This window comes from Petromyzon marinus, unplaced genomic scaffold (genome assembly GCF_048934315.1).
Source record: "Petromyzon marinus isolate PM22_M1 ecotype Great Lakes invasive population unplaced genomic scaffold, UKy_Petmar_22M1.pri1.0 PM_G_Scaffold_39, whole genome shotgun sequence".
Classification (NCBI taxonomy): Eukaryota; Metazoa; Chordata; class Hyperoartia; order Petromyzontiformes; family Petromyzontidae; genus Petromyzon; species Petromyzon marinus.
This window is the reverse complement of record NW_027422972.1, coordinates 1,301,638-1,373,726: the sequence shown is the minus strand read 5'-3', so window position 1 is coordinate 1,373,726 and position 72,089 is coordinate 1,301,638. Positions and strand designations below refer to the sequence as shown.

General features: G+C 48.9%; 3 protein-coding genes and 1 long non-coding RNA gene across 4 annotated transcripts; 3 read left to right on the top strand and 1 right to left on the bottom strand.

Annotated features, from left to right (window-relative positions):
* Window positions 1-17,836: 17,836 nt before the first annotated feature.
* LOC142916487 (uncharacterized) lies at window positions 17,837-23,383 on the top strand. The gene is made up of 3 exons (XR_012936518.1): window positions 17,837-17,916; window positions 20,650-20,714; window positions 22,362-23,383. It is a non-coding gene; the product is annotated as an uncharacterized LOC142916487 (long non-coding RNA).
* Window positions 23,384-25,739: 2,356 nt separating this feature from the next.
* Window positions 25,740-29,501, top strand: LOC142916504 (uncharacterized). The gene is made up of 2 exons (XM_076061635.1): window positions 25,740-25,878; window positions 26,653-29,501. The coding sequence occupies exons 1-2, from the start codon at window positions 25,811-25,813 to the stop codon at window positions 27,818-27,820; spliced, it is 1,236 nt and encodes a 411-aa protein (XP_075917750.1). The 5' UTR covers window positions 25,740-25,810; the 3' UTR covers window positions 27,821-29,501.
* A 2,988-nt stretch (window positions 29,502-32,489) lies between these two features.
* LOC142916503 (uncharacterized) lies at window positions 32,490-42,385 on the top strand. The gene is made up of 2 exons (XM_076061634.1): window positions 32,490-33,781; window positions 41,230-42,385. The coding sequence occupies exons 1-2, from the start codon at window positions 32,711-32,713 to the stop codon at window positions 41,362-41,364; spliced, it is 1,206 nt and encodes a 401-aa protein (XP_075917749.1). The 5' UTR covers window positions 32,490-32,710; the 3' UTR covers window positions 41,365-42,385.
* An 8,087-nt stretch (window positions 42,386-50,472) lies between these two features.
* On the bottom strand, window positions 50,473-62,361 carry LOC142916502 (baculoviral IAP repeat-containing protein 3-like). The gene is made up of 5 exons (XM_076061633.1): window positions 61,819-62,361; window positions 60,205-60,358; window positions 58,208-58,307; window positions 53,949-54,000; window positions 50,473-53,260 (listed from the first exon to the last, which is right to left on the bottom strand). Exons 1-5 carry the CDS (start codon window positions 62,143-62,145, stop codon window positions 53,123-53,125), a joined length of 771 nt encoding a protein of 256 aa, XP_075917748.1. The 5' UTR covers window positions 62,146-62,361; the 3' UTR covers window positions 50,473-53,122.
* Window positions 62,362-72,089: the final 9,728 nt, after the last annotated feature.

Genomic DNA, 72,089 nt, shown 5'->3' with positions numbered 1-72,089 from the left:
TGAGTGTGTGAGGTGAGTGTGTGAGCGACTGGGTGAGCGACTGGGTGAGTGTGTGGGTGGATGAGTGGGTGGATGACTGTGTGAGTGAGTGAGCAACTGGGTGAGTGAGTGGGTGTGTGAGTGTGTATGTGTGAATGGGAGAGTGAGTGGGTGGGTGACTGTGTGAGTGAGTGAGCGGGTGAGCAACTGAGTGAGTGAGTGATTGTGTGTGCGACTGGGTGACTGAGTGGGTGTGTGAGTGTGTGAGCGAATAGGTGAGTGTGTGAGTGAGTGAGCGACTGGGTGAGTGTGTGGGTGGGTGAGTGTGTAGATGAGTATGTGAGCGACTGGACGAGTGAGTGTATGAGTGTCTGGGTGAGTGTGTGGGTGAGTGTGTCGGTGAGTGAGTGAGTGAGCGACTGGGTGAGTGGGTGAGTTTGGTGCAGTAGGAGGCACAGGTGGTGCATCAGCCAGTCATCTCAGCCGTCTCAGTCAGTTGACCCGTGGCACCTGCTGGGCCTGCCCTGTGACTTCCTGCCAGCGGGCGTTCGACACTTCACGTGGCCTCAAGGTGCACCTAGCCTGGCACAAGCGTCGTGGTGGCGTCACCGCCACTTAGTGGCGAATGGCGGTTGTTGTTGTTGTTGGCAAAAACAACTCCCTACCTCCACGTGGTGCCGGACGGGCAACGTTGTCGTGGACAGTGCTGTGGGGTGGAGGGCCAATTCCAATCGGCCTCTACTCTCAGGGCATTTGCGACCACCATAGCGGCTAATTAATTGAAGGTGGAGGGGCTGGTAACCCCTCCACCTTCATTTACTTAATTGAAGGTGGAGGGGTTACCCACTCACCCACCCACTCACCCAGACACTCACACATCCACCCACTCACCCAGTCGCCAACCCACTCACCCAGACACTCACCCAGACACTCACACATCCACCCACTCACCCAGTTGCCCACTCACTCACCCACCCACTCACCCAGACACTCACCACCCACTCACTCACCCACCCACTCACCCAGTCGTCCACTCACCCACCCAACCACCCGCCCACACACACACCCACTCACCCAGTCGCCCACCCACTCACCCACCTACTCACCCAGACACACATCCACCCACTCATCCAGTCGCCCACCCACTCACCCACCCACTCACCCAGTCGCCCACTCACACACCCACCCAACCACATGCCCACACGCTCGCTCACCCACTCGCTCGCCCACCCACTCACCCGCCCACACACCCAGCCACCCACCCACTCGCCCACCCACTCACCCACCTGCCCACTCACCCAGCCACTCACAACAACCGCCACTAATTGGCGGTGACGTCACCACGACGCTTGTGCCAGGCTCACGTGGTTAGCATTAATTAATTAAACCATCTCCACCTTCAATTAATTACCGCTTACCACGTGACCCTGGCACAAGCGTCGTGGTGACGTCACCGCCAATTAGTGGCGGTTGTTGTGAATGAGTGGCTGGATGAGCGGCTGGGTGAGCGAGCAGGTGAGTGAGTGGGTGAGTGGCTGAGAGAGTGGGTGAGTGGGTGGGTGAGCATGTGGGCGACTGGGTGAGTGGGTGGGTGAGTGGGTGGTGAGTGTGTGAGCTACTGGGTGAGCGACTAGGTGAGTGTGTGGGTGGATGAGTGGGTGGATGAGTGGGTGGGTGACTGTGTGAGTGAGCAACTGGGTGAGCAACTGGGTAAGTGAGTGGGTGTGTGAGTGTGCGTGCGACTGGGTGAGTGAGTGGGTGTGTGAGTGTGTGAGCGAATAGGTGAGTGTGTGAGTGAGTGAGCGACTGGGTGAGTGTGTGGGTGGGTGAGTGTGTAGATGAGTATGTGAGCGACTAGACGAGTGAGTGTATGAGTGTCTGGGTGAGTGGGTGAGTTTGGCGGAGTAGGAGGCACAGGTGGTGCATCAGCCAGTCATCTCAGTCAGTCGACCCGTGGCACCTGGGTCTGCCCCGTGACCTGCCAGCGGGACGTTTGACACTTCACGTGGCCTCAGGGTGCACATAGCCTGGCACAAGCGTCGTGGTGACGTCACCGCCAATTAGTGGCGAATGGCGGTTGTTGTTGTTGACAAAAACAACTCCCTACCTCCCCGTGGTGCCGGACAGTGCTGTGGGGTGGAGGGTCAATTCCAATCGGCCTCTTCTCTCAGGGCATTTGCGACCACCATAGCGGCTAATTAATTGAAGGTGGAGGGGCTGGTAACCCCTCCACCTTAATTCACTTAATTGAAGGTGGAGGGGTTACCCACTCACCCACCCACTCACACATCCACCCACTCACCCAGACACTCACCCAGACACTCACCATCCACTCACTCACCCGCCCACACACATCCACCCACTCACAACAATCGCCACTAATTGGCGGTGACGTCACCACGACGCATGTGCCAGGCTCACGTGGTTAGCAGTAATTAATTAATTAAGCCCCTCTCCACCTTCAATTAATTAACCCCTCCACCTTCAATTGATTACCGCTAACCACGTGACCCTGGCACAAGCGTCGTGGTGACGTCACCGCCAATTAGTGGCGATTGTTGTGAGTGAGTGGCTGGGTGAGCGAGCAGGTGAGTGAGTGGGTGCGCGTGTGGGCAACTGGGTGAGTGGGTGGGTGAGTGGGTGGTGAGTGTGTGAGCGACTGGATGAGTGAGTGTGTGGGTGGGTGAGTGAGTGAGTGGGTGAGTGAGTGAGTGTGTGAGGTGAGTGTGTGGGCGACTGGGTGAGTGGGTGGGTGAGTGGGTGGTGAGTGTGTGAGCGACTGGGTGAGTGAGTGTGTAGGTGAGTGGGTGAGTGAGTGAGTGTGTGAGGTGAGTGTGTGAGCGACTGGGTGAGCGACTAGGTGAGTGTGTAGGTGGATGAGTAGCTGGGTGACTGTGTGAGTGAGTGAGCAACTGGGTGAGCAACTGGGTGAGTGAGTGTGTGAGGTGAGTGTGTGGGCGACTGGGTGAGTGGGTGGGTGAGTGGGTGGTGAGTGTGTGAGCGACTGGGTGAGTGAGTGTGTGGGTGAGTGGGTGGGTGAGTGGGTGGTGAGTGTGTGAGCGACTGGGTGAGTGAGTGTGTGGGTGAGTGAGTGAGTGAGTGTGTGAGGTGAGTGTGTGAGCGACTAGGTGAGCGACTAGGTGAGTGTGTGGGTGGATGAGTGGGTGGGTGACTGTGTGAGTGAGTGAGCAACTGGGTGAGCAACTGGGTGAGTGAGTGGGTGGATGTGTGAGTGTGTGAGCGAATGGGTGAATGTGTGAGTGAGGGAGCGACTGGGTGAGTGTGTGGGTGGGTGAGTGTGTAGATGAGTATGTGAGCGACTGGACGAGTGAGTGTATGAGTGGTTGGGTGAGTGTGTGGGTGAGTGGCTGAGTGAGTGGGCGAGTAAATGGGTGGGTGAATGTGTGAGCGACTCGGTGAGTGAGTGGATGAGTGAGGAGGGGTACTGCGGAGGGTGGGGGGGTGTACAGGGGGTGAGGGGTAATGATTATTATACAGGGCGGTACAAAAGTCAGGACAGTTTCTTGGGTTTCTTTTTAAGTTCATTGTGATTTTTCGAGTTTATATAGTTTAACACGTAGGCTTTCGCGACCAATATTATTCATAATAAAAGTTTTTGGGTTAGATCGCGTTATTTATAAATGTGTCGTAACCCTCTACCACCCGACACGGCCAATCAGCAAAAAAAGTGTCACGTTGACAAAAGACAAATAGTTCACTACTTTAGCCCACCGGTGTGTTGAAGAGTGAATCCACAACATTTACAGTTTGAGTAGTACTGTGACGTTTCACTGGTAAATACATCCGGCATCATCGGGCAATTCGCCAGAATGGTAAAGCCCTCTACACTTGCTCCCGGTCTTAAATAGAGCAGCAGCAGGGTGACGTCATCATTTAACTCATATCAGGTGCAGTGATTAGAGGCGGATGGGTATTGTAATTATGTAATCGATTAGTAATGAGTCAATGGTTATGATTAGTAATGAGTTGTAGATTAGTAATTAGTTGTAATGTGTGTTAGTGATTACATGCTATGTTAGTAATCCGTTTATTAGTATGTGTTTCCCCTATAAGGAATTGTAATGTGTATTATTTAATAATACGCTTCCAGGACGCACTAAGCCTGTAGCTGTCAGAGCGATTAAAGTTATTTTTATTCCTCTCAATTTCAATGGATTCTCTAATTAGTCTTTGCCAGTAATAATTAGTTTTACACAACACTTCAACGTTATCAAAATCAATTGAGTGTCCTTGTTGACAAGCATGTTCTGCCACTGCTGACAGTTGTGTTTGAGATAATTTAATATTTCTCTGATGTTATTTTAGTCTTACGCTGATGTTACGTCCCATCTGTCCAATATAGCATCTGCCACATAAACAATTAATCCGATATACACCTTCTGTTGATAATTTAGGTAATGCGTCTTTAGTGCAAGATACTAGTTTTTGAATTTTGTGTACTGTACCAAATCTTACTGTAATGTTTTGCTTTTGCAAAACATGGGTTAATTTGTCAGTTACTGACAATCTGATCGCTTTCAGCAGTATTGCTTTGCAATCGTGATTTGACATTCAGTGCTCTGTTGATTTGAGCATTATTGTAGCCATTCTGTCTTAGTGCGTCTTTAACGTGTTTGATCTCTCTCACTAGACTTTCACCATCTGACACTGTTTTAGTCCGATGTATGAGCGTCTTGATAAGAGAGGATTTCTGAGCTGGATGATGATGCGAATCTGCATTCAGATAGGCATCAGTGTGCGTTTGCTTTCTGTAAACGCTGTGTGTTATTTTACCGTTTAGGCCTTTTCCAAGCAAAATATCTAGGAATGGGAATGTGTTATTCACCTCCATTTCCATGGTGAACTGGATGGCCGGGTTTTGTGCATTGAGATGATTTAGAAAATCATTAAGTGTATCTTTACCATGTGGCCAGACAACCAAAGTGTCATCCACATATCTAAACCAAAAATATGGTTTTAATGTGAATTATTTGTCTTTTGTCAACGTGACACTTTTTTTTGCTGATTGGCCGTGTCGGGTCGTGGAGGGGTTACGACACATTTATAAATAACGCGATCTAACCCAAAAACCTTTATTATGAGTTTATATAGGTAGCTCTGCTTAAACGCGTCTCTCTCTCTCTCTCCATCCATCTCTCTCTCCACTCTCTCCCTCTCTCCCTCTCTCTTCCTATCCCCTGTAGGTGTGGGCCGAGCGAGTTCCTGCCAGGGATTTGGCTCTTCAGGAGTTGATTCCCCCTGTGGCTTTGCCGGCACGAGGCGACCGCGCGGAGCGTCAAGGGCTCCACCGGGCCCCAAGCCGCCGCCCCAGCATCACCGTAGCAGCCAAACCACAGGTGCTCGGCATGGCCTGTATGAAGGTCCTGCTGGACCGCATGTTGCGCACGGGGTACAACATCGTCCAGGAGAGCAGACAGAGGAAGTTCGGACCGCCGCCTGATTGGCAGGGGCCCCCTCCCGCCCGTGGCTGCGAGGTGTTTCTGGGGAGGATCCCGCGCGACCTCTACGAGGATGAGCTGGTGCCCGTGCTGGAGACGGTGGGGAAGCTCTACCAGCTTCGCCTCATGATGGAGCATGGCGGGGAGACCCGCGGCTATGCGTTCGCTACCTACGCGACGCTCGCCCAAGCCACGGATGCCGTCAAGAAACTCAACAAATTAGAGATCCGTCCCGGACGCCGCATTGGAGTCTGCATCAGCGTGGACAATCGCCGCCTCTTCATTGGGGGGCTGCCAAAAGACAAGAAGCGAGCGGAGGTGATGATGGCGATGAGCGGTGCCACGGAGGGCGTGGTGGACGTCAAGATGAGCGTCTGTCGCTGGGACAAAACCCTCAACCGAGGCTACGCGTTCATCGAGTACGGGAGCCATCACGCGGCCGCCATGGCCCGGAAGAAGCTCCTTCGAATCAACTTCCAGCTATGGGGCCGGACCATCAAGGTGGACTGGGCCATCCCGGAGTGGCACACAGTGGCTGCGGCTGCGGCCGCGGAAACGGAAGACGAGGAGGAGATGGAGGCAGCGGTGCCAGACCTGCCGGAGCCGGAGTGCACGGCCACCGGCAAAGCCGCACACAGCCTGTTTGAGGGCTGGGGGGCACGCACGTGCCTGTGGTGGGTACCTCGCCACCTGCGGCCCATGCCCGTGGCTCTCGAGGCGCTGCCGGAGGTGGCCATGCTGTCGTGGGCGGGGCGGCTGCGGATGCTGTGCCGGACCACCGGCATCAGCTACCCGATCTTCGAGCTGCACGCTCACTCGGGGCCCGGGATGCCCGCGGGCCTCCTCTATAAGGTGTCGATTCCCGGGATGGGAGAAGGCGCCAGCATCTTCCCCGCATTTCTGAGCTCCAGCGAGGAGGGAGCACGGGAGGTGGCGTGTCAGCACGCCTACAACATCCTCACCAAGGCGAATCCTCTGAGAATGTGCCCAGCCCCTGCCGCGACACCGCCTCCCAGCTGCCTCTTCCAGGGCCTCTCGATGTAACCCGGCTCCTTCTCCGTGACCCGGCAGGTGGTCGCCACGTGCTGTACCTGCACCAAAAGCGACATGTACCCGTAGCGCATGTGTCTATTGCAGCGGCGTTCGTCACACCACTGACGATGTTCTACCCACGAGCCCTCACTTAGCGTTCACTCTGAACCTCACGTCCATTGCGGCGTTTGCCGTCAAACTGCAAATTGCCCGGCCACTCGCTCTCCACGTTCACGTTCCCGCACGCTCTCCACTCAGCCATCCGCCCCCTTTCCTTTTTCCCTCGGTGGGGGGGGGGGGACCACCCCTGACTTCACGTTGCGCCTCTCTCATTTGACTCGTCGCTCCTTCTCACCGGACCACGCGCCGCTACCTCGCTCGCTACGCACGTCTCACCAAATGACTTTCCACGTTAACGTCTCGTGACTATGCCGGCCCTTCTTGGCCACGATTCCGGCTGGCGGCGTGACGACGACGGAGAGAGAAGCCGGCGAACGGCGACACGCCAGGACCCGGGACCCCACGCACGAGCCCCGAGCTCCGGGTCCGCTCCCCCTTATATCCCCCCAGGCGTGGCTAGGCCCCGCCTCCGGCCACGCCCTCTCGTGGAACCTTGGAGCAGGTTACACGAGAGGGCGTGGACGGAGGCGTGGCTAGGCCCCGCCTACGGCCACGCCCTCTCGTGGAACCTTTCGAGCAGGTGACCGGAGTAACTCGGCTAGCCCCACCTGTTGCCTTTGCCCCAGATGCGCCTCCTTCCCTGATTGGTTGTTACCTCTGTGGCCGTACCCGTGAAGCCCTTGCCAGGCCAGCGGGTGTTACCCTGTCATGTCAGCAGGTGTCACCCTGTCATGTCAGCAGGTGTCACCCTGTCATGTCAGCAGGTGTCACCCTGTCATGTCAGCAGGTGTCACCCTGTCATGTCAGCAGGTGTCACCCTGTCAGCAGGTGTCACCCTGTGATGTTAGCAGGTGTCACCCTGTGATGTCAGCAGGTGTCACCCTGTCATGTCAGCAGGTGTCACCCTGTCATGTCAGCAGGTGTCACCCTGTCATGTCAGCAGGTGTTACCCTGTCATGTCAGCAGGTGTCACCCTGTCAGCAGGTGTCACCCTGTGATGTTAGCAGGTGTCACCCTGTGATGTCAGCAGGTGTCACCCTGTCATGTCAGCAGGTGTCACCCTGTCATGTCAGCAGGTGTTACCCTGTGATGTCAGCAGGTGTTACCCTGTCATGTCAGCAGGTGTCACCCTGTCATGTCAGCAGGTGTCACCCTGTGATGTCAGCAGGTGTCACCCTGTCATGTCAGCAGGTGTCACCCTGTGATGTCAGCAGGTGTCACCCTGTGATGTCAGCAGGTGTCACCCTGTGATGTCAGCAGGTGTCACCCTGTCATTGCACTTTAATGAAAACCGACAACAGAATCCTTGAAGAAAAAAAACTAATTCAGGTGTTTGACATGTCGACGCCATTTCGTTTTGAAAATGTAGCGGAGAAAAATATATATTGTTCACATGGCATTCTGTTTTGTCAATAATCTCTGTAACGTGCGCCTGCTCTACAAGGCATGCATTAACCCCTTTCTGTCTCAATTTAATTCCCAGCATGCAATTCTCCAAGCCTCAGATTTTATAACATATTTCGCACAACTTTAATCCTGGTAAATATATTATTTTCTTTAAAAACACGAGCATTATATTTAGTCTATTGCATGGCTAAAGTATTCTAAGTAAAAATATAAATTGTATTAAACCAAAGTTAGATCATCGCTATGATAAATATATTTCTACCCTACAATATACAAATCTACATTGTGCTAATGTTTCAATTCTACTTTTATTAACTTACAAATATATATAGTCTAGGACACATTTTCAAAGGAATATTTTCATGTACCCAGACAATATTTGCACGTGCCCACATAAAAAAACTTGCAGACTGCATACGTAGCTACGACAACAGAATCCTTGAAAAAACGAATTCAGGTGTTTGACATGTCAACGCCATTTCGTTTTGAAAATGTAGTGGAGAAAAATATATATTGTTCACATCGCATTCTGATGTCAAAACATTTGATTCTTTATAAAATTGAAAAACCCCTGAACAACTTTGCTGCACATGGAGATGTCCGTGCACCACCTCGTTTCCACAGCCTCTATCCCGGTGCCATTTGTATTTCATGCACATACCGCTGTTAAGAGTTTTATGTTTTATTGATTTTCAATTTTGGTGTTTTTTTGCTGTAATGTTTTTTTGTTACTTTTGTAGTGGAAATAAAGTCCTGAAAAGTCTCTTCCTCTCTCTCTCTCCACTCTCTCGGCCGAGTCTCTGCCACTTTTGGTTCTGAGTGTCGCATGCTTGGGATCCTTCTTTCCCTCCTCTGTGGATTTAACTTGATTTGCTGATTTACACGTCAACATATTTCAGACTTTTTCCTAATCATTACCAACGTTTCCATGGCCATGCACTTTAGAGTAACTTATTACCTTTTACCACAGCATCATAATATAATTTTCCTGGATCATCGCCTTCATAGCTTTGATCAATCACCAATGGTTTACTGGTTCGTTTTTGTATTTACTTATGCCACCGTCTTTCCCCGTGGGACCATGTGGCGTGAAGTTGTGTCGCATATAAACAGAATCGGTGCACATCACGATTTTCCGTACTCGACTGTCAGTTGCCATCCCCGGGGCGATGTGCACATTTGTCGACTCGACGAATCGATTTGATTTCGGGGCCCCGTTGGGTCGCCCCTTTTGTGCTTTTGCGTGAGCCGGATTTCAACGCAATTCCCGATCCGCTGTGGTGCCACGGTCTCGGAGCAACTCTGCCATCGCCTCGACTCCCCCGTGCCCCCCCACACTGAGCACGCACCTGCAGCGCGCGCACGTAGCGTCCTGGCGGGGGATTGCCCGGCACGACGGGTTTTCATCCGAAGGGTCTCTGGGATGAAAGTCCCGCGGTTTCCCGGCGCCAGGAGAATGGCCGACCCTCGCAGAGCAAGTCACATTGCGGCGCCCCTGAGTTGGCTTCAAATTGTTTGGGCGCGCGAAGTTTCGCCGGGTCGGCGGCGACGAGTCGCACGCGATGCTCCCCGCCTTCTCGAGTCGCTCGCGGAATCTGTGCGACGCCGGCGAGCGCCGCTACGAGGCGGCGATAGGCAAAGTTCCCTTTCGTCTTCGTCCCTCTGACTCTCACGGCGTCCGCGCGACGCCGTGAGCATGGCCGCGAGGTGCGTGATGGGGCGTGCGAGCATTTGCGGACTTGGGTAGCGGTAGGCCTAGGGTCGGCTCGTAGAATATTCCCTCCGGGCGGTGCGGGGTTTGCGCCACGAATAAAAGTCAGCAGAGAGCATCGGTGTGGTGCGCGTGTGATTCCCGCGCGGAGCGGCTCCGTGGGCGGATGCGCGGCGAGAGCGAGGGCGGAGCCGCGGCCGGAGCTCGCGCGTTGAGATCATCGCCCGTCGGCGTGGACGCGAGTGGGCCGCCGCATGCTGCGTCAGCGTCAGCCGTAGTGGGCGCGCGGCGTGCACGGACGCGCGTTGAGATAATCGCCCGCAGGTTCGAGACCGTTCGGGCCCCGTGTTAACGACGGCTGCGGTGCGCGCGGATGCTCGTGGAGGTAATCGCTCGCCGGTGTAGGCGCTAGCGTGCCGCTGTCCGCTGCGTTAGCGATAGCCGCGGTGTGCGCGGGGGTGCGTGGGTTTACTCCGTGCGGCCGTGAGCCAGCAGCACGAGTCTGTCCCTCGGAGAGGGCGCTAGCGCGGGGGGCCCCGATCGCTCGGTCGGCGGGGGCCCGGCGGGAGCCGACCGACGCGGTGGAGGAGGCGGCGGCAGGGGCGGACGTCGCGCCCCACCTGCCTAGCGAGGGCGGTGGGGTGGACGTCGGCCCCCACACCGCCATGGCCCTGTACACGTTAAAGTATTGAGCACAAACTCAAGGAGCAGGGAAAATGGTAATGTTGCTTGGATTCAATTTTAATATCATTGCAACTGTATAGTTTTGATATGTTTTATTGAAAAACATTCACGTGCATTGGCATGTCCCTCTGTCTCAAACATTAATAATGTATCATCTGCAAATGTCCTTAAGCAATGTAAATGTTTGTTCAACATTGGTATGCAGCTTGAAGAATGACGGAGTCTTATAACTGAAGACACTTCGGATTTTCAATCAAAATTTACAAATAATCCACTCTACCACAGATATTTTGTACAAACCCAGTGAGATGGGAGTGCTGCTTTGATGCATTATGCTTGGATCCGATCTCATGGGTTCAATTCAGGCTAACCCCTAAGGGTACAATTTTATTTTTACAGTTTCAATCGGACCAAGTACCTGGGGAGGTTTATTCCAAGTCAACATGGCTTAAAATCTGCCATGCTGAAATAAAATAGCTGGACGTTATTGCTTCTGACGTGAGTGCAGGACTCGCTATCCATGCCAAGGTGCGGAGGCTGATTTGGGCGACCAAAGGAATTCCGAATGCATGTTACAATCACGTTAATTTCAGATGACTGGATTCATTGGTAGAGTGCTCCACCTTGGGCAGAGATTTCTGGCTGGAAAGTGATGTCGCTAAAACGTTTGTCTCGCAGTTTTAAAGGTTGCAATTTCAAAATACAGTTTGGGCATCAGAGCTCAATAAATTCAGTACTACTCTGTGTGAGGTTAAAAGGAGTCATCCAATGGAGAGACTGGGCTACGCCATATAAATGTGGAATTTATATCAGTTGACAGGTCAAACGTACTCTTTGTCCTTTTTGGTCACTTTATTATTATAGGCTAGTGGTGTTTGTGTGTTTTAATCACAGAGATAGTGGGGGGGGGGGGGGCGGCATTGCACCTCGCTACACCCATCCACTGCTGACGGTAGAGGTTGTGTCTGTGTGTGTACACACAGACACAGTGTAAACACACACAGTGTACACACACACATTGTACACACACACAGTGTAAACACACACACAGATTGTACACACACAGTGTACACATACACACAATGTACACACATACACACAGTGTACACACACACAGTGTACACACACACAGTGTACACACACAGTGTACACAGACACAGTGTACACACACACAGTGTACACACACACAGATTGTACACACACAGAGTGTACACACACAGTGTACACACACACAGTGTACACACACACACACACTGTACACAGACAGTGTACACACACACAGTGTAAAGAGTGTACACACACAGTGTACACACACACAGTGTAAACACACACAGTATAAACACACACAGAGTGTACACACACACACAGTGTAAACACAGAGTGTACACACACAGTGTAAACACACAGAGTAAACACACAGTGTAAACACACAGTGTACACACACAGAGTGTACACACACAGTGTACACACACGCATTGTGTACACACACACAGTGTACACCCACAGTGTACACACACAGTGTGCACACTGTGCTCACACAGTGTACACACACACAGTATATACACACAGTATACACACACAGTGTACACACACACACACAGTGTACACACACACATTGTACACACACATAGTGTACACACACACAGTGTACACACAATAATGTCCACGTTGTTGTTGTAGCTGCGCCCACGCACCCAAGGGAGGGAGAAATGAAAATGAATCTAAATCAACTTAAACTCCAATCCCGCTCTGTGACGTCACCACTCAGCATTACTTCATCGGCGTGAAACGCCAGGGGGAGGTGTACCTTGCTCGGGACGTCATGTCACCAAGGTAATACACCGCGCTCTTGAGCGTGACGTCACCTCCGCTTGTGTCACTGCCGATTGCGTTCCAGTGCCAATCCTTATTTGGGCAAAGCTACGCCCAGTGACGGCAACTCATTAACATAATTTATTCGTTAAAGCCGACGAGTTCATTGCCCACGACACATGGGACGAGTACCATTAACATAATTTATTTATTCTCTATTTAGTTACGGAGCCGCTCATTGTTGGAGGAGCATGTATCGTTCCCCGGATGTGACGTCATGTCACCTGCTGCCGCGTGACGTCACGATGTAACTGCACTGAAATCCGAGGTGAGAACTTCTCATTGCGATTGTGGTTGTTGTGATGGTGGTCGTTGTGGTGGTGGTTGTGGTGGTTGTTCTTGTTGTTTACCAAGGTAGAGCCTCGCTCTCTCTCGTAGGGATGTCAGTTGAGTAGCAGCGAGCATGGGAATCGATGTCCAGGTTGGAACTTTACAACGCGGGGCCTATCACGCGGGGCCTTGCCTCCTGCCCTCGCCTGATTGCGTTCACTTTAATTATCTCGCTTAAGTTTAATTTGTCTTCACCCGGCTCGCCACTTTGTAACTTTGTTTTATTGTAAATATTCACGCAGTTTTTATTTTTTTCACCAGGCCAAGCCCGCTTGAGCTGCTATACCGCTCTTGTTATCAGAAGCGACCTGCCCACAACAACACAAGGTGAGGCTTTGTCAACGTGTGTGAATGTTTTGACTTAAAACTTTGGTGACTGCAGGAATTAATATTCTTGGTTCTTTCGGTAAAGTCACGTAGATAGAAAATAAAATAAAAATAACAGATAATAATTTTTCTTTTTTACAATGAAGCAAAAAACTCCACAACGTTTCTATGGCAACATTAATGTTGAAGATGCGAGGGCTTACAGGAATATTTATGACATTTGCCCTCTCATTGCGTGCCATGACGGTGCTGTTTGCACAGTCACACATAGTCACTGTAAGATGTTTTTCTTGGTCGTGTTTTTGTTTTGTCGCTTGTTGTGGTTGCACCCGATTCAAGAGCCGAATGGCTCACGGGACTATAACCAAAATAAATCAAACTGAAAATCAAAAAACTGAAACCGCGTGATGAATTTGGGAAAGTTTTTCACTGCATCTCCAAATATATATAAAAAGGCAAAGTTGTGATTGTGTGTCTGTTCAAAATGTTTAGCGTACTTCCCAACATGCAACAAACTGGAAATTTGCCATGTGGGTACTTTCCAGACTGTACACCGTGCAAACATTATACAAATACACTTTTGTGTTTTTTTAGGGGGGGAGGGGAGCTCAATAATGTATAGATTTTTTGGACGGCAAGTGAGCTGTGACGTCAAATCTGTCACGTGACCCTCGCATGTGGAAGAGTAACGCATTGTAGTGTAGCGGTTAGCGTTGTCTGTGTGTCTGTGTGTGTGTGTCTGTGTGTATGTGTCTGTGTGTGTGTCTGTGTGTGTGTTTGTGTCTGTGTGTGTGTATCTGTGTGTGTGTGTCTGTGGCCTCAGGGTGCACATAGCCTGGCACAAGCGTCGTGGTGACGTAACCGCCACTTAGTGGCGAATGGCGGTTGTTGTTGTTGTGTGTGTCTGTGTGTGTGTGTCTGTGTGTGTCTGTGTGTGTGTGTCTGTGTGTATCTGTGTGTGTGTGTGTAAGCGTAACGCATTGTAGTGTAGCGGTTAGCGCTACGCTGCGCAACGAACCCGGCGACCCGAGTTCGATTCCCGCTCACGGCCACCACCGGTGATGATTATTTGAACCGCTTCTGGGCCTCCCCTAGGTCGACTCAGCCTCAAACGAGTAACTGTTGTGGTGTGAACATCGCCACTGGGGAGACAAAGGCGGCCGGACGTGGTAGATCCAAGTCCCGGGCGAAGCCGGGTTGTACAGCTAGTCATGAATACATGAATGAATATAGACGTGTAAGTCACGTGTGACTATATATTAATTCCTCCATGGCTCGATACTGACGTGTCGATGGTGTGGATATTCTTATTTTCTGTCTGCAGCTGACGCTGGTCTGATGGAGCAAAGGCAGTCAGCACAGCAGCTGGGTACGACAAGTCAACAATGCGACCAGCGTGCATACGGCACGGATCGGACTGGAAATTTGACACAGCACCAGAGAACTCGCACAGGAGAGAAACCCTTCAAGTGCACTGTGTGTGACAAGGCATTTTCAGATTCATCGACTGTTAAAAAACACCAGAGAACACACACAGGAGAGAAACCCTTCAAGTGCACTGTGTGTGGGAAGGCATTTTCACAGTCATCTGCTCTTAAAATTCACCAGAGAACACACACGGGAGAGAAACCCTTCAAGTACAGTGTGTGGGGGAAGGCATTTTCAGATTCATTTGCTCTTAAAACACACCAGAGAACACACACGGGAGAGAAACCCTTCAAGTGCAGTGTGTGTGGGAAGGCATTTTCAGATTCATCTCATCTTCAAAGACACCAGAGAACACACACGGGAGAGAAACCCTTCAAGTGCAGTGTGTGTGGGAGGACATTTTCAGATTCATCTACTCTTAAAAAACACCAGAGAACACACACAGGAGAGAAACCCTTCAAGTGCAGTGTGTGTGTGAAGGCATTTTCACGGTCATCTGCTCTTAAAAAACACCAGAGAACACACACGGGAGAGAAACCCTTCTTGTGCAGTGTGTGTGGGAAGACATTTTCTGATTCATCTGCTCTTAAAAAACACCAGAGAACACACACGGGAGAGAAACCCTTCAGGTGCAGTGTGTGTGGGAAGACATTTTTAGATTCATCTACTCTTAAAAAACACCAGAGAACACACACGGGAGAGAAACCCTTCAAGTGCAGTGTTTGTGGGAAGACATTTTCACAGTCATCTGCTCTTAAAAAACACCAGAGAACACACACGGGAGAGAAACCCTTCAAGTGCACTGTGTGTGTGAAGGCATTTGCACATTCATCAAATCTTCAAGTACACCAGAGAACACAGACAGGAGAGAAACCCTTGAGGTACACTCTGTGTGGGATGATGTTTGCACAGTCATCACATCTTAAAGTACACCAGAGAACACACACGGGAGAGAAACCCTTCAGGTGCACTCTGCGGGAAGGCGTTTGCACATTCATAAAATCTTCAAGTACACCAGAGAACACAGAAGCATCAGAAGGTCTGCAAGGAGTGGAATCTGAAATCAGCTTGTGAAAGTCAAAGTGCCACAATAAGCCCATCCCTCATGAAACAAGAACCGGACGAAAATCCCAGCTTGGACACTTTTAAAGGTATCGAGGTGAAATATGAAGAGGTGATGGTGAAGAGGGAAGAAGTGATGGTAAAGATGGAAGAAGTGAAGGTGAAATGTGAAGATGAAGATTCAACTCCAAAATGGGACCTTCACATCGATGGAGGCAACGTGAAGCAGGAGGAGAATTCTGACTGTGAGGCAGAGCGAGGCAACTCCCAGCAGTTTGTGGAAGTGGAGGTGTGGGTGGACTTCCTCCGAGACAATCCAAAGTCAAGTGGAGACCCGGTAGATGTGTAAGCCAGAGACGATGTCGCTACAATAGATGCACCTTTGTCACAGGCCTTTAATGACAAGAATGTGAATTTGAACACTTTGTGGGCCCGTGGGTTGGGTAGATCTCTAACCAGGAGCAAGAGCCAATAAGCTCCCAAGCATTCACTATGTCATAATAATTGCTTTTACACGGTGCTTCCTCAACCGCCTCGGCAACTCGGAGTTTTGTGTCGTACCTCGCCTGAAACACTCAAAGAGCATCCCCAAGTAGCAGCTGCCCCTGTGTGGCACAAGGTGGGCCTGCATGTGGACAAGAGCCTGTCAGTAGGGGGCGATGATTGATGTGTCATCTCAGTTGTGTAGTTTGTAGGTAATGTTTAGAATTTGCTACATTTTCACTCAGACGCCAGCATGCAATGGCCTACTCGTTTTGAATGACACAATAGTATGTTTTACATACATGGTGAAGCAGACTGTGCAACTTTTTTAAAAAGCTTCTTGTTAATACGATGTAATGTGATGCAGTATATTTCACTGCAGTAATCCAATTTTGTTAATATGCCTGTCAATAATTTAGAATGTATACTTGTCTGGTTTTGTGCATACTTGTAACATTTGATCTATAAGGGTCAAACATTGATTAAGTGATGTTAGGACAAAGTGTGTGTGTGTGTTTGTTTGAAAGTAACCTGTACAGAGAACTCAGGTGAGACCCGTTGTTCTTGTGATACTGGTCAAAGGGTACTTTTGTGTTCCACGAAGCATCTGGAGAAACTCATCGTCTTTGAAATAGGGAGCATGCTCGGATCATTTATCAATTACAAGGCATACCACTTAAAAGTTACACGTATAGGAGGAGGTACATTCTCTACAACACGAATTGTAGTTTTGTCTTACGTGTTGACGTAGATTTTGTCTAACTAGGACTAGAAATGCTCCTTGCTGATTCACGTCTGGATGTTCGTAACCATCGGTTGAAGCAAACCCCACTGCTGTTGTTGAGACGCTGTGCACCAATAAGGGTCCAACACATTGATGGCCTTCAGGCCAGGAAAGTCACAACATTTGCACACGAAGGACGCATTCACGCAGGTACCCCATGCTCCGTTTTTGAAGTTTTAAAATGAAACATCTTTGAATTGTGTTGTGTTTTGAATTAGATGATTTTATTTCCTCATTAAAAGCTTGTATCAATTTACATCTGGAAGACTTCATTGAAAAGGACATTTCGTGTGAATTTTCTCTTGTCATTAAGTAGATGGCCTTGCCGGGGGTTCGGTTCAATGCGGACACAAACAGTGTACACACACACAATGTACACACACACAGTGTACACACACAGTGTACACACACAATGTACACACACACAGTGCACACACACAGTGCACACACACAGTGTATACACACAGTGTACACACACAATGTACACACACACAGTGTACACACTGCACAGTGTACACACACAGTGTACACACACAGTATACACACACATTGTGTAAACACAGTGTACACACACAGCATACACAGTGTATACACACAGTGTATATACACAGTGTACACACAATGCACACACACATTGTACACACACAGTGTACACACACAGTGTATACACAGTGTATACACATAGTGTACATACATACACAGTGTACACACACACACAGTGTACACACACACACAGTGTATACACAATAATGTCCACGTTGTTGCTGAGCTCACACACCCGAGGGAGCAATGGAAAATGAATCTAAATCAACTTAAACTCCAACTCTGTTACGTCCCCACTCTTAATTACCTCATCGGCGTGAAACGCCAGGGTAAGGTGTACCTCGCTAGTGACGTCATGTCACCAAGGTTTTCACCCCTCCCCCGTCCACCGCGCTCTTGAGCGTGACTTCACCTCCGCTCGGGTTACCGCCGATATCGTTCCAGTGGCAATCCTTATTTGGGCACAGCTACGCCCAGTGACCGGTGGCTCATTAACATAATGTGACCGTTAAAGCCGTCGCGAGTTTATTGCGACGGGTTCAGCGCCCACGCCCCCATCCCGCGACGTATGGGCCGGCCTGATTAACATAATTTATTCAGTTAGCCGCTCGTGGAAGGGCAGTGACGTCATACTACTTCCTGCGGTCGCGAGGTAACAGGAAGTTGCCGTTTGCGCGCTTGCACTGAAATCCGAGGTGAGAAATTCTCATCGTTGTGGTGGTGGTGGTGGTTGTTGTTGTTTACCAAGGTAGAGCCTCTCTCTCTCGTAGGGATGTCAGTTGAGTAGCAGCGAGCATGGGAATCGATGTCCAGGTTGGAACTTTACAACGCGGGGCCTATCACGCGGGGCCTTGCCTCCTGCCCTCGCCTGATTGCGTTTCGTTGGTTATCGTACTTGGTGACTTTAACAAAGGTAATCTCAGCCACGAACTCCCCAAATACATACAATTCATTAAATGCCCAACCAGAGAAGGGAACACTCTGGATCACTGTTACACTACAGTCAGTAGAGCCTACCACGCCGTCCCCCGAGCAGCACTAGGACACTCTGACCATGCCATGGTCCACCTGATTCCTGCATACAGGCAGAAACTAAAACTCTGTAAACCTGCTGTGAGGACATCTAAACAGTGGACCAGTGAGGCTGTGGAAGATTTGCGGGCGTGCTTAGACTGTACTGACTGGGATATGTTCACGACTGCTACCAATAGTCTGGATGAACTCACAGAGGCTGTGACGTCCTACATCAGCTTCTGTGAGGACTGCTGTATCCCAACACGTACCAGGGTGAACTTTAACAACAATAAGCCCTGGTTCTCAGCAAAGCTCAGAAGGTTGAGGTTGGAGAAGGAGGAAGCGTTTAGGAGTGGAGATAGAGACAGATTCAAGGAGTCGAAGAACAGGTTTAGCAAAGCGGTGAGAGAGGCTAAACGACTGTACTCAGAGAGACTAAAACACCAGTTCTCTACAAACGACGCTGCTTCTGTCTGGAGAGGGCTCAGGCAGATCACCAACTACAAACCCAGAGCCCCCCACACCACTAACGACTCCCGCCTAGCCAACGACCTGAACGAGTTCTACTGTAGATTTGAAAGACAATTGGACTGTCCTGAACCACCCCTTCCAACCCAAGAGGCCCCATCCCCCACCAATACTACAGAGACGACTATCTCCTTTCAGGAGGGAGAAGTTAATAGACTTTTCAAGAGGCAGAATCCACGCAAAGCAGCCGGGCCGGACTCTGTCTCTCCAGCCACCCTCAGGCACTGCGCTGACCAGCTGTCTCCGGTGTTCACCAACATCTTTAACACCTCCCTGGAGACATGCCATGTACCAGCATGTCTCAAGTCCTCCACCATCATCCCTGTGCCCAAAAAGCTAAGGCCAACAGGACTAAATGATTACAGACCGGTCGCCCTTACATCTGTGGTAATGAAGTCTTTTGAGCGCCTGGTCCTGGCACACCTCAAAGCCATCACAGACCCTCTCCTGGACCCCCTTCAGTTTGCCTACAGAGCCAACAGGTCTGTGGACGATGCAGTTAACATGGCCCTCCACTTCACCCTACAGCATCTGGACGCCCCAGCATCCTACGCCAGGATCCTGTTTGTGGACTTCAGCTCTGCCTTCAACACCATCATCCCTGCCCTGCTTCAGGACAAGCTCTTCCAGCTGAACGTGCCATACACCACCTGTAAATGGATCACAGACTTCCTGTCTGACAGGAAGCAGTGCGTTAAGCTGGGAACACAAGTCTCTGGCTCCAGGTCCATCAGCACCGGAACTCCTCAGGGCTGCGTCCTTTCCCCTCTGCTCTTCTCCCTGTATACCAACAGCTGCACCTCCAATCATCTGTCCGTCAAACTATTGAAGTTTGCGGATGACACCACCCTCATTGGGCTGATCTCTGGTGGGGATGAGTCTGACTATAGGTGGGAAGCTGACAATCTGGTGACCTGGTGTAGCCAGAACAACTTAGAGCTAAATGCTCTAAAGACAGTTGAGATGGTTGTGGACTTCAGGAAGAATACAGCACCACTCACCCCCATCACCCTGTTAGACTCCCCAGTAAAAATTGTAGAGTCCTTCCGCTTCCTGGGCACTATTCTCTCCCGGGACCTCAAGTGGGAATTGAACATCAGCTCCCTCACCAAGAAAGCTCAACAGAGGATGTACTTTCTACGGCAGCTGAAGAAATTCAACCTGCCAAAGACAATGATGGTGCAATTCTATACAGCGATCATTGAATCCATCCTCACCTCCTCCATAACCGTCTGGTACGCTGCTGCCACTGCCAAGGACAAGAGCAGACTGCAGCGTATCATCCACACTGCTGAGAAGGTAATTGCCTGCAATCTACCGACCCTCGAGGACCTGCACACGACAAGGTCTATGAGGCGAGCGAGGAAGATTATGGCCGATTTCTCCCACCCTGGACACTCTCTGTTTCAGCTACTCCCCTCCGGCAGAAGGCTTCGGTCCATCAGGACCAAAACCTCACGCCATAAAAACAGTTTCTTCCCATCTGCTGCTGGCCTGTTAAACAAGGCCAAGGGCTAACACTGTTTTTAACATTTGATCTACATAACGACACGTTGCTGATATTAACTATGTTTCCCTATTTGTATTTTTAAATTATATCTTAAAGCTATTTTATATTCGATTTATTTAATTTTATATACTTCAGCCCCTTAGTGTTAGACTTTTAACCCTTATTATAGTAAGACTTGTTTAAAACTTATTTAAGATTTTAGATTCCTATATGTTGAATGTATGCACCATCCTGCCAAAGTAAATTCCGTGTCGGTGTGAACTTACATGGCGAATAAAACCCTTTCTGATTAAGTTTAATTTGTCTTCACCCGGCTCGCCACTTTGTAACTTTGTTTTATTGTCAATATTCACGCAGTTTTTATTTTTTTCACCAGGCCAAGCCGCTTGAGCTGCTATACCGCTCTTGTTATCAGAAGCGACCTGCCCACAACAACACAAGGTGAGGCTTTGTCAACGTGTGTGAATGTTTTGACTTAAAACTTTGGTGACTGCAGGAATTAATATTCTTGGTTCTTTCGGTAAAGTCACGTAGATAGAAAATAAAATAAAAATAACAGATAATAAAAATAATTTAAAAAATTGTAAATAAAGCAAAAAACTCACGTTTTGATAGCAATACAAGTGGACTTTATTTAATGTTATTGTATTATCTGTTATTGTTATTTTCTATCTACGTAACTTTACCGAAAGAAAGAAGAATACGTGTTTTGATTTAAATTTTGATTTAAAGCTTTCGTGACTGCAGTAATTCATATTCTTAGTTTTTTCGGTAAAGTCACGTTGAAGAGAAACAACAAAATAACAAAATATATATAAAACAATAAAAAAATTCTCACGACGTTTCGACCATAACTCAAACGGTCATCATCAGGTGTGTCGGTTTGCATAAATGTATTTTGAAAACGGCATATTTATTTATTTATATATATTTTAAAAAAAACGTTTGCGTCACGCGCAACGATTGGCAGTTTGCCCAGGACTAGTCCATCTATTTTTTGAAAAGAGGAGGGGGGAGACGAAATTTGTTTTTATGTATGCTGTCTGAAAGCCACTGTAAGCGTGAACAATCAATCAAGAACTGAAATGATTTATCAAATCTTTCCAATGATTGCTAAGATAGAATCCATCTTCTCGGTTGAAATTGTCTCTGTGTTTGTATATGTGGATAGCCTCATGAACGAATCTCTCATGGAAGCCAGATGGCTTACAAAGAACCTCCGTCTTGGAGAAGTCAATGTCATGTGAGCCTACTGAATTATAACAATGATCTGCTACGGCCGAGGTGTTGGTCCTACCGTGTTTAAGGTCTGCTTTATGTTCACGAATGCGGTCCGAGATATGGCGTTTGGTTTCTCCAATGTAACTACTACCACAGAGGCAACTTAGTTTGTAGACACCAGGGTATTGTATGTCTGGAATCACATCTTTTACAGACGGAACCAGATTACGGATTTTATGTAATGTGTTGAAATATGAAGAGGTGATGGTGAAGAGGGAAGAAGTGATGGTGAAGAGTGAAGAAGTGAAGGTGAAATGTGAAGAAGTGATGGTGAAGAGCGAATAAGTGAAGGTGAAATGTGAAGATGAAGATTCAACTCCAAAATGGGACCTTCACATTAATGGAGGCAACGTGAAGCAGGAGGAGAATTCTGACTGTGAGGCAGAGCGAGGAAACTCCCAGCAGTTTGTGGAAGTGGAGGTGTGGGTGGACTTCCTCCGAGACAATACAAAGTCAAGTGGAGACCCGGTAGATGTGTAAGCCAGAGACGATGTCGCTACTATAGATGCACCTTTGTCACAGGCCTTTAATGACAAGAATGTGAAGTTGAACACTCAATTCCTAGGTTCAACCTGCAGAGTAAGAGCGGCCAGTCTTTGTGGACCTGTGGATTGGGGATATCTCTAACCAGGAGCGAGAGCCAATAAGCTCCCAAGCATTCACTATTTTATCAATTGCATTTATATGGTGCCTGCTTAATCGCCCCTACGTGACTTTACCGAAAGAACTAAGGAGTATGGATCCCTGCAGTCACAAACTTCAAATCTAGATTGTCTCAGCAACTCGGAGTTTTGTATCTCGTTTCAGACACTCGAAGAGCATCCCCAAGTAGCAGCTGCCCCTGTGTGGCACAAGGTGGTGGCCCTGCACCGGCCTGCATGTGAACAAGAGCCTGTCAGTAGGGGGCGTTTGTTGATGTGGCATCTTAGTTGTGGAGGTTGTAGGTAATTTTTCGATTTAAAGCTTTCGTGACTGCAGGGATTCATCTTCTTCTAGATTGTCTCAGCAACTCGGAGTTTTGTATCTCGTTTCAGACACTCGAAGAGCATCCCCAAGTAGCAGCTGCCCCTGTGTGGCACAAGGTGGTGGCCCTGCACCGGCCTGCATGTGAACAAGAGCCTGTCAGTAGGGGGCGTTGGTTGATGTGGCATCTTAGTTGTATAGGTTGTAGGTAATTTTTCGATTTAAAGCTTTCGTGACTGCAGGGATTCATCTTCTTGGTTTTTTCGGTAAAGTCACGTAGAAGGGAAATAATAAGATAATAAAAATTAAACATAATATAATTCTCACGACGTTTCGGCTGCTTGCGAACGTCGTGAGAATTTTATTTGATTATTTTATTATCTTATTATTTCCCTTCTACGTGACTTTGTAGGTAATGTTTAGAATGTTATCAATTTTGACCGAGACGCCAGCGTGCAAATGGCAATAGTACGTTGTACATACACTGTTCAGCAGACGGTGCATATTTTTTTTTAAAACAGCTTCTTGTTAATACGATGTAACCTGATGCAGTCTATTTCACTGCAGTAATTCAATTTTGTTCAAATGCCTGTCAATAATTTAGAATGAATACTTTTCTGATTGTGCGTATGCATGTAACATTTTGTCTGAGGGTCAAACATTGAATAAGTGATGTTAGGACAAAGTGTGTGTGTGTTTGGAAGCAACCTGTACAGAGAACTCAGGTGAGACCCGTTGTTCTTGTGATACAGGTCAAAGGGTACTTTTGTGTTTCACGAAGCATCTGCCTCTGGAGCAACTCATTGTCTTCGTAATAGGGAGCACGCTCGGATCATTAATCAGTTACAAGGCATACCATTTGAAAGTTACACGTATAGGAGGAGGTACATTCTCTACAACACGAATTGTAGTTTTGTCTTACGTGTTGACGTAGATTTTGTCTAACTGGGACTAGAAATGCACCTTGCTGATTCACGTCTGGATGTTCGTAACCATCGGTTGAAGCAAGCCCCACTGTTGCAGTTGAGACGCTGTGCACCAATAAGGGTCCAAGCATTTTAGGGCCTTCGGCCAGGAAAGTCACAACATTTACGGCACACGAAGGACGCATTCACGCAAGCGCCCCGTGCTCCGTTTTGAAGTTTTAAAATGAAACATCTTTGAATCGTGTTGTGTTTTGAATTAGATGATTGTTATTTCTTCATTAAAAGCTTATTTCATTTTACATCCGGAAGACTTCGTTGAGAAGGACATTTCGTGTGAATGTTCTCTCGTCGTTAAGTTAGATGGCCTTGCCGGGGGTTCGGTTCGATGCGGACTTTCACCTGGTTGGGATTGCGGGATCGAGATGAGGCGACACGGAGCTGCTGGCCGTCTGCAGATCGATTCCAATGTAATCGAGCGTCTGTCCCTGCGCCTCCGTCGTTGGTACAGGGGGTGCGTGTCTCCGTTGTGGAGTTTCTGGATAATGTTTGGAATTAACCCAATTTTGACCGTGACACCAGCATGCAATGACCTGTGCGTTGTGAATGACACGTTATGTTTTACATCTGCCGTTTAGCAGACTGCGCATATTGTGGTGAATGTTACTGGGGTAGCCAGGTGTGCCTGTCGGATTTTAACCTTGATCGTCTGCAATAAATAGAGAATGTGCTACCACATTCTTGGTTCTTTCGGTAAAGTCACGTAAATAGAAAATAACTAAAACAAGAAAATTGGAAAATAATAAATTGATGAAAAGATGCCCATTGGTCGACTGAGATGACTATGCCCCCCACAGTGTACACACATACAGTGTACACACACAGTGTATACAGTGTACACGCACACAGTGTACACACAGTGCACACACACACAGTGTACACACACACAGAGTGTACACAATAATTTCAGTTTATATATTTTGGTATACCCCTGTGAGCCATTCGGCTCTTGAATCAAGTGCAACCACAACAAACACGAACAAGAAACACATCTTAAAGTGACTACTTTGTGTGACTCTGCAAACAGAAAATCCATGAAAAAAACAGCAAAATGTTCCTGAAAAAAGCACCGTACACCAACGCTGTGTGCTAAAAATCCCAGTGGGATGCAATGTCCACGTTGTTGCTGAGTTCAAGGGAGGGAGCAATGGAAAATGAATCTAAATCAACTTAATTTCCAATCCCGCTCTGTAACGTCACTACTCAGCAGCACCTCATCGGCGTGAAACGCCAGGGGGAGATGTCCCTCGCTAGTGACGTCATGTCACCAAGGTATTCACCCCTCCCCCGTCCACCGCGCTATTGAACATGACGTCACCTCCGCTTGGGTCACTGTCGATTTCCTTCCAGTGCCAATCCTTATTTGGGCAAAGCTACGCCCAGGACTGGCGGCTCATTAACATAATGTATTCGTCAAAGCCGTCGCGAGTTTTTTTCGACGGGTTCAGCACCCCACGACATATGGGACGGGTAACAGTAGCATAATTTATGCATTCTATAAGTTATTTATTTACGGAGCAGCTCATTGTGGGAGGAGCGTGTCTCGTACCCCGGATGTGATGTCACGTTACCTGCTTACCCGCGTGACGTCACGAGGTAACCGGAAGCTATCGCTTCCTGCACTGAAATCCGAGGTGAGAAATTCTCATTGCGATTGTGGTGGTGGTGGTTGTGGTGGTGGTTGTTGTTGTTGTTGTTTACCAAGGTAGAGCCTCGCTCTCTCGTAGGGATGTCAGTTGAGTAGCAGCGAGCATGGGAATCGATGTCCAGGTTGGAACTTTACAACGCGGGGCCTAGCCATGCGGGGCCATGCCTCCTGCCCTCGCCTGATTGCGTTCACTTTAATTATCTCGCTTAAGTTTAATTTGTCTTCACCCGGCTCGCCACTTTGTAACTTTGTTTTATTGTAAATATTCACGCAGTTTTTATTTTTTTCACCAGGCCAAGCCCGCTTGAGCTGCTATACCGCTCTTGTTATCAGAAGCGACCTGCCCACAACAACACAAGGTGAAGCTTTGTCAACGTGTGTGAATGTTTTGACTTAAAACTTTGGTGACTGCAGGAATTAATATTCTTGGTTCTTTCCGTAAAGTCACGTAGATAGAAAGTAATATAAAAATGACAATGAAAATAAATGAAAAATAAATTGTAAATAAAGCAAAACAACTCACGTTTTGATCGCAACACAAGTGGTCTTTATTTAATGTAATTGCATTATCTGTTATTGTTATTTTCTATCTACGTAACTTTACCGAAATCAACAAGAATACGTGTGTCAATGTCTATCGGTCAAAGATACTCAGCGGAGAGATGCGCAAACTCCAAATATACAGCAGGCGTCAGGGTCGGGATCGAACCCACGACTTCCTGTATACCAGGTGAGGTAGTTAACATCTCACCACGGAGAGAGACACGCAAACTCCAGTTAGCCTCGGCTGTGTTCGTTAATCCTCGATTAATTACTTGGTGGAGTGAGGAAGCATTCATGCCAAGCAGATGAAGGTGGCCAGGCGTGATTCTAGACACGCCACCGCCTGTTTACCCAGTGACAGTGTACAGTTTGTGTTTGCAGTAACGTCTATTAACTTTGTTGAACACGGAGGTTATATTATAACAATAGTTTAGTTTTGTTTTCCTCTGGAACTCTTTATATGAATGGAAACAGGAAGTTAACACAGCACACACATTCAGCTGAAGTCGGAACTGTTCATCTCCCGCATTCAAGGACATCTGAGCCTGGATTCACACCTCTAAGTTGCGATTGAACGTTGATTTATGCATTTCTGCCTAACACAAATAGTATTGTTTTCAACACCCTTTGCTATGTCAGCTGAATTTAGCTCTCATAAATATTCCTTTTGTAGCCAGACAGCCGAAATTGTGTGCTCGGAGTTTTGGGTTAACATTCATTTTGAAGATACGAGGGCTTCCAGGCATGTTTATAACCAGTTTCCCTCTCATTGTGTGCCATCACAGCCCTGTGATGAATTTGGGAAACGTTTTTACTACATCATGAATATATGAATATAGACGTGTAAGTCACATGTGACTATATATGCATTCCTCTGTGCCTCGATACTGACGTGTAGATTGTGTGTATGTTAATTTTTTTCTGTCTGCAGCTGACGCTTCTTCTGACGCTTCCTCCGCAGAATTGGTCTGATGGAGCAAATGCAGTCAGCACAGCTCGGTATGACAAGTCAACAATGCGACCAGCGTGCATACAGCACGGATCGGACTGGAAATTTGACACAGCACCAGAGAACTCGCACAGGAGAGAAACCCTTCAAGTGCACTGTGTGTGGGAAGGCATTTTCACAGTCATCAAATCTGCAAACACACCAGAGAACACACACGGGAGAGAAACCGTTCAAGTGCAGTGTGTGTGGGATGGCATTTGCACAGTCCCCACATCTTAAAGAACACCAGAGAACACACACGGGAGTGAAACCCTTCAGGTGCACGATGTGCGGGAAGGCGTTTGCACATTCATCAAGTCTGCAAAGACACCAGAGAACACACACGGGAGAGAAACCCTTCAAGTGCACTGTGTGTGGGAAGGCATTTTCACAGTCAACTGTTCTTAAAAAACACCAGAGAACACACACAGGAGAGAAACCATTCAAGTGCACTGTGTGTGGGAAGGCATTTTCACAGTCAACTGTTCTTAAAAAATACCAGAGAACACACACAGGAGAGAAACCCTTCAGGTGCATTTTGTGCGGGATGATGTTTGCACGGTCATCAAATCTTCAAGTACACGAGAGAACACACACGGGAGAGAAACCCTTCAGGTGCACTGTGTGTGGGAAGGCGTTTGCACATTCATCAAGTCTGCAAAGACACCAGAGTACACACACGGGAGAGAAACCCTTCAAGTGCACTGTGTGTGGGAAGGCATTTTCACATTCAACTGTTCTTAAAAAACACCAGAGAACACACACAGGAGAGAAACCCTTCAGGTGCATTTTGTGCGGGATGTTTGCACGGTCACCACATCTTCAAGTACACGAGAGAACACACACGGGAGAGAAACCCTTCAAGTGCACTCTGTGCGGGAAGGCGTTTTCACAGTCACTACATCTTAAAGTACACCAGAGAACACACACGGGAGAGAAACCCTTCAAGTGCAGTGTGTGTGGGAAGGCGTTTGCACAGTCATCTCCTCTTGTAACACACCAGAGAATACACACAGGAGAGAAACCCTTCAGGTGCACTCTGCAGGAAGGCGTTTGCACATTCATAAAATCTTCAAGTACACCAGAGAACACAGAAGCATCAGAAGATCTGCAAGGAGTGGAGTCTGAAATCAGCTTGTGAAAGTCAAAGTGCTACAATAAGCCCATCCCTCATGAAACACGAACCGGAAGAAAATCCCAGCTTGGACACTTTTAAAGGTATCAAGGTGAAATATGAAGAGGTGATGGTGAAGAGGGAAGAGGTGATGGTGAAATGTGAAGATGATTCAACTCCAAAATCGGACCTTCACATTGATGGAGGCAACGTGAAGCCAGAGGTGAATTCTGACTGAGGCAGAGCGAGGCAACTCCCAGCAATTCATGGAAGTGGAGGTGTGGGTGGACTTGCTCCTAGACAATACAAAGTCAAATGGAGACCCGGTAGATGTGTAAGCTTGAGACGGTCGCTACAATAGATGCACCTTTGTCACAGGCCTTTAATGAAAAGAATGTGAAGTTGAACACTCAATTCCTAGGTTCAACCTGCAGAGTAAGAGCGAGCGGCCAGTCTTTGTGGGCCCGTGGGTTGGGGAGATCTCTGACCAGGAGCGAGAGCCAAGAAGCCCCCAAGCATTCACTATGTTATAATAATTGCATTCATTCGGTGCTTGCTTAATCGCCTCGGCAACTCGGAGTTTCGGATCTCGTCTGAAACACTCGAAGAGCATCCCCAAGTAGCAGCTGCCCCTGTGTGGCACAGGGTAGTGGCCCTGCACCGGCCTGCATTTATTATTTTTTCCGCCTGAGGACGACCGCTTGTGTTACGATCGAAACGTCGTGATCTATTATTTTTTCTACCTACGTGACTTTACTGAAAGAACCAAAGATTATGTGAACAAGAGGCTGTCAGTAGGGGGCGATGATTGATGTTTCATCTCAGTTTTGTAATTTGTCGCTAATGTTTAGAATTAGCCAGCATGAATGGCCTACTCGTTTTGAATGACACTACAATAGTATGTTTTACATCCACTGTTAAGCAGACGCTGCATATTTTTTTAAAATAGTTTCTTAATCAGATGTTATCTGATGCAGTATATTTCACTGCAGTAATTACATTTTGTTAAAATTCCTGTCAATAATTTAGAATGAACACTTGTCTGATATTGTGTGTACATGCATCACTTTATTTTTTATAAGGGTCAAACATTGAATAAGTGATGTTAGGACAAAGTGTGTGTGTGTGTTTGGAAGTAACCTGTATAGATAACTCAGGTGAGACCCGTTGTTCTTGTGATACAGGTCAAAGGCTATTTTTGTGTTTCAGGAAGCATCTGGAGCAACTCATTGTCTTTGACATAGAAAGCACACTCGGATCATTCATCAGTTACAAGGCATACCACCTTAAAGTTACACGTAGAGGAGATACATTCTTTACAACACGAATTATAATTTTGTCTTACGTGTTGACGTAGATTTTGTCGAGCTCGGACTAGAAGTGCTCCTTGCTGATTAACATCTGGATGTTCACAACCATGGCTTGAAGCAAGCCCCACTGCTGTTGAGACATTGTCCACCAAAACCGGTCCACAGTTGGCTTGCACTGAAGCAATGCTGCAGTAATTATGGACTCGCACGAAGGCCGTGGGATTTATATTTTGTGTTCAACATTCCTTTGTTTCGTGGAGAGACCGATTAAATTAAAGACGTCTTGTCTGCTGATCTTGTTCATATCTGTGTACATCGATATCCCACATTGCCTGCACGTACACACCACACGCAATTAAATCAATAAAAATAAGAATGACTTCCGGGCATTGCAAAGATCGAGGAATCTCTTTCAATGGAGCGAGTTCAGTGTGTTCGATTCAACATCTCTCTGTCCGTCTGTGTCATCTGTTTGCCTCTGTGTTTCTTTCTGCCTGTGTCTCTCTGTCGTTTCTGTGTTCCTCTTGTCTGTGTCTGTCCGCCTCTCTTGTCTGTGTGTGTGTCTCTCTATCAGCGTCTATCCAACCGTATTCAACGACTGTCAGTAGCAACACGCGCCCGGTCAACTTCCACGGCCCGCGACTCAAACTTGTTTATCTGTAACTTTCGCACCGTACGTAGCCAACCGTGTTAATCCATGGGTCTCTGTGTGTGTATAACTTCTTTCGCACCATACCTAGCCAACCGTGTTAATATATGGGTCTCTGTGTGTGTATAACTTATTTCGCACCATACCTAGCCAACCATGATAATCTATGGGTATGTGTGAGTCTCTGTGTGTGTATCTGGAACTTATTTCGCACCGTACGTAACCGAACCTGCCCAGGAAGAGCGGCTGGTATCTGTGGAGCTGTGGGCTGGGTAAATCTGTGAGCAGGAGAGAGAGACAATTAAGCTCCCAAGCATTCACTACGTTATAAACAACACATTTGCACTCATAAGTCGCTTGCCTAATTGCCTCACCAACTCGGTGTTTCGTATCGAACCTCATCTCAAACAATGGAAGGGGGCCCCCTAGTGGCAGCTGCCCCTGTGTGGCACAAGGTGGCCCTGCACCAGCCTGCACGAGACATGAGTCTGTCGGTAGGGGGCGATCATTGACGCGTCATCTCCCTGTGGAGTTTCTGGATAGTGTTACTGGAATTGCCACAATTTTGACCGTGACACCAACATGCAATGTGCGTTGTGAGTGACACAGTGGCTTGTTTGACATCCGCTGTTAAGCACACTGCACAGAGGATGTACTTTCTACGGCAGCTGAAGAAATTCAACCTGCCAAAGACAATGCTGGTGCAATTCTATACAGCGATCATTGAATCCATCCTCACATCCTCCATAACCGACTGGTACGCTGCTGCCACTGCCAAGAACAAGAGCAGACTGCAGCGTATCATCCACACTGCTGAGAAGATAATTGCCTGCAATCTACCAACCCTCGACGACCTGCACACGACAAGGACCATGAGGCGAGCGAGGAAGATTTGTGGCCGATTCCTCCCACCCTGGACACTCTGTTTCAGCTACTCCCCTCCGGCAGAAGGCTTCGGTCCATCAGGACCAAAACCTCACGCCATAAAAACAGTTTCTTCCCATCTGCTGCTGACCTGTTAAACAAGGCCAAGGGCTAACACTGATATTAACATTTTATCTACATAATGACACCTTGCCGATATTAACTATGTTAACCTATTTGTATTTTTTATTTTTAAATTATATCTTAAAGCTATTTTATATTCGATATTTATTCAATTGCATATACTTCAGCCCCTTGTGTGTTAGTTAGACTTTTAACCCTTATAGTAAGACTTGTTTAAAACTTATTGAAGATTTTAGATTCCTATATGTTGAATGTATGCACCATCCTGCCAAAGTAAATTCCGTGTCGGTGTGAACTTTCATGGCGAATAAAACCCTTTCTGATTCTGATTCTATCAGTAGTCTATGGGTCTCTATCAGTAGTCTATGGGTCTCTGTGTAGTGACTCTATGGGTCTCTATCAGTACTCTATGGGTCTCTATCAGTACTCTATGGGTCTCTATCAGTAGTCTATGGATCTCTATCAGTACTCTATGGGTTTCTATCAGTAGTCTATGGGTCTCTGTGCGGTGACTCTATGGGTCTCTATCAGTAGTCTATGGGTCTCTATGAGTAGTCTATGGGTCTCTATGAGTACTCTAAGGGTCTCTATGAGTAGTCTATGGGTCTCTATGAGCAGTCTATGGGTCTCTATCAATGTTCCGTTTGGAATTGATAAAAGCTACCATACTGCCTCTACTTGACTACTGTGACATCGTGTATAAATCAGCCCCAAGTACTGTACTGAAGAAGCTTGATTCCATCTATCACTCGGCCTTAAGATTTGCATTGAATTGCCCATATAGGACTCACCACTGTGATCTCTACATTGGGTCAAACTTAACATCTCTTAATGTTCGACGGCTTGTGCACCAGATCTTATTTATTCACGATGTACTTACAAAAAATTCCGCAGACTACCTACTGGATCTCCTCTGTTTCAAAGAACAAATTTGACCTCAGGTCTTCGCTCATTTACCAGCTTCACATTCCCTATTGCCGTACAAAAACTGGAGGAAGAGCTTTTGCTATTGATGCCCCCAGGGTCTGGAATGCTATTGCCAATAAACTGCAACTTAAATCACTACCTATGAGATCTTCACTCAAAACTGCTCTAGAGGAGTTGTACAACTCTAGCTGCCACTGCTATTCAGTGGCCTAAATTATGGCCCTAGATTTTGGTGTTATAATTTATTTATGTAGTTTATTGTTAAAAATTCGGTCACAGTCCCTATGATCACTGTTACATTGCATTTATGGCTTTTATTTTGGTGATTTCGAAAAGTTTTTTTGTTTTGGCCATGTTTTTGTTTATTGTAGTACGGAGTTAGACTGATGGCCTTAATCTTAGTTGTCTTGTGGTTGTTGTTGTTGTTTGACTTGCATCCCACTGAGATTTTTGCACACAGCGTTGGTGTACGGTGCTATTGCTGCTTGAATATTTTGATATTTTTTTCCTGTATTTTCTGTTTGCACAGTCACAAAATCACTTTAAGATGTTTTCTTGTTCATGTTTTTTGTTTGTTGCGGTTGCACCCGATTCAAGAGCCGAATGGCTCACAGGGCTATACCAAATAAATGAACTATGAACTCTTTCTCAGAACTGATTTTGCATTGTACGTCCACCCACGTGGCCCCGCCCCCTCGCGTGCGGATCGTGAATCGAGGTCAAAATCGACCGACGGCTTGCAATCGAAGTCGATTCGAACGTGGAGGAATCGATTTCCCTCGATACCGAATAGATCCACGGATCGATCCTACGCCATCACCGAGAACCAAATCTGAATGGAGGGAGAAGCCAAACAGCTCCCAGCGAGGCGCGAAGTCGCCACCTCCTCTGCCTCCTCTACCTCCTCTACCTCCACCTCGTCCCCCTCCTCCACCTCCTCAGTTGCCTCGCGACATCAACGACCCCGCAGCAGCGGAATCAGCAACAACGACGTCAACGCCCGCCACTGAGGCCTACACCGCCATGCAGCCTGCGGCCTCTGCCCATGCCGCGTCGCATTCTGCGGGTGGGATACAGGCGAGGGTCGGCTGCTGCGGCGGCGAGGAGGAGGAGGAGGATGAAGCGATGCAGCTGCTGACCATCGTAACCTCCGATCTAATCTCCGGTTACGTGGCTCACCTGACAGAACAGGCGGAGCAGCGGCGGCAGCTCCACAAGCAGCAGCACCAGCAGCCTGTGCAGCAGGGACAGCACCAGCAGCCTGTGCAGCAGGGACTGCAGCAGCAGCACCAGCAGCCTGTGCAGCAGGGACTGCACCAGCACCACCAGCAGCAGCTTCAGCAGTTGCAGGAGCAGCTCCTGAAGGTGCAGCGACAACTCCAGCTGGCGCAGCAGCAACAGCAGCAGCGGGCGGAGAATCTCCGGCAGCAGCAGCTCCAGCATGTGCAGGAGGTGCAGGAGCAGCTTGAGCAGGTGCAGCAGCAACAGAAGCTCGTGCGGCGGCTCCAGCAGGAGCGGCAGCAGCGCCAGGGGGTGCAGGAGCAGCAGCTCCAGGAGGTGCAGGAGCAGTATCGGCTCCAGGACTTACAGCTAATGCATCGGTTCAAGCAGCTGCAGCTGACGCAGCACGAGCAGTTTGAGCAGCTGCGGCAGTTCAAGAACTGGCAGGAACTGTGGCGGCAGGTGCAGCAACTGCGGCGGCAGGCGCAGGAGGTGCAGTCGGAGCTCCAGGCTTCCCAGCGGCTCGTCCGGCAGCGTGTGGAGCAGCTGCAGGAGGTGCTCGACACCCAAGGGGACATCTTGCTCGCTCAGCTTGAAGCCTCCATCCCGGACTTGGCGAGCCGCACGGAGGAGCTGGCGAGGGAGGCGGAGCCGCTCCGGCTGGTCGTGACCATGGCCTGGAAGGTTCTCGCCGGCGGGCCCATGAACTGGGAAGGCGTCCTGTCCATGGTGGTGTTTTGCGCGCTGCTCGTGAAGAGCTTGAGGGCCTCCGGTCGTCTGGGCGACTTGGAGAAGTCGTGGCCCTTGACAGACGCGGTGGCCGCTGTGCTGTTGATCACACGCAAGCCGTGGCTCATGGAGCAGGGAGGCTGGGTGAGGGGTTACACACCGCCAACACCAACACCACTACCGTCGCCACCACTAACACCGCCAACACCACTACCGTTGCCACCACCAATACCACTACCGTTGCCACCACTAACACCGCCAACACCTCTACCGTCGCCACCACCAACACCACTACCGTCGCCACCAATAACACCACTACCGTCACCACCGCAAACACCACTACCGTCGCCACCACTAACACCACCAACACCACTACCGTCGCCACCACTAACACCACTACCGTCGCCACCACTAACACCACTACCATCGCCATCACTAACCACTAACACCACTACCGTCACCACCGCCACCACCAACACCACTACCGTCGCCACCACTAACACCACTACCGTCACCACCGCCAACACCACTACCGTCGCCATTGCCACCACCAACACCACTACCGTCGCCACCACTAACACCACCAACACCACTACCGTCGCCACCGCCACCACCAACACCACTACCGTCGCCACCACTAACACCACTAACGTCGCCACCACCACCAACACCGCCAACACCACCACCGCCAACACCACCACCGCCAACACCACCACCAATAACATGTTTGAGAAATAGGGAGCCATCCCTTGACTGCACCCGGGCATCAATCAGCCTCCCATTGTATCTGTACCAGATGAAAAGGCTTCACAAACTACGTGGTCAAAATAGATGTTAAATAATGTGGGAGCCAGAGGACATTCCTGTCGCACCCCAAGGTGTACAGGGAATGGCTGCGACTCCCGGCCACGTAGTTTTACCCAGGCCTGCTCACCATCATGAAGGTCGTTCATGATCGTGAGCAGCAGGTCAGGGACTCCGAAAGCACGAAGAACAACCCAGATCCCAGGCCTACTGATGGTATCATAGGCCTTGACCAGGTAAATAAAGCAGAGATGTGTAGGTCTTGTTGGAATTCCCTACACCTCTGCTGTAGCAGACGGACAGATCACATGGCATCTGTGCAGGACCGCTCTTTCCTGAAACCGCATTGGGGCTCCGTAAGCCTCTCCTCAGCATGCCTGGCAAGGCGATGTTAAATAATCCTTGCCAGGACCTTTACCAGCACACTAAGGAGTGAGATGCCCCTGTAGTTGTTACAGTCTGTGCGGTCCCCCTTTTTAAAGAGGGGGACCGCCAGGGCATCCTTCCAATCCTGCGGAACCCGTCCAGTGGTCCAGACTGTTGTTATGATGTCATGTAGGGCAGTTTCAAGTTTTCAAGTTTCATTCATTAGGTGTAGCCCTGTGAGCCATGCGGCTCTTGAGTCGGGTGCAACCGCAACAAAGTATGAACAGAGAAACATCTTAAAGCGACAACGACGCGCAACAGAAACATCCTGGATAAACCAGCAAATCTTACAGAAAAAAACACCGTATTACAACGCTGTGTGCAAAAATCCCAGTGTGATGCAAGACAAACAATAACAACCAGAAGACAAGTTAGATTCAAGTTATCAGGCCAACTCCGCACTTCCGCAAGAAACATGGCTTAACCATCTGTTTTAGAAATCACCAAAATAAAGCTATAAAATACATAGTGGTCAGCACACCATACGATTGAACCCGAGTTCAACTCCCAGCCACGGCTAACATCACAGTGAGGAGCTATATCTGAACTAGTCCCTGGCTTCCACCATATAAACTAAATTAAAAATATATATTTCACCAGGTAAGGCCCAGAGCTATATAGCTCTTTTTTTATAAACGATCTGGCTATCACAAATGATAGCTCAACGAAGTGGCTCATCATGGGGAAATTTATAGCAGCCAAATACTCTATAAACGCACGTTGATTCTAAATGTGGAGAGGGAAAAACCGGAGGCCCCGGAGAAAAATCCATGCGACCACGATGAGAGAGAAATTCAAACTCCAAATATACACGTGTAAGGGTCGGGATCTAACCCACGACCTCCTATATACCAGGCGAGGTAGTTAACATCTCGCCACCTCGAAGTATGGTCATACAACCATCGTGACCAAAATGGCACAGACGCATCCATCTGTCTAGCAGTGGATTGACAAATGAAAACTGCTGAACTGTACTGTCTGCTACACTTCACACAGCATTCAGTTGCCTTGGAGGTGGGTGGGCGGCTGCACAGCATGGCATCTCAATGCCTGTGTTATCCACCAACACTGCTTGCTTGTTAATGGATTATACATGCATCAGCGCCATTAAACGTCGTCAACAAAGGACAGCTGGGCAAAAAATTCAGTTAAAGATTTTTTTTTAATCAAGGTGTTTCTTTCTTCATATGCACTGCTTATCACGGTTGCTGATGCAGCACGCCAGTAAAGATTTATGCGGCACTTTGTCAATCCGCCGCTGGATGAAGGATTCCCCAACAGTATTGGTCATGGGAATTGTTGGACCATGCTTTCCCACCAGCCCTTTCGTGAAAATACTGCTGAATAATGGTCTGATTACACCATGTTGGGTCATTTAGGTTGTTTGACCATACTTCACCATGCTGATCAGTGTGGGTTGTGAAGTAGTGTGGACCTAGGACCGGTTCAGATATTATTCGCCGCTGAGAGTCATCCAAATTGCGTGTAATTCCAGGTGTTCGCTTGTTTATCAAGGACAACCTCAATGAGTATCATGACTCTTTCAGGAGGCCCCTGCCATACTTCAGCCATAGGGGTCTTCCACGAGTGCTGTCTATTACAATCTGCGGGTCATTTTTTTTTATTTGGCAAATCGGGACCGTGACAGCAGCACACAATGGCGTGATCTTGCGACAGACGTTGCGAGGTCTTTAACATCCGACTGTCAAGTGGAAGGCGCGTATGTTTACGGTTAATGCAACGGCAGCCGTGAGCAGGGTGAGTGCCGGATTTGAACGGTGAATTTCTGCAACAAGCGGCGAACGTGGTAAAGCTGGCATGCGCCACCAAAATGATTCAGCCGCGGGGATAAATGGCCACTGCTTTTGTTGATGGTTTGGAGGGGGGGGTAGCTATCCCCGTTGAGAAACTGAATAAGTAAATAATTGTCCTCTGTCATTTGAGCTACCTCTGTCGTCTACTCCGTGTCCAATGCTAATAGGCGTCTCTCTCTTACTCCGGATCATCAAAGCAATGCTGCGGTTGCCACCTAGCGGTTGAATCCCCGTACTGCCATTTCTAATAACATGACGTAAACCAACTACGTAGATGCATATATAAATAAATAAAGGATCGCCATTCAAATTTATAAAAGACAATAACCTATCACAGCAGCAACATGAGCGCGGGACGGGCAACGAACGGTTTCAGCAACGCCAAAAGACGTGTACTGTGTGGACAAAACTTTTCAACAAACGCCACCCTCGCTCAGCATTTCGCTTGGGAGATCATCTCTGCCCGCTGCCTTTCCTGGTCTTAGGCTCTGGATCGCCTTAAGTACTTCCTCAACAGATGGTACCTCAGCCAGCCACTCACAGGGGGTGACTTCTTCGACACCTTTGAGGCACCGCAGCCTCAGCAGGGTCATCTCCACTTTGTGCCACGATGTTTTCCAGGCTGAGGGATTTCCCCTCCTCCAGGACCTCACAGAAATGCTCAGCAAATCTGCAAACCCGTTCCTGGGGGTCGGAGATTGGATCACCGTTCTTTCCCCTAATCATAGTAATAAGTGTGGTGCTGCAGGTTACTTCTTTATGGAATTAAAGAGCGATTTGTGATCATGGGCCATTGAGGCAGACTCCATCTCCTTAGCAACCCGCGACAACCGACCGTCCTTACAGCGCCTCACGGCTCTCCGAACCTCCGAGCGAAGGCTGCGGTAAGCCTCATTCTCTGACGTGGGATGCTGCAGACGATGAGAGTCAGCCTGTCGCTTTTTTTTCAGCCAGCCTGAACACCTACTTTGTGAGCCAGGGTCTATGGGGATAGGTCTGGACCGCGTACCCAAAGCAGCCAATTGCAGCTGCATGAGCCACAGTCCTCGCCCATTTCCCCTCGACATCAGGAGGAGCGGGGGATGAACCAGCCCGAAGGTTCTGGAAAGGGGCGTGGCCAGTGGTGGAGCTTGGAAAGGGGCGTGGCCAGAGGTGGAGCTTGGCCACGCCCGGCATATATAAGGGAGACCGAAACCAGAGGTTCGGGGCTGTTAGCGGGTCTTGGGTCCTGGCTGCGTCTCTGCTCGTCGTGATCCCTTCGTCTCCGACCACGTGGCTGTTCTGCAACACCCTCTCCGTTGCCGCCGCCGCTACGCTAGTCGGACAGCTGGCGCAGCGTATGCCGGAGATGGGCTGTGTGTTAGGATCGTCTATGTGCAGCTGTGTTACGAAGTGTATCGCCCCGTGTGCTCTTAATAAATAAGAAGCCTTCTACTCGACGTGTCTCGGAAGTCGCTCAGTGCACACGCTTTGTCTTTGAGAACTGGTCGGCCTACACCAGATACAGCAGTAGAAGCAGTCTTCTCTATGGCCTAGACTCCTACCCAGTGTCTCACTCCCCAGTGTCTCACTACCCAGTGTCTCACCACCCAGTGTCTCACTAGCAGTGTCTCACTACCCAGTGTCTCACCACCCAGTGTCTCACTAGCAGTGTCTCACTCCCCAGTGTCTTACTACCCAGTGTCTCACTACCCAGTGTCTCACTACCCAGTGTCTCACTAGCAGTGTCTCACTACCCAGTGTCTCACTAGCAGTGTCTCACTACCCAGTGTCTCACTACCCAGTGTCTCACTAGCAGTGTCTCACTACCCAGTGTCTCACTACCCAGTACCTCACTAGCCAGTGTCTCACTTCCCAGTGTCTCACTACCCAGTGTCTCACTACCCAGTGTCTCACTAGCAGTGTCTCACTATCAGTGTCTCACTACCCAGTGTCTCACTACCCAGTGTCTCACTAGCAGTGTCTCACTACCCAGTGTCTCACTACCCAGTGTCTCACTAGCCATTGTCTCACTACCCAGTGTCTCACTACCCAGTGTCTCTCTACCCAGTGTCTCACTAGCCAGTGTCTCACTACCCAGTGTCTCACTGCCCAGTGTCTAATTAGCAGTGTCTCACTACCCAGTGTCTCACTACCCAGTGTCTCACTACCCAGTGTCTAATTAGCAGTGTCTCACTACCCAGTGTCTCACTACCCAGTGTCTCACTACCCAGTGTCTAATTAGCAGTGTCTCACTACCCAGTGTATCACTAGCAGTGTCTCACTACCCAGTGTTTCACTACCCAGTGTCTCACTACCCAGTGTCTCTGTACCAGTGACTCACTACCCAGTGTCTCACTAGCAGTGTCTCACTACCCAGTGTTTCACTACCCAGTGTCTCACTAGCAGTGTCTCACTATCAGTGTCTCACTACCCAGTGTCTCACTATCCAGTGTCTCACTGGCAGTGTCTCACTACCCAGTGTTTCACTACCCAGTCTCACTAGCAGTGTCTCACTATCAGTGTCTCACTACCCAGTGTCTCACTACCCAGTGTCTCACTAGCAGTGTCTCACTACCCAGTGTCTCACTACCCAGTGTCTCACTAGCAGTGTCTCACTACCCAGTGTCTCACTACCCAGTGTCTCACTAGCAGTGTCTCACTATCAGTGTCTCACTACCCAGTGTCTCACTACCCAGTGTCTCACTAGCAGTGTCTCACTACCCAGTGTCTCACTACCCAGTGTCTCACTAGCCATTGTCTCACTACCCAGTGTCTCACTACCCAGTGTCTCTCTACCCAGTGTCTCACTAACCAGTGTCTCACTACCCAGTGTCTCACTGCCCAGTGTCTAATTAGCAGTGTCTCACTACCCAGTGTCTCACTACCCAGTGTATCACTAGCAGTGTCTCACTACCCAGTGTTTCACTACCCAGTGTCTCACTACCCAGTGTCTCTGTACCAGTGACTCACTACCCAGTGTCTCACTAGCAGTGTCTCACTACCCAGTGTTTCACTACCCAGTGTCTCACTAGCAGTGTCTCACTATCAGTGTCTCACTACCCAGTGTCTCACTACCCAGTGTCTCACTGGCAGTGTCTCACTACCCAGTGTTTCACTACCCAGTCTCACTAGCAGTGTCTCACTATCAGTGTCTCACTACCCAGTGTCTCACTACCCAGTGTCTCACTAGCAGTGTCTCACTACCCAGTGTCTCACTACCCAGTGTCTCACTAGCAGTGTCTCACTACCCAGTGTCTCACTACCCAGTGTCTCACTAGCCATTGTCTCACTACCCAGTGTCTCACTACCCAGTGTCTCTCTACCCAGTGTCTCACTAACCAGTGTCTCACTACCCAGTGTCTCACTGCCCAGTGTCTAATTAGCAGTGTCTCACTACCCAGTGTCTCACTACCCAGTGTCTCACTAGCAGTGTCTCACTACCCAGTGTTTCACTACCCAGTGTCTCACTAGCAGTGTCTCACTATCAGTGTCTCACTACCCAGTGTCTCACTATCCAGTGTCTCACTGGCAGTGTCTCACTACCCAGTGTTTCACTACCCAGTCTCACTAGCAGTGTCTCACTATCAGTGTCTCACTACCCAGTGTCTCACTACCCAGTGTCTCACTAGCAGTGTCTCACTACCCAGTGTCTCACTACCCAGTGTCTCACTAGCAGTGTCTCACTACCCAGTGTCTCACTACCCAGTGTCTCACTAGCCATTGTCTCACTACCCAGTGTCTCACTACCCAGTGTCTCTCTACCCAGTGTCTCACTAACCAGTGTCTCACTACCCAGTGTCTCACTGCCCAGTGTCTAATTAGCAGTGTCTCACTACCCAGTGTCTCACTACCCAGTTTCTCACTACCCAGTGTCTAATTAGCAGTGTCTCACTACCCAGTGTCTCACTACCCAGTGTCTAATTAGCAGTGTCTCACTACCCAGTGTCTCACTAGCAGTGTCTCACTACCCAGTGTCTCACTACCCAGTGTCTCACTAGCAGCGTCTCACTACCCAGTGTTTCACTACCCAGTGTCTCACTACCCAGTGTCTCTGTACCAGTGACTCACTACCCAGTGTCTCACTAGCAGTCTCACTACCCAGTGTTTCACTACCCAGTGTCTCACTAACCAGTGTCTCTGTATCAGTGTCTCACTACCCAATGTTTCACTACCCAGTGTCTCACTACCCAGTGTCTCTGTATCAGTGTCTCACTACCCAGTGTCTCACTACCCAGTGTCTCTGTATCAGTGTTTCACTACCCATTGTCTCACTACCCAGTGTCTCACTACCCAGTGTCTCACTAACCAGTGTCTCACTACCCAGTGTCTCACTACGCAGTGTCTCACTACCCAGTGTCTCACTACCCAGTGTCTCTCTACCAGTGACTCACCACCAAGTATCAGATCAGAGAACAACGCCAAAAGGCGACCAGCACAAGGACAATGCCATGCGTACCAGCAGAGCATTTACAGCTCGGGGCTGAGTAGCTGCAGCAGCAGCAGCTGTGTGATGACGATGATGATGATGGGGCTCTCTTTTCGTTCTGTTTCTCTGCTGCCACACAGGAGGGCTTCCTGGGAGCGTTCGGGCCGGGGACGCCCACCTATGAGAGGAGCCGCAGACGCCGAGCTCCGACGGGCAGCGACAGTGGAGACGAGAAGAGAGAGACAGAGAGAGAGACAGAGGCTTTTGACTTTTAAACAACTTTCATTGCCGCGTTAAAAACGTGCCAACTACAAACTTAAATGTTCATGTTTTAAAAAAGAAATTCCACAAAAATAATTGTCGTGGGATGCATTTTATTGAGTGCGTATACACAATTTGACTTTAAGTCTTGCCGCAGAAAACTGGTTACACACAAACAGAACGTACAGCCAAGAAATTGTGATGACGTGTTGTTTTAAATTGCCTGAATTTCTGTTAAAACACTTTTTTAAGTCACAACGTCAGACAGTTGTCTTTGATCGTTCACAATGAACGTTTGTGTGTTTAGCGTTACCGACGTAAAGTGCGTGCAAGTAAGTCGTGACTTTTAACCGTAATCTTAACTTCTAATGGAACATAAATCTGAGTAGTAGTATCATGGCACTGAGCTATGTGAAAATATAGCTGGGTACGCTCAGTTACATAACAAAAAAGTCATTTTCATGTTCCGTTGAAATACGTTCACTCAGTGTACTAAGCAACCAAAAACGACATCATAATGAACAGAGGATTAACCTTTAGTTATGGAATGCACCGTCGGATCCTAAAGATTGTTGAACTATGAGAGCACAACGACGCCTATCTTATAATCCTGTGGGGAGTATACAACATGCACACACACCAAAGTGGTCTGAGCATTCGTGGAAAATGTGCGGTACAACACATCGTTCAATTCCTGTCAAGCCTAACGCATTGCTTACGAGTATCCTATTAGAAGTGTAACAGTCGGCATTGGTCACAGGTTCATAACGTATATATATGTATCGTGTACAAAATCCTCTTCGAAGACGTCTGGCCAACGTGAAAGAGTCAAAATTACCCCGCCCGACTCAAAGGGGCTCTCCAGAGCCCCCTCTCGTGGAGCCCCATCTGTCAGCAGTGGCACAGGTAAGAATTGCAGGGCTACGCCTCTTACCTGTTACACAATGTCTGGCAATAGTGGCGGTGAGCATTGACCGAGATTGAGTGATTGATGTGAAACTATCTGCAGTAAATGATATGTTGCGTCTCTTAAAACGTTTGTGCTTTTTTTTTCTAGCTGCGCTCCGAGAACAATTTTCCCGGATGATTGTTGCGTTTGTTCAAATGCATGTTTTTTATCTTCATTAGACCTTTGCCAGTACCAAAATGTAATAATAATAGTAAGGGTTTTTCCCCTTTTTTTGGCAACAAAACTGAAACCTTTTTACAAGGATTCATGTTACTGCATTAACCACAATACCTGCAGTCAAAATGCAAACAAAACACATACTATGATAATATATGATGCATTGTCCCTTAGAAAGAAAGCCGTCCCTTGGTGTGGACCAATCAGTTTCAAGGACAATGCCACAAATATCATAGTGTGTTTTTTGTTTGCAATTTGCAGGTATTGTGGTTAATGCAGTAGCATGAATCCTTGTAAAAAGGTTTCAGTTTTGTTCCCCAAAAAAAGGGTAAAAGCCCTACTATTATTACATGTTTTATATACACATATGTAGCGACTCCAACTGAGTCGCAGACGTTGTCTAGGGAGCAACACCACTTCACCGACTCAACATAACACAAGCCACGCTTGGGTGTTGAACGCCCATCTAGCTACGCTACGGCAGCACCGGACACGGCTCGTTATCCCGGCCCGGACCCTGAGCTGGGTCCCAGACCGCATGGCTAGAGGCTTCTCCCCCCGACGTGGATCTTCATCGCTGGCAACACGAAAAACCCCGGGGCCCTCGTAGGGCCCCCGTCACATCGGCCCGGGCCGGGGCTGCCTCCGCCCCTCGCCCCGCCCACCTTCCGGATCTCTCCGCCTCTTTCCCGAAGGCTCCCCGAGAGCTCCTCTACGCCACGTGACCGCCCGGCAGCCCCCCTCCAACGTCGTCCGGCCGCGTGCTGGCGGGTCAACCGGCGTGTCGTGCCCCAACGCGAGCCCGGCTGGCCCGCGCCGCACGCCGCTCGCGGTGCCTCCGCGCTGACCGGCGCTCAGCCAGGCCCCCCGCTAGGCCCGGCGGCGCCACGCCCGGTGAGCGGGCCGCACGTGATGCCAACGCATCGTCCGCCGTGGCTTCGTAAGCCCGGCACCACGCGGTGACAGTCGCAGTCACTACACACGCGTTTTCATCTTCTTTGGTTCTTTCGGTAAAGTCACCACGTAGAATGAGAATAAAGTAATAAATTAATAAAATAAAATAACACGATCAAATTCTCACGACGTTTCAACACAAGTGGCCTGTTCTCGAGACAGTCTCGTCCCTTCACCTGATGAACACACACTACACCCATAACTCTTTAGAATTGCCGCTTGTTGTCGTCTTTCAGCACGGTTGGGCAACGTGCGGTGGTGGTGTGACAGAAAGAGTTCAACGTACACACACATACACACATACACACACATACACACACACATACACACATACACACACATATACATACATACACACACATACAAAGACAAAGATCCCCCATATAGCCTGTACCAGACTGTAGGGGCAAGTGCTGTTAGCGAGCACCTATGAAGGCCGAACGGTACACGAGGGGGTGGGTGGCCAGCACCATGCCCGACCGCCTTTGTCTCCCTAGTGGCGATGTTTACACACCGCACCAGGTACTCATTTGAGGCTGAGTCGACCTAGGGGAGGCCCGGGACCGGTCCAGATAATCGTCACTGGTGTTGGCCGTGAGCGGGAATCGAACCCGGGTCGCCATGTTCATAGCGCAGCGCGCTAACCGCTACACTATCGCTCCCCACACACACACATACACACATACATACACACATACATACACACACATACATACACACATACATACACACATACACACACACATACATACACACACATACATACACGTACATATACATACACACATACACATACATACACACATGCACACATACACACACACATACACACATACACACACATACACACATACACACACACATACATACACACATACACACACATACATACACAACAACAACAACCGCCATTCGCCACTAAGTGGCGGTGACGTCACCACGACGCTTGTGCCAGGCTATGTGCACCCTGAGGCCACGTGAAGTGTCAAACGCCCGCTGGCAGGAGGTCACGGGGCAGACCCAGGTTCCACGGGTCGACTGACTGAGATGACTGGCTGATGCACCACCTGTGCCCCCTACTGTGCCAACCTGCTGTGCTTTAGCCACCCGGCGCTCCGCTCGTTGTTCTGAGCGTCGCTCCTCCGTCCTCCGTTGTTGTTGGAGGGCGACTGCTTCCAACTGCCCAGTAGCATCCTTCACGAGCCTCCTCCACAGAGGCCGATCTTGACACCGCTGGTACCAGTCATCGGCAAGTCCACTCAGCTCCACATCCTCCTGTACCACATCACTCCATCTCTTCTCTAGCCCGTGCCGCGCCCGCTTAGCCCCCTCAATCCGGCCAAACAAAAGCTGTTTCGGCATGCGGTGGCTGGGCATGCGGGCTACATGACCCAGCCATCGCAGCCTTGCCTGCCGGAGGAGCTCACCGATGGGACCCTGCCCAGATCTTTCAAGAATTTGTGAGCTCCTCACACAATCCAGTCTGGTTAAACCCAGGATGGATCGTAGGCAGGCCAGCCTAAATGTTTCTAACCGGGGAAGATGTTCCATTAGGGGGGTCCACGTTTCGCAAGCGTAGAGAAGGGAGGGAATGACCGTGGCCGAGAAGACCTGAAGCTTAGTGCGGAGCGACAGACCAGGTAGCTTCCACACAGCGTTACGCAACCGATGAAAAGATATTGCCGCTCGACTGATTCGGAGTGAGACCTCTGCTGTTAAACTGGAGCCAGTCATAAGCACACTGCCCAGGTATGGGAAACTCTCCACTCTCTCCACAACTGCCCCATCACCGATTGGGAGTTGTGGGGGTGGAGTGTCCGATGGTACAAAATACCCAGGCAGGTGCTTAGTTTTGGTGGGGCTGATGGTAAGGCCCCACCTCTTAGTGGCACGCTCCAGTCTCAGCAGCAGCGTCTCCAACTCCTCCTCTGACTGATCAGCTATTACCAAATCATCAGCATACATAACGTGGTTAAGCAATAGGGAGCCATCCCTTGACCGCACCCGGTCATCGATTAGCCTCTCATTATATCTGTACCATATGGAGATTCCCCCGGTACAGCTATTGAAGGCTTCACGAACTACGTGGTCAAAATAGATGTTAAATAATGTGGGAGCCAGAGGACATCCCTGTCGCACCCCACGGTGTACAGGGAATGGCTCTGACTCCCGGCCATGTAGTTTTACCCGGGCCCGCTCACCATCATGAAGGTCCTTAATGATCGTGAGCAGAGGGTCAGGTACTCCAAAAGCACGAAGAACGACCCAGAGCCCAGGCCTACTGATGGTATCATAGGCCTTGACCAGGTCAATAAAGCAGAGATGTAGGTCTTGTTGGAATTCCCTACACCTCTGCTGTAGCAGACGGACAGAAAATATGGCATCTGTGCAGGACCGCCCTTTCCTGAAACCGCATTGGGGCTCCGAAAGCCTCTCCTCAGCGTGCCTGGCAAGGCGATGCTGAATAATCCTTGCCAGGACCTTTCCCGGCACACTGAGGAGTGAGATGCCCCTGTAGTTGTTACAGTCTATGCGGTCCCCCTTCTTAAAGAGGGGGACCACCAGGGCATCCTTCCAATCCTGCGGAACCCGTCCAGCGGCCCAGACCGTTGTTATGATGTCATATAGGGCAGTCTGTGCACAAACGCCACCCTCCCTCAGCATTTCGCTTGGGAGATCATCTCTGCCCGCTGCCTTTCCTGGTCTCAGACTCCGGATCGCCTTCAGTACTTCCTCAACAGATGGCACATCAGCCAGCCACTCACAGGGGGTGACTTCTTCCAATATTTGAGGCACCACAGCCTCAGCAGGGTCATCCTCACTTTGTGCCACGATCTTTTCCTGGCTGAGGGATTTTCCCTCCCCCATGACCTCACAGAAATGCTCAGCAAATCTGCAAACCTGTTCCTGGGGGTCGGAGATTGGATCACCGTTTTTTCCCCTAATGATGGTAATAGGTGTGGCGCTGCAGGTTACTTTTTTGATGGAGTTAAATAGAGATTTGTGATCGCAGGCCACTGAGGCAGACTCCATCTCCGCAGCAACCCGCGACCACCACCCATCCTTGCAGCGCCTCACGGCTCTCCGAACCTCCGAGCGAAGGCTGCGGTAAGCCTCCTCATTCTCTGACGTGGGATTCTGTAGCCGATGACAGTGGGCCTGTCGCTTTTTCTCAACCATCCTGAACACCTCCTGTCAGCCAGGGTCTCTGGGGAGGTCTGGACCGCGTACCCAAAGCAGCCATTGCAGCTGCATGAGTCACAGTCCTAAACCTCGCCCATTTACCCTCGACATCAGGAGGAGTCGGGGACGATGCCAATCCCAGCCGCAAGCGATGATGAAATTCTCGCTTGCAACTTTCATCAGATAACTGAGACCAGGCCACTTTAGGTTGGAATGGGGTCCTGGGTGTACACCCACCACCGGAGTGGAAGAATGGCAGGCGCATCTTACAGATGACTAGTCGATGGTCAGAGGGCAGATCAGCTCCACGGTAGGTCCTGGTGTCAAGGACATAGGCTCGCATCCGCTGGTCCGTCACTATGTAGTCCAGCAGATGTTCTTGCTTGGACCCGGCATGCATCCATGATGTTGTGTGGATGCGCCGATGCCGGAACAGCGTGTTGGTAATTACAAGCCCATGGGCTGCACAAAAATCTAGCAGCCTCTTACCGTTGTTATTGAGCTGATCTGGCCCATGCCCTCCAATCACTCCAGACCAGGTGCCAGTATCATGACCAACTCGGGCATTAAAGCCACCCAACATGATGACTCTATCCGGAGGGGCCACTTTAGCCAGCACCTGTGACAGGAGGTCATAGAAGGCATCTGACTCATCGGCTTTGCCTGCATCCCTCCACGGATGTTCATCTTCGGTGGGGGCATAAGTAACCACGACCACCATTCCTCGCCTCCGGTTGATGGAAAGGTGAGCCCAAAGTAGCCTGGGGCTTACAGCTTCCCACACCTCACCGCCACGCTCCCACGCCCCCTTCATTCTTTTGTTCAAAAGAAGAGCCACACCGTGTTGTTTGGCAGTCTGCTGCCCCGAGTAGAGGACTGTCCACCCCTCATGGTGGCAGGAGCCAGAGCCGGTCCACCGGACCTCCTGAATGCCGCATAGATCCAGGCGGTACCGGTCCAGCTCCCGACAGAGGAGTGGCAGCCTCTCCTCCGCAGTGAGCGTTCGAACATTCCACGTGGCCACCCGTAGTGGCTTTTCGTTGTTTCTGGAGGAGCCCCGAGGGTGGATATTCAATCTCCTGGCTCCGCCAATTGGGGTTTGGCCAGGAGACGTCATAGACGCCTGGCTCCCGGGGGCCTCCGGCACAAGCTTATTAGTTACATATTTCAGTTTACCTCGTGGTTTCGTGGTAATTAATTGAAGGTGGAGGGGTTACCAGCCCCTCGCACCCGTCCAGAGCCCCCGTTTAGCCCCTGTGGTGGACACATATGCCATGAGGGGAGGAGCCAATCAAAATTGGATCTCCCCCCACAGCACTGTCCACGACAGAGTTGCTCGTCCGGCACCGCGAGGAGGTAGGGGGTTGTTTTGCCGGACACATACACACACACATACACACACACATACCAACATACACACACATACACACACATACATACACACATACACACACACATACACACACACATACACACACATACACACACATACACACATACACATACACACACATACACACACACAGACACACACACACATACAACAACAACAACCGCCATTCGCCACTAAGTGGCGGTGACGTCACCACGACGCTTGTGCCAGGCTATGTGCACCCTGAGGCCACATGAAGTGTCGAACGCCCGCTGGCAGGAGGTCACGGGGCAGACCCAGGTGCCACGGGTCGACTGACTGAGATGGCTGGCTGATGAGCGTGAAGTCGCGATTGAGTAATGGGGGCTAACGAATGAGTAATTAGTAATACACGTTGCTTTAAGAGATGGTTGAAGTTACAATGTTCTAATACGTGTTTAATGTAAATTACTTTTTGAATGTCATTAATTTTGTTGTATTATTTAATGACTAATTAAAATAGCTCAGAGGTTACTTCATTTCCACTCGTCCTATCAATTCCCCCAGACCCGCTGCCCTTCTAAGGGCCGGGACCGAGCGGGCTAGTGGTGAGACCCTGGGAGCCCCCGGGTCCCGACGTCCTTGTAAGGGCCGGGACCGAGCGAGACAGTGGTCGAGACCCGTACCTTGACTGGGTCGGGTTAGTGTAGCCTCCCCTAGGTCACGGTTAGCCGGAGGCGAGAGAGCCCGTGGTCCCAGTGATAGGCCACGCTTGTCCGGGGGCCGTACCACCCCCAGGTAGCGGGTTAAGGGGCCGTCACCCCTTTGTGTTAGGGACCGCTACTATTGCTGTTACCGTTGTCGTTAAATCAACGTGTTGCCTCTACACGCCGTCTCCAATCTCCCTGCACCCACTACATGTGCAGCATTTGTTTCACGTCTCGTGCGGTCACTGTGGTAAGAAACTTGCTTGGCTTTGATTCCCAGACAATTCGTAATGGTAAAGAAATGTAATAATAATAGAATACGACGTTTCGATTGCAACACAAGCGACCATCATAAGGTACAAATGAATGAGAACAAACATAGTAAACTTGGAAATATAATGCAATATAACACAGAGTCGGCCAACAAAACAATCAACGCCCCACCTGGTTGATTACGTTCTTCCAACGATTGATAAATTTGAGAGAGACAAAACATAGACACGGGGACACACAAGCAGAGAGAGAGACAACACAGAAACACACAGAGAGAGACACACAACATAGACACACAGACAGACACACAGAGAGAGACAACACAGAGACACACAGAGTAACACACAGCATAGACACACAGACACACAAGCAGAGAGACTCACACAGAGACAAACAGAGAGAGACACACACAACATAGACACACAGACAGACACACAAGCAGAGAGAAACTCACAAAGAGACACACAGGGAGTGACACAACATAGACAGACAGACACACAGAGAGAGACTCACACAGAGACAAACAGAGAGAGACACACAACATAGACACAGAGACAGACACACAAGCAGTGAGAGACTCACACAGAGACACACAACATAGACACACAGACAGACACACAGGCAGAGAGAGACAACACAGAGACAAACAGAGAGAGACACACAGAGACACACAGAGCGACACACACAACATAGACACACAGACAGACACACAAGCAGAGAGAGACTCACACAGAGACACAGAGAGTGACACACAACATAGACACAGAGACAGACACACAAGCAGAGAGAGAGACTCACACAGAGACAAACAGAGAGTGACACACAACATAGACAGACAGACACACACAGAGAGAGACTCACACAGAGACAGAGAGAGACAATTTAATAGCTCTTAAAACCCCTCCCACCGCTCCTGCAGTCTAAACACAACAAGACTCCCAAGTCCTCTGGTGACATCAAAAATGATTTAATAACGAGACGATCAAACGAGCCACAGAGCGAAGCCTCGGCCCTACGCGTTGGGCCTTGCGTGGCCCATTAATGGGCACTCGACTCGAATGTGCGGACGTTTCATTGACTGAACGCAACATTGAAAGCAGCCTTGAGAATCTTCACTTGAAGCTTTCGTGGCAACTGCAGGGATCCACGCTCTCAAAGTCATCACGTGGTAGGTGTATAAAATACATCACCACGTTTCCATCGCGACACAAGCGACCGTCATCAGGCGGAACAGGTACAGTTCAACTGATGGGGGGGTCGCTTGTGTTGCGACAGAAACGTCGTGATTTATTTTATTTTGTCCCTACGTCACTTGACCGAAAGAACCTTGAAGAATGTTCTTGGTTCTTTCGGTAAAGTCACTACGTAGAAGGGAAACAATAAAATAATAAAAATATAAAACAATAAAAATTCTCACGACGTTTCGACTACGACACAAGAAGCAATCATCATCAGGTGTGAAAACCACAGCAAGAAATTTTTTAAAAAGTGGAGTTTTTTTTAACGTTAGCACCAGGGAGAGCGATTTGGCAGTTGTTCAAATGGACGAGTCCATCTATGTTCGGAAAAGAGGAGGGGGGAGAGGAAGAGAATGGAATGCGGTCTGAACAACTGCCAAATCGCTCTCCGTGGTGCTATGTGGTTTTCACACCTGATGATGATTGCTCGTGTTGCAGTCGAAACGTTGTGAGAATTTTATTGTTTTATATTTTATTTATTTTATTGTTTCCCTTCTACGTGGTGGTGACTTTACCGAAAGAACCAAGAATATGAATCCCTGCAGTCACGAAAGCTTTAAATCAAAACCTTGAAGGATGTTTTACAACGTCCGTGTTTTAAACGCGCAAAATAATCACGTTTCCCCAACTTAACACATTCTCAGGAAGCTGTGTGTATATATATTTAGTTTACACTACGCGCGACGATGTTCAACGCAGCAGCCGCTTAAAAACTCTGGGTTAAGAGCGGCAAAGCCAGAAACTCGGTGCAGGCGGACGCTGCTGCTGGAGCTGAATGAACGAGCGAGCGTCGCAGCCGAGGACGGATTCGACCTTTTCAACATTTCCGAGCAGCGATTCTAAATTTGCCCGCGACCAATCTCCCGCGGGGGGAACTGCTCCGGCGTTCTCTTCGCCAAGTGCCGAGTCCAACACAAACCCCCGTGGGACGAGGCGCGCCGAGGGGCCCTAATCCAGCAGCGGGTTAACGAGTCCCCGAAAATTATCTCTCACGCGACCGATGGAAAAATAACCTGGCACTTCTTAGAAACAAAAGCGGCGAGGAACACACAAAGCCGTCCACACACAGCCCCAAAGATCCCCCAGCCACCGCCGTGTAGCCTTAACAGACTGTTGGGGCAAGTGCTGTTAGCGAGTAGCAGCAGCTATGATGATCCCCCCCGTGTAGCCTTAACAGACTGTTGGGGCAAGTGCTGTTAGCAATTAGCAGCAGCTATGAAGATCCCTCCCCGTGTAGCCTTAACAGACTGTTGGGGCAAGTGCTGTTAGCGATTAGCAGCAGCTATGAAGGCTACCGGCACTGTGGCACACGAGGGTGGGGGGGGGGTGGGGTGGTCAACACCACGCACAGCCGCCTTTGTCTCCCCAGTGGCGATGTCTTTACATATCGCAGCGGGCACTCATTCGAGGCCAAGTCGACCTAGGGGAGGCCCAGGACCGGTTGTTCAGATGATCGCAATCACTGTGGCGTTGGCCGTGAGCGGGAATGGAACTCGGCTGATCACCGGCGTTGGTAGCGCTGACCGCTCCACCAACCCCCCACCGCTCCCCACCACCGACAAAGAGCGGCCACCGTGGAACGCGACAATTAAATTTTTGATGACATCACCATTGCAATAAGTGCTCCATGGGGCTATTATTGCACACGCTGTGTATGAACTCACTCTGTCTGTTGTTGTTGTAGTATCATCAAATATAGTAACTCAATCTTAACCCACTTACCAATGTGGTATACTTATGTCATAATGATGACAACACTGTATTCTAGCGTAAAAAATATATTTTCCAACAATCTTTTTTTAACACGTTATGTTTCGTCTTGGGTGTAATTGTCCACGCTCAACTGACGTCGTTGGCTGTAAATCTCCACGGTCCCCTTACGTCGTGGCCAAGCCTCGGGGCCACTTCCTGGAGTCGTGGAGTTATTCCGTTACCAGTAGGGTACATTTCATTAAAGAGTGTTTAAAAAAAAAAAGTATTTTAAAATATTACTTATTAATGTAATAACTCACAAACGTAAAAATGTTTACGCACGTGAACTCTGCGTAACATTCCAGTTCCAGTAAAGATTTACAGAACGTAACTTCTTCACTTCAAGTCTAGCACCAAACGCCTTACAATCACCGCAACTCTTTAACCCTTCCGCCCATTGCAATAAGCGATCCACAGAGTTACACGTGTAACAGCTTTACATGTGTAACAGCTTACACATATACACGTGTAAGCTGTTACACGTGTAACAGCTTACACGTGTATATGTGCATGTACATTCACTTCGTCACTTCCCAAGTCTGACATTGCACACGTTAAAATCAACGCACTCTTATTAACGCTTTCCCATGCCACCCATTGCATTGTCCCACAGAGTTATAAATGTAATAACTCACACATGTAAGTACGCCTTAAAATCACCGCAATCTTTGACCCTTCCACCCGTTGCAATAAGCGCTCCACAGAGTTCTAAATGTAATAGCTCCCAAATGTAGAAACTGTTAACGTGTGTAACCTATGCGTACCATCCGGTTAAAGTAAAGATTACAGAACAGTCTTAAAACTTTACTTCCTTCACTTTCCAAGTCTGACATCGTACGCCTTCAAAACCACCACACTGATAATTATCAATGAACCCTTTTACATTCCGGAAACCCCCCAAAAAAAAGGCTGCTCTATGGGTGGAGGCCGGTGGCCAAGTGAAATTGCCCTCCCCGTGCCTCCCTGTGCGGAAAAAACGAACGCCGAACGCTCGCCAGCGACCGGCTTATGCCTCGGTACGGGAGAGGGGATGGGTGAATCAACGAACTCGCCCCAACGGTCGAAGCCACGGGCGGTCGGGATCCCCGGCGGTCGTTTCTCTCTCCTCCTCCTTCGCCCGGCCGTCCGCCTAAACCATGAAGGCCCGGAGCGACGTCTGCACGGCGACGCGGCACACAGGACACCGGCTCAGGGAGAGGGCGCAGTGGCCGCACGTGGCCACGTGTCCGCACGGCACGAACATCGTGGACACCTCGCGCTCCATGCACACCTTGCAGGACAGCCGCTCTTCCAGCTTGTCCAGAAGCTCCTCAGTCGATGGCGCTGCTGTGGACGAAGCGCGCGCAGACGCACGCGGAGACACACGCGGAGACACACAGAGACACACAGACACACAGAGACACACAGAGACACACAGAGACGCACAGAGACACACAGAGACACACAGAGACGCACAGAGACACACAGAGACGCACAGAGACACACAGAGACACACGCGCGCACGCACAGACGCAAGCGCACACACACACAGACGCACACACAGAGACACACCCGCACACACTTTCAGCGGTTTCAAAAAGTGATGGTCGATCATCACCAGACTGCTTACATATGGGGCGCAAAGTTGGCGAGATGTTGACCACCTCGTCTGGTATACATGAGGTCGTGACTCTCACCTGTATCAGACTCTCACCTGGCTCAGACTTTCACCTGTATCAGACTCTCATCTGTATCAGACTCTCACCTGTATCAGACTCTCACCTGTATCAGACCCTCACCTGTATCAGACCCTCACCTGTATCAGACTCTCACCTGTATCAGACTCTCACCTGTATCAGACCCTCACCTGTATCAGACCCTCACCTGTATCAGACTCTCACCTGTATCAGTCTCTCACCTGTATCAGACCCTCACCTGTATCAGACCCTCACCTGTATCAGACTCTCACCTGTATCAGACCCTCACCTGTATCAGGTGAGGGTCTGATACAGTGCGCAGGGATCCGCCGTCTTACCGTGCTCAATCTCCGCGGTTGTACTCTGCGGCGTCTGACCCGGTAGCGGAGCCTTTAAACCGACAAATAAAGATGAACATCGTCGCGTGTAAGAATCATCGCCGGTGTCACGCAGAAGAACCGACAAAAATGGATAAGTTACGCAAGCGACGACCGCTCGCGTTAAAAACGATCGCGACTTTTTGCACCGTTACTCTGCGCTCGATTTGCAATCGGCGTGTCGGCAAACCAAACGGAACGACAAGAGCCGGCTCTCGATTGTCGCCGCTAACGACGGGGGGCAGGGCAGCTGCAGACGGCTCAAAATCGCGCAGCATCCAAAAAGATAAAATTAAAAAAATTCCGTGGATCTCTATGCCAAAAACACCGATTATCCCCATAGTTATATATAGTTATAGAGTACATTTAATCTGGCCGTCGCCTGATGAAGCTCGTTGTTGTTGTAATTACTGGTGAAACGTCATACTCAGATTCTAAATGTTGTGGCTTGGCTCTCCAACACACCGGTGTGAGCTGTACTAGTATTATACACTATACACTACTATACACTATTATACACTATACACTACTACACTACTATACACTACTACACTACTATACACTACTATACACTATTATACACTACTATACACTACTATACACTACTACACTATACACTACTATACACTACTATACACTATTATACACTACTATACACTACTATACTATACACTACTATACACTACTACACTACTATACACTACTACACTATACACTACTATACACTACTACACTACTATACACTACTACACTATACACTACTATACAATACTATACTATACACTACTATACTATACACTACACTACTATACACTACTACACTACTATACACTACTATACATACACTACTATACACTACACTATACACTACTATACTATACACTACTACACTATACACTATATACTACTATACTATACACTACACTACTATACACTACACTATACACTACTATATTATACACTATACTATACACTACTATACTATACTACTATACTATACACTACACTACTATACACTACTACACTATACATTACTATACTATACACTACACTATACACTACACTACTATACACTACTACACTATACATTACTATACTATACACTACACTATACACTACACTACTATACACTACACTATACACTACTATACACTACACTATACACTACTATACACTACACTATACACTACACTACTATACACTACTATACACTACACTATACACTACACTATACACTACACTACTATACACTACACTATACACTACACTATACACTACACTACTATACACTACACTATACACTACACTATACACTACACTACTATACACTACACTATACACTACACTACACTATACACTACACTATACACTACTATACTATACACACTACTATATTTACAATGAGCATATTGGTAATAAAACCACATTATTTTTGTATTTTTACCCCTGAATGATGAACAACATTTCAAGCTGCCTGCGAAGTTTAAGTTTGAGTCTATTTGTGTTCAAGACCCCTGATAAACTCCATCAAGAGACGAGGATAGTCTCGTCTGTTCAACGACCGGAGTTGACCAAGGTCAACGTTAAAAAACGAAACAAAAAATCGTACGTGCGGCGTGTTCGCACGCCGGCGTTAAACTCGATTTTCCTGCGAAACCAAAAGTTGGCGAGAAAATGTTTTGTTACCGGCGGCCGCATCGACCCGCGGACGAAAGCTTCCCCCTTCTGTCGTCCAACAAACGCGCAGCTGTTCAGCAAACGACGCGGGAAGAGGGGGGGGTCATTACGTTATGCCGGCTGGGTATAATGTGGTGGATGTATTGGGGAGCACATCACCATCATTATTATTATTATTTATATTATGATCTTATAGTGAGATGGTTGTATTGGGGAACACATTATATTTATTATTTTATCGCGTTTATTATGATTTTGTTATTATCTTATAATGCGTTGGATGTATCGGGGAACACATCATTATTATATAATGCGATGGATGTGTTGGGGAACACATAATTAGTGAATATTTACAGTGAGGGAAAAAAGTATTTGATCCCCTGCTGATTTTGTACGTTTGCCCACTGACAAAGAAATGATCAGTCTATAATTTTAATGGTAGGTTTATTTGAACAGTGAGAGACAGAATAACAACAAAAAATCCAGAAAAACGTATGTCAAAAATGTTATAAATTGATTTGCATTTTAATGAGGGAAATAAGTATTTGACCCCTCTGCAAAACATGACTTAGTACTTGGTGGCAAAAACCCTTGTTGGCAATCACAGAGGTCAGACGTTTCTTGTAGTTGGCCACCAGGTTTGCACACATCTCAGGAGGGATTTTGTCCCACTCCTCTTTGCAGATCTTCTCCAAGTCATTAAGGTTTCGAGGCTGACGTTTGGCAACTCGAACCTTCAGCTCCCTCCACAGATTTTCTATGGGATTAAGGTCTGGAGACTGGCTAGGCCACTCCAGGTCCTTAATGTGCTTCTTCTTGAGCCACTCCTTTGTTGCCTTGGCCGTGTGTTTTGGGTCATTGTCATGCTGGAATACCCATCCACAACCCATTTTCAATGCCCTGGCTGAGGGAAGGAGGTTCTCACCCAAGATTTGATGGTACATGGCCCCGTCCATCGTCCCTTTGATGCGGTGAAGTTGTCCTGTCCCCTTAGCAGAAAAACACCCCCAAAGCATAATGTTTCCACCTCCATGTTTAACGGTGGGGATGGTGTTCTTGGGGTCATAGGCAGCATTCCTCCTCCTCCAAACATGGCATGTTGAGTTGATGCCAAAGAGCTCCATTTTGGTCTCATCTGACCACAACACTTTCACCCAGTTGTCCTCTGAATCATTCAGATGTTCATTGGCAAACTTCAGACGGGCATGTATATGTGCTTTCTTGAGCAGGGGGACCTTGCGGGCACTGCAGGATTTCAGTCCTTCACGAGGTAGTGCAGGGGTCGGGAACCTTTTTGACTAAGAGAGCCATGAAAGCAAAAAATTTGGAAATTTATTTCAGTGAGAGCCATATAATATATTTTAAAAGTGAATTCAACTAAATGTCAGTATAATAAGCCTCTGAATTTATTCTTTTAAATAATGTTGTTATAACACTCACCATTAATGCGACTTCTGGTGCTGCATGGATTTGCTGATGTCTTTGTAGTCGGGTTGGTACTTGGTGAGGTTAAGCTTCATGCAAGCGTTGAGGCTTTCATCCGTTAAACGTGATCGTAGGTTGGACTTGATGTTTTTAAGATGTGAGAATGACTGCTCACATGCATACGTAGGCCAGTATCATCCAATTAAAATAATGGACAATTGCTCCTGCAGCCATGAACAGGACATGCGCAGTGAAAAATTGATGGATGGATTAAAACAAGTGAGAATATTTTGTTTTATCTGCGAGCCATATGCAATCATCAAAAGAGCCACATCTGGCTCGCGAGCCATAGGTTCCCGACCCCTGAGGTAGTGTGTTACCAATTGTTTTCTTGGTGACTATGGTCCCTCTGCCTTGAGATCATTGACAAGATCCTCCCGTGTAGTTCTGGGCTGATTCCTCACCGTTCTCATGATCATTGCAACTCCACGAGGTGAGATCTTGCATGGAGCCCCATGCCGAGGGAGATTGACAGTTCTTTTGTGTTTTTTCCATTTGCGAATAATCGCACAAACTGTTGTCACCTTCTGACCAAGCTGCTTGGCAATGGTCTTGTAGCCCATTCCAGCCTTGTGTAGGTCTACAATCTTGTCCCTGACATCCTTGGAGAGCTCTTTGGTCTTGGCCATGGTGGAGAGTTTGGAATTTGATTGATTGATTGATTGCTTCTGTGGACAGGTGTCTTTTATACAGGTAACGAGCTGAGATTAGGAGCACACTCTTAAAGAGTGTACTCCTAATCTCAGCTCCTAATCTCAGCTTGTTACCTGCATAAAAGAAACCTGGGAGCCAGAAATCTTTCTGATTGAGAGGGGGTCAAATACTTTTTTCCCTCATTAAAATGCAAATCAATTTATAACATTTTTGACATGCGTTTTTCTGGATTTTGTTGTTGTTATTCTGTCTCTCACTTTTCAAATAAACCTACCATTAAAATTATAGACTGATCATTTCTTTGTCAGTGGGCAAACGTACAAAATCAGCAGGGGATCAAATACTTTTTTCCCTCACTGTATATATATACATTTCACGGGAGCAGCAGGTGCCAAACGCCTCACCTGGGAAACCACTTTGCGTGCTCATGCCAAGCGCTGTCTCCCAGCGCCCACTCTTGTAGATGACCGTCGCAGCTGAAGCACCTCACAAGATCTCCGTGACCTACTCAAAATAGAAAACACGTTACAGGGACCTCTCCCCTACATATCGACACTGTCAACTTTTCAGAGATAAACAAACCCATCCAGTTGCCCGTTCGGACCGAGAGTCGTAAGTTCAACCGCCTCACAATAGATGGAGGTGGTGGCATCAACATCTGCAGAACGTGAAGAACCAGTGGCATTTACATCTACAGAACGTGAAGAACCAGTGGCATTTACATCTACAGAATGTGAAGAACCAGTGGCATCAACATCTGCAGAACGTGAAGAACCAGTGGCATTTACAGCTACAGAACGTGAAGAACCAGTGGCATTTACAGCTACAGAACATGAAGAACCAGTGGCATCAACATCTGCAGAACATGAAGAACCAGCGTCATCTACATCTACAGAACGTGAAGAACCAGCGTCATCTACATCTACAGAACGTGAAGAACCAGTTGCATCTACATCTGCAGAATACGAAAATCCAGTGGCATCTACATCTACAGAACGTGAATAACCAGCGTCATCTACATCTACAGAACGTGAAGAACCAGTGGCATCTATATCTACAGAACGTGAAGAACCAGCGGCATCTACAGCTACAGAACGTGAAGAACCAGCGGCATCTACATCTACAGAACGTGAAGAACCAGCGGCATCTACATCTACAGAACGTGAAGAACCAGTTGTATCTACATCTACAGAATACGAAAAACCAGTGGCATCTACATCTACAGAACGTGAAGAACCAGCGTCATCTACATCTACAGAACGTGAAGAACCAGTGGCATCTACATCTACAGAACGTGAAAAACCAGCGTCATCTACATCTACAGAACGTGAAGAACCAGTGGCATCTACATCTACAGAACGTGAAGAACCAGCGGCATCTACAGCTACAGAACGTGAAGAACCAACGGCATCTACATCTACAGAACGTGAAGAACCAGCGGCATCTACATCTACAGAACGTGAAGAACCAGTGGCATCTACATCTACAGAACGTGAAGAACCAGCGTCATCTACATCTACAGAACGTGAAGAACCAGCGGCATCTACATCTACAGAACGTGAAGAACCAGTGGCATCTACATCTACAGAACGTGACGAACCAGTGGCATCTACATCTACAGAACGTGAAGAACCAGCGGCATCTACATCTACAGAACGTGAAGAACCAGTGTCATCTACATCTACAGAACGTGAAGAACCAGCGTCATCTACATCTGCATGAGATTATACAACTTGTAAAGGCCTTCCCCGTGTTTCGTGTACGCACTCTACAACACGCTTGGAACCGACAGGACTTCGCACTCCTATCGTGTTTTTGTAAACTGTTCGTTGCCGTGACGTTCTTACCCCCCATGCCCCGACTGGACATCATGCGAAAAAGAGCTTCACAGCTCAATGGATTCCTCCAGTATAGATAAATATTCTGATTCTGACCTCCCTCAGGTGTTTGACCAAAACTATTAACCAACATTGAAACTATTTTATGATACTAGGTGTTAGGACCATTGAGTTGCTATTCAGCTCTTTTTCAGAGGCGACCACCTGGCATTCACAAACGATAGCTCAACGAAGTGGCTTATCGCATGATAATTTAAACGCAGCCAAATTCTCTAAACGCGTGTTTCTAAATGTGCGAGGAAAAAAACCGGAGGACCGGCAGAAAAAATCCACGCGACCACGGGGAGGCACGAAAATTCCAAATACGCATCAGGCGTCAGGATGGAACCCACCACCTCCTGCCTTCCAGGCGAGGTAGTCAACATCTCCGAGCCACCGTGGCGCTTGCCCCCCAAAGAGCCGCCCCTCCCCCCACAAAACGGGGACGACTACAGCACCGGGGAAGGCCTCCACCCACTTCTACGTAGCAGCAGCAGCAGCGGCAGCAGCAGCACAAACCGTACCGGAATAGTAGAAGCCTGCGTAGGCCAGCTCATGCGGGGACACATTGGCGGTGTACGGCCAGCTCGCGAAAGATCTGATTCGCGCCCCGAACGAACGCATCTCTGGACACAGTGCGGAGTCGGGGCCATCCTGAGTGGCCTGCGGCAACGGGGCCTGCGGGGAAAAGGCACCACCCAGAAACAAACGCAACGACGACAATGGTGACGACGATGACGACTGTGACGACAGCGTCAATGGCGACGACGGTGATGCAGTGAGCTCATCGAATTGTCCCCGCCCTTTGGAACGGCTCCCCAGGAAGCCGTGAGGGCATTGGAATCGTTTTTTTTTAAACGACATCTTCGAAACAAAACCTTTTTAGACTGACCTAAAAAGGTTAAGTCATTTACATGACTTAATACGATTACATCTCCATAACTAGCATAACCTATGCGCATAATTACATCAATTAACATTATTTCGGATAATTACGCATTTTTCCAAATTTTATTTCATTTTTATCATTTTTATTAAAATTTTCAAGACCCGGCATATACAACAGGTGGGGGAATTTATAGAGAAGATAACATTACAGTAGAATCTTGATTTGAATTACAGTAGACTCTGGATGATCCGTGCGCGGTTTATTCGATTTGCAGATGAACCGCACACCTGCGATTTTGACAGAGATTAAGAACTCGTGGATATTCCCCTGAAGTCCAAATAATCTAAAAACAGTTTATACAACATTGGTTAATTCTTGGACGTTTTTATTACAAGTCACGCGGCGCTTAAACCGAACAAATACGTTGCCTCGGTTAATCCGAAATCCACGTGACCGCCTCTACGGCACGGCAGCTGCAACGTCTTTACAACGGTGGGCAGAGTTTAATTGATTTTGTTGCCGTGGCTCTGCTGTCAAATGAGCGAGCCGACTCTTCAGCGCGGGGAGCGGGAAAGTCTCATCATTGAACATGGTTATAGGCACAAAGCATTGAAGAACTGAGACTCATCTACAAGGGCGCAGCGGTAGCCAGGAGATGTCAACGACCTCGCCTGGTATGCAGGAGGTCATGGGCTCGAAACCCGACCCTGACACCTGCTTCTGCCTATTTGGAGTTTCCGTGTCTCTCTCTCTCTGTTCCCCCCGTGGTCACCACGTGCGAGGGTATTCGGCAAATATAAATGTCCACGCAACGATGCTGAGCCCGCTTCGCTGAGCAACGTCGCTGCTTTGCGTGACGGAGAGGGTCGGCATCTGAAACAAATAGCTACATCATCGCAGCGCTGAGTAGGGCCCTCGCCAGGTCAAGAATAACTGTGTTAGCACAGGGTGCTTACAAAGAAATGTTCACACTTGTTTTTGGACTATCGTTTTTTAATATAACACGAATCTGACCGCGAATGCGCGTCAATGGATTCAACGAGCCAAAGGGTCTCCGCTCGTTCGCCATCGTCGTCTAAACACGCCTAGAATTATCTCCAATCGGTACCCAGAACCCCGAGGCACATCTCTTCGTGCCAATCGTTGCAAATTCTCAGCGGCACCCCGCACTAGTTTTAGGAAAGACCCGGCCTCGCCCCCCCAAAACAAGCGTCAGGACGTCACCGGCGCCGTCGCTGGCGTCACCCACCGCGCGAGCGCAGGCGGGGAAGTGCCTGGCGTGCTCCCGAGCGGGGTCGTCCCCCTCCTCCCAGCGATGCATCATCCCGCCGCAGCGGAAGCAGGCCACCAGGTCGCTGAAGCCCATGCGGTAGAGTCCGGCCCGCGCCAAGTCCGCGGGCCGCACGGGGGACGACCGGGGCCACCCCTTGGAGAACGACAGCAGCCTGGCCGATTCTCTCAGCATCTTCGAGGCCGACGGTCGCGGGATCCGGTCGAAGCGGGGCATCGGGGGGGCAGAGCGTCTCGCCGCCGCCGACGCCCTGCGGGAGGCCCGAAAGTCTACGACGTTCGGCATCGACCCGGCGGAAAAATACGGGGCAATTTGGGGTGAAAAGAATGCTTTTGCGAGGGACGAGTCCGCCCGGGGGTCTCTTGTTAAAGATCGCTCAAGAAACGTCGAGGCCTTCTCCTCCTTTCAAGGCGTCGAAGAGATCCCGGGGCTCGTAGCTCAACGGGTAGTTTAAAAACCGGCGATGGGAAATGGCACGACCCCTGTTGTCACCCTCGACGGCTCCTGAATGCGGGAACAAAAATGTTCGGGCGGCAAGCGTCATTAAAAACGGACATCTTTTAGTGATATTCTTAGCTCTTTCGGTAAAGTCACGTTGAAGGCAAACAATAAAATAATAAAATACATATAAAACAATAAAAATTCTCACGACGTTTCGACCATAACACAAACGGTCGTTATGTTATGGTCGAAACGTCGTGATAATTTTTATTGTTTTGTATATATATTTTATTATTTTATTGTTTCCCTTCAACGTGACTTTGCCGAAAGAGCTAAGAATATGAATTACTGCAGTCACGAAAGCTTTAAATCAAAATAAAATATTTAAGTGACTTGAAATGTTTGGTTTAAACAATTCATCCATACACAAAGGCTTTTTGTGGGTTAGATTGCGTAAATATATTAATGTTAAACCCGCCACCACCCGACACGGCCAACTGGTAAGGGTTGTCACGTAAACAGAACATTGGTCGCCAAAAGCCTACGTGTTAAGAATTAAACAGTTCAGTCTGTCACTTCTGACAAACTCATGCACAGCAATAAAAGGGGGCACACACAGTCTGGATGGTCCTGTACCAAACGGAGTTTCGAGAGTTATCTGGTGTGAGAAAAACCAACACTACCCATAGACTCAGCACTGCACCATAGACTCAACACTACCCAAAGACTCAACACTAACCATAGACTCAACACTGCCCATAGACTCAACAGTGCCCATAGACTCAACACTACCCATAGACTCAACACTGTACCATGGACTCAGCACTGCACCATAGACTCAACACTGCCCGATAGACTCAACACTACCCAAAGACTCAACACTGCCCATAGACTCAAAACTGCCCATAGACTCAACACTGCACCATAGACTCAACACTGCCCATAGACTCAGCACTGCACCATACATTCAACACTGCATCATAGACTCAGCACTGTGCCATAGACTCAACACTGCACCATAGACTCAACACTGCCCATAGACTCAACACTGCACCATAGACTCAACACTGCCCATAGACTCAACACTGCACCATAGACTCAACACTGCCCATAGACTCAACACTACACCATAGACTCAACACTGCACCATAGACTCAACACTACACCATAGACTCAACACTACACGATAGATTTCGATTTAAAGCTGTCGTGACTGCAGGGATTAATCTTCTTGGTTCTTTAGGTAAAATCACGTCGGTTCTAAACTAATTGTATTTTTACGGTGACCTCAGACCGCAGCTCTTTTGCTGGCACCGCCTCTTAACACCTCTCACAGCACGGTTAACGTTGTGGTTTGTAACGTGGAGTATAACAGCGCCTCGTGGCTGTTTCTCTCCCCCCCCTCCTCCGTCCCGAGGAGCGCGGTACGACACAGACACATAGACTCACACAGAGACACATAGACTCACACAGAGACCCATAGACTCACTCAGAGACCCACAGACTCACACAGAGACCCACAGACTCGCACAGAGATCCACAGACACACACATAGACCCATAGACTCACACAGAGACCCATAAACTCACACAGAGACCCATGGACTCACACAGAGACCCATAGACTTACACAGAGACCCACAGACTCACACAGAGACCCATATACTCACACATAGACCCATAGACTCACACAGAGACCCATGAACTCACACAGAGACCCATAGACTCACACAGAGACCCATAGACTTACACAGAGACCCACAGACTCACACAGAGACCCATATACTCACACAGAGACCCATAGATTCACTCAGAGACCCATAGACTCACACAGAGACCCACACACTCACACAGAGGCCCATAGACTCACTCAGAGACCCATAGACTCACACAGAGACCCATAGACTCACACATAGAGCCATAGACTCACACAGAGACCCACAGACTCACACAGAGACCATAGACTCACACATAGACCCATAGACTAACACAGAGACCCATAAACTCACACAGAGACCCATAGACTCACACAGAGACCCATAGACTCACACAGAGACCCATAGACTCACACAGAGACACATAGACTCACACAGAGACCCATAGACTCACACAGAGACACATAGACTCACACAGAGACCCATAGACTCACACAGAGACCCACAGACTCACACAGAGACCCCTAAACTCACACAGAGACCCATAGACTTACACAGAGACCCACAGACTCACACAGAGACCCATAGACGCACACAGAGACCCACAGACTCACGCAGAGACCCACAGACTCACACAGAGACCCACAGACTCGCACAGAGATCCACAGACTCACACAGAGACCCATAGACTCACACAGAGACCCATAGACTCACACAGAGACCCATAGACTCACACAGAGACCCACAGACTCACACAGAGACCCATAGACTCACACAGAGAACCATAGACTCACACAGAGACCCACAGACTCACACAGAGACCGACAGACTCACACAGAGACCCACAGACTCACACAGAGACACATAGACTCACACAGAGATGCATAGACTCACACAGAGACCCATAGACTCACACATAGACCCATAGACTCACACAGAGACCCATAGACTCACACAGAGACCCATAGACTCACACAGAGACCCACAGACTCACACAGAGACCCACAGACTCACACAGAGACCCATAGACTCACACAGAGACCCATAGACTCACACAGAGACCCATAGACTCACACAGAGACACATAGACTCACACAGAGACCCATAGACTCACACAGAGACACATAGACTCACACAGAGACCCATAGACTCACACAGAGACCCACAGACTCACACAGAGACCCCTAAACTCACACAGAGACCCAAAGACTTACACAGAGACCCACAGACTCACACAGAGCCCCATAGACTCACACAGAGACCCACAGACTCACGCAGAGACTCACAGACTCACACAGAGACCCACAGACTCACACAGAGATCCACAGACTCACACAGAGACCCATAGACTCACACGGAGACCCATAGACTCACACAGAGACCCATAGACTCACACAGAGACCCATAGACTCACACAGAGACCCATAGACTCACACAGAGACACATAGACTCACACAGAGACCCATAGACTCACACAGAAACCCACAGACTCACACAGAGACCCATAGAATCACACAGAGACCCACAGACTCACACAGAGACCCACAGACTCGCACAGAGATCCACAGACTCACACAGAGACCCATAGACTAACACAGAGACCCATAAACTCACACAGAGACCCATAGACTCACACAGAGACCCATAGACTCACACAGAGACACATAGACTCACACATAGACCCATAGACTCACACAGAGACCCATAGACTAACACAGAGACCCATAGACTCACACAGAGACCCACAGACTCACACAGAGACCCATAGACTCACACAGAGACCCACAGACTCACACAGAGACCCATAGACTCACACAGAGACCCATAGACTCACACAGAGTGCCACAGACTCACACAGAGACCGACAGACTCACACAGAGACCCACAGACTCACACAGAGACCCACAGACTCGCACAGAGATCCACAGACTCACACAGAGACCCATAGACTAACACAGAGACCCATAAACTCACACAGAGACCCATAGACTCACACAGAGACCCATAGACTCACACAGAGACACATAGACTCACACATAGACCCATAGACTCACACAGAGACCCATAGACTAACACAGAGACCCATAGACTCACACAGAGACCCACAGACTCACACAGAGACCCATAGACTCACACAGAGACCCACAGACTCACACAGAGACCCATAGACTCACACAGAGACCCATAGACTCACACAGAGTGCCACAGACTCACACAGAGACCGACAGACTCACACAGAGACCCACAGACTCACACAGAGACCCATAGACTCACACAGAGACCCATAGACTCACACAGAGACCCATAGACTCACACAGAGACCCACAGACTCACGCAGAGACCCACAGACTCACACAGAGACCCACAGACTCGCACAGAGATCCACAGACTCACACAGAGACCCATAGACTCACACGGAGACCCATAGACTCACACAGAGACCCATAGACTCACACAGAGACCCATAGACTCACACAGAGACACATAGACTCACACAGAGACCCATAGACTCACACAGAGACACATAGACTCACACAGAGACCCATAGACTCACACAGAGACCCACAGACTCACACAGAGACCCATAGAATCACACAGAGACCCACAGACTCACACAGAGACCCACAGACTCGCACAGAGATCCACAGACTCACACAGAGACCCATAGACTAACACAGAGACCCATAAACTCACACAGAGACCCATAGACTCACACAGAGACCCATAGACTCACACAGAGACCCATAGACTCACACAGAGACACATAGACTCACACAGAGACCCATAGACTCACACAGAGACACATCGACTCAAACAGAGACCCATAGACTCACACAGAGACACATAGACTCACACAGAGACCCATAGACTCACACAGAGACACATAGAATCACACAGAGACCCATAGACTCACATAGAGACCCACAGACTCACACAGAGACCCATAGACTCACACAGAGACCCACAGACTCACACAGAGACCCACAGACTCGCACAGAGATCCACAGACTCACACATAGACCCATAGACTCACACAGAGACCCATAAACTCACACAGAGACCCATAGACTCACACAGAGACCCATAGACTCACACAGAGACCCACAGACTCGCACAGAGATCCACAGACTCACACAGAGACCCATAGACTCACACAGAGACCCATAGACTCACACAGAGACCCATAGACTCACACAGAGACCCACAGACTTACACAGAGACCCATAGACTCACACAGAGAACCATAGACTCACACAGAGACACCCAGACTCACACAGAGACCGACAGACTCACACAGAGACCCACAGACTCACACAGAGACCCATAGACTCACACAGAGACCCATAGACTCACACAGAGACCCATAGACTCACACAGAGACCCATAGACTCACACAGAGACCGACAGACTCACACAGAGACCCACAGACTCACACAGAGACCCATAGACGCACACAGAGACCCACAGACTCACACAGAGACCCACAGACTCGCACAGAGATCCACAGACTCACACAGAGACCCATAGACTCACACAGAGACCCATAGACTCACACAGAGACCCATAGACTCACACAGAGACCCACAGACTCACACAGAGACCCATAGACTCACACAGAGAACCATAGACTCACACAGAGACCCACAGACTCACACAGAGACCGACAGACTCACACAGAGACCCACAGACTCACACAGAGACACATAGACTCACACAGAGACGCATAGACTCACACAGAGACCCATAGACTCACACATAGACCCATAGACTCACACAGAGACCCATAGACTCACACAGAGACCCATAGACTCACACAGAGTCCCACAGACTCACACAGAGACCCACAGACTCACACAGAGACCCATAGACTCACACAGAGACCCATAGACTCACACAGATACCCATAGACTCACACAGAGACACATAGACTCACACAGAGACCCATAGACTCACACAGAGACACATAGACTCACACAGAGACCCATAGACTCACACAGAGACCCACAGACTCACACAGAGACCCCTAAACTCACACAGAGACCCATAGACTTACACAGAGACCCACAGACTCACACAGAGCCCCATAGACTCACACAGAGACCCACAGACTCACGCAGAGACCCACAGACTCACACAGAGACCCACAGACTCACACAGAGATCCACAGACTCACACAGAGACCCATAGACTCACACGGAGACCCATAGACTCACACAGAGACCCATAGACTCACACAGAGACCCATAGACTCACACAGAGACACATAGACTCACACAGAGACCCATAGACTCACACAGAGACACATAGACTCACACAGAGACCCATAGACTCACACAGAGACCCACAGACTCACACAGAGACCCATAGAATCACACAGAGACCCACAGACTCACACAGAGACCCACAGACTCGCACAGAGATCCACAGACTCACACAGAGACCCATAGACTAACACAGAGACCCATAAACTCACACAGAGACCCATAGACTCACACAGAGACCCATAGACTCACACAGAGACACATAGACTCACACAGAGACCCATAGACTCACACAGAGACACATAGACTCAAACAGAGACCCATAGACTCACAGAGAGACACATAGACTCACACAGAGACCCATAGACTCACACAGAGACACATAGACTCACACAGAGACCCATAGACTCACACAGAGACACATAGACTCACACAGAGACCCATAGACTCACACAGAGACCCACAGACTCACACAGAGACCCCTAAACTCACACAGAGACCCATAGACTTACACAGAGACCCACAGACTCACACAGAGACCCATAGACTCACACAGAGACCCACAGACTCACGCAGAGACCCACAGACTCACACAGAGACCCACAGACTCGCACAGAGATCCACAGACTCACACAGAGACCCATAGACTCACACGGAGACCCATAGACTCACACAGAGACTCATAGACTCACACAGAGACCCATAGACTCACACAGAGACACATAGACTCACACAGAGACCCATAGACTCACACAGAGACACATAGACTCACACAGAGACCCATAGACTCACACAGAGACCCACAGACTCACACAGAGACCCATAGAATCACACAGAGACCCACAGACTCACACAGAGACCCACAGACTCGCACAGAGATCCACAGACTCACACAGAGACCCATAGACTAACACAGAGACCCATAAACTCACACAGAGACCCATAGACTCACACAGAGACCCATAGACTCACACAGAGACCCATAGACTCACACAGAGACACATAGACTCACACAGAGACCCATAGACTCACACAGAGACACATCGACTCAAACAGAGACCCATAGACTCACACAGAGACACATAGACTCACACAGAGACCCATAGACTCACACAGAGACACATAGACTCACACAGAGACCCATAGACTCACATAGAGACCCACAGACTCACACAGAGACCCATAGACTCACACAGAGACCCACAGACTCACACAGAGACCCACAGACTCGCACAGAGATCCACAGACTCACACATAGACCCATAGACTCACACAGAGACCCATAAACTCACACAGAGACCCATAGACTCACACAGAGACCCATAGACTCACACAGAGACCCACAGACTCGCACAGAGATCCACAGACTCACACAGAGACCCATAGACTCACACAGAGACCCATAGACTCACACAGAGACCCACAGACTCACACAGAGACCCATAGACTCACACAGAGAACCATAGACTCACACAGAGACACACAGACTCACACAGAGACCGACAGACTCACACAGAGACCCACAGACTCACACAGAGACCCATAGACTCACACAGAGACCCATAGACTCACACAGAGACCCATAGACTCACACATAGACCCATAGACTCACACAGAGACCCATAGACTAACACAGAGACCCATAGACTCACACAGAGACCCACAGACTCACACAGAGACCCATAGACTCACACAGAGACCCACAGACTCACACAGAGACCCATAGACTCACACAGAGACCCATAGACTCACACAGAGTGCCACAGACTCACACAGAGACCGACAGACTCACACAGAGACCCACAGACTCACACAGAGACCCATAGACTCACACAGAGACCCATAGACTCACACAGAGACCCATAGACTCACACAGAGACCCATAGACTCACACAGAGACCCACAGACTCACACAGAGACCCATAGACTCACACAGAGACCCACAGACTCACACAGACCCACAGACTCGCACAGAGATCCACAGACTCACACATAGACCCATAGACTCACACAGAGACCCATAAACTCAAACAGAGACCCATAGACTCACACAGAGACCCATAGACTCACACAGAGACCCACAGACTCACGCAGAGACCCATACACTCACACAGAGACCCACAGACTCACACAGAGACCCATAGAGTCACACAGAGACACATAGACTCACACAGAGACCCATAGACTCACACAGAGGCAATAGACCCACTCAGAGACCCATAGACTCACGCAGAGACCCATAGACTCACATAGAGACCCATAGACTCACTCAGAGACCCATAGACTCACACAGAGACCCTTAGACTCACACAGAGACCCATAGACTCACACAGAGACCCACAGACTCACACAGAGACACATAGCCTCACACAGAGACCCATAGACTCACACAGAGACCCATAGACTCACACAGAGACACATAGACTCACACAGAGACACATAGACTCACACAGAGACCCATAGACTCACACAGAGACCCATAGACTCACACAGAGACCCACAGACTCACACAGAGACCCACAGACTCACACAGAGACCCATAGACTCACTTAGAGACCCATAGACTCACACAGAGACCCATAAACTCACACAGAGACCCATAGACTCACACAGAGACCCATAGACTCACACAGAGACCCATAGACTCACACAGAGACACATAGACTCACACAGAGACCCATAGACTCACACAGAGACACATAGACTCACACAGAGACCCATAGACTCACACAGAGACCCACAGACTCACACAGAGACCCCTAAACTCACACAGAGACCCATAGACTTACACAGAGACCCACAGACTCACACAGAGACCCATAGACGCACACAGAGACCCACAGACTCACGCAGAGACCCACAGACTCACACAGAGACCCACAGACTCGCACAGAGATCCACAGACTCACACAGAGACCCATAGACTCACACAGAGACCCATAGACTCAATACAGAGACCCATAGACTCACACAGAGACCCACAGACTCACACAGAGACCCATAGACTCACACAGAGAACCATAGACTCACACAGAGACCCACAGACTCACACAGAGACCGACAGACTCACACAGAGACCCACAGACTCACACAGAGACACATAGACTCACACAGAGACGCATAGACTCACACAGAGACCCATAGACTCACACATAGACCCATAGACTCACACAGAGACCCATAGACTCACACAGAGACCCATAGACTCACACAGAGACCCACAGACTCACACAGAGACCCACAGACTCACACAGAGACCCATAGACTCACACAGAGACCCATAGACTCACACAGAGACACATAGACTCACACAGAGACCCATAGACTCACACAGAGACACATAGACTCACACAGAGACCCATAGACTCACACAGAGACCCACAGACTCACACAGAGACCCCTAAACTCACACAGAGACCCATAGACTTACACAGAGACCCACAGACTCACACAGAGCCCCATAGACTCACACAGAGACCCACAGACTCACGCAGAGACCCACAGACTCACACAGAGACCCACAGACTCACACAGAGATCCACAGACTCACACAGAGACCCATAGACTCACACGGAGACCCATAGACTCACACAGAGACCCATAGACTCACACAGAGACACATAGACTCACACAGAGACCCATAGACTCACACAGAGACCCACAGACTCACACAGAGACCCACAGACTCACACAGAGACCCATAGACTCACACAGAGACCCATAGACTCACACAGAGACACATAGACTCACACAGAGACCCATAGACTCACACAGAGACACATAGACTCACACAGAGACCCATAGACTCACACAGAGACCCACAGACTCACACAGAGACCCCTAAACTCACACAGAGACCCATAGACTTACAC

What these genes read in the sequence shown, in the direction of transcription:
- LOC142916504 (XM_076061635.1), top strand. Translation starts at nt 25,811, where the DNA reads ATGCGCAAACTCCAAATATACAGCAGGCGTCAGGGTCGGGATCGAACC. An exon ending in CACGACTTCCTGTATACCAG is followed by an intron (nt 25,879 to 26,652) that starts GTGAGGTAGTTA and finishes CTTCCTCCGCAG; the next exon opens with AATTGGTCTGATGGAGCAAA.
- LOC142916503 (XM_076061634.1), top strand. Translation starts at nt 32,711, where the DNA reads ATGCAGCCTGCGGCCTCTGCCCATGCCGCGTCGCATTCTGCGGGTGGG. An exon ending in TCATGGAGCAGGGAGGCTGG is followed by an intron (nt 33,782 to 41,229) that starts GTGAGGGGTTAC and finishes GCTGCCACACAG; the next exon opens with GAGGGCTTCCTGGGAGCGTT.
- LOC142916502 (XM_076061633.1), bottom strand. Translation starts at nt 62,145, where the DNA reads ATGCCGAACGTCGTAGACTTTCGGGCCTCCCGCAGGGCGTCGGCGGCG. An exon ending in CGCAGGCTTCTACTATTCCG is followed by an intron (nt 58,308 to 60,204) that starts GTACGGTTTGTG and finishes TATTTTGAGTAG; the next exon opens with GTCACGGAGATCTTGTGAGG. An exon ending in AACCGCGGAGATTGAGCACG is followed by an intron (nt 53,261 to 53,948) that starts GTAAGACGGCGG and finishes CTTCGTCCACAG; the next exon opens with CAGCGCCATCGACTGAGGAG.